The sequence below is a fragment of the Corylus avellana genome, chromosome 6 (genome assembly GCF_965113065.1).
Source record: "Corylus avellana chromosome 6, dhCorAvel1.hap1.2, whole genome shotgun sequence".
NCBI lineage: Eukaryota > Viridiplantae > Streptophyta > Magnoliopsida > Fagales > Betulaceae > Corylus > Corylus avellana.
Genome location: NC_142495.1, coordinates 10,800,634 through 10,872,722, shown reverse-complemented (window position 1 = coordinate 10,872,722; position 72,089 = coordinate 10,800,634). Strand labels below are relative to the sequence as shown.

The window sequence follows — 72,089 nt, the reverse complement described above, 5'->3', positions numbered from 1 at the left end:
ATGCAAAATAATTATATTAGTGGGTCCATTTGGGTGTGCAATTTTAAAAAGTACGATGTTAAAATAGCAATTTTAAAATGTATGATTTAAAATCGCAGTTTAGCCTTTAAAATCGTGCATTTTCAAAGTACTTACTTGCCTTGATTTGATTACACAAATTGTCTACAGTTTCAAATCACAACTTTTTAAAAACGCAATTTCAAATTATTACTTTTGCAATTCAAATTAAAATTGCCTTTTTATCTATGAAATATAAAGCAATCTCAGGCCATACTATGTCAAGTGAATCAGCACCCAAATCGGCAAACTTGGTTTGTGGGGTCACAGTGCTTTCATCAATAGACAGCTGCTTTGATATGATGCCTTGGACACCTTGAAGTGTTTCCGGTTGAGCCTGCACATTGTAAATTTATTAGCATTGATTTCAAAAGGTGTGATTTTAAAAAATGGAGTTAAGTGTTTGATATACTTCTGTGCTTCGTAAACGCAAATTTTTTTATGTTTTTCAAACAATGTAATAGTAAAGAGTGAAAGTAAATGATTACGATGGAGCATGAGATTGTAGTCTTGAAGCAACTAGGGAGAGGAGATGATGGTTTAGCTCCCTTTGTGATTTGGATTTTGGGCAAAACTATTAGCCCTCCAATCATAGGACCACCCTGAGAATGAAATAAGCCAATGCACTCGTTAATCTTCTTTCCCTCTCTATCTCCACCCATTGAACAAATAAAGAAAGAGAAGAAGGTGTGGCACGACTTACATTAATGGTGCGTAGGGTATTGAAGTGGCAATTGGTGCTTCTAACCTTGGAAATGCAAGGAAGGGCGGCCATAGGAGAAGATGAAGTAAGAAAAGTAGCCATAAGTAAAAGGAAGAGAAAATAATACGTGGGTTAATCAAAGAACTTGTTTGTTGGTATGATAATGCAGAGAATAAATGTTCATATATATATATATATATATATATATAGAGAGAGAGAGAGAGAGAGAGAGAGAGAGAGAGATGAGAGGTTGAAGGCAGAAAATAGCTGGAAGTGATGAAGTTGAGTGATAACCAGGAAGTAAATCCAATGAGCCATGAGTTGGGCGGATTCTACCATGTATTTTGTCTCTTCTTCTTGTAAACCTCAACTCAAACACAACTCAGCCAAACTCTAGGGCTTGTTAATATCGCTTTGGGCCTGCTCCAGATGCAAATAAGTCACTTCTTTGTGGTCACATAAATCTATATATAACTTTGAGTAATTTTTTTAAATACTCATTTTTCATCACACTCTTATATTATTTGACTAATATGATAGTACTCACTGCTCATCAGCCCTTGAATTTTTGTCTTTTCAATAAAAGTTTATCTAAGAGCTGATAGATACTACCGCATCAACTCAATAATATAAAAATAGTATAGGAAATAAGTATCTAGCATTACTCTATAACTTTTGTATGACAAGCCCACCTCTCTCCTCCCAAAAAATAATAATAATAATAATAATAATAATAATAATAATAAGAATTTCATAAATTCAGTCACTTGATTCATGCAAAACTCAGCTTTAATTTTTTTTTTTTTTTTTTTTTTCTGTTATAATCCACCATTATCAAAATAAAACACTATTGATGCCGCGATTTGCTAGAAACCTACCGGAGTCCAAATAAAGCTATTAAGCATACAAATATAATATGCATCCATCATGATCAAAGTTGGGGATGTAGCTCACATGGTAGAGCGCTCGCTTTGCATGCGAGAGGTACGGGGTTCGATACCCCGCATCTCCAGTAATTGTACAAGTCTGTTTTTTTTCCCAATATATTGGCTTCTCGGCTGATGCTTCACAAACGTAATTCTTTGGCTTACAAGAGGTTTTTGTGTCTACTTCTGCTCCAATTAGTTTAGATAATTCATAATTTATTCAAATATTTGATTGTTTTGATTTTATTAATTTAAAAAAACAAAACAAAGTTCGTATTTTTGGTAATTTCTCTCATCGTATTGTTTTCTTATTTGATATTTATTTATTTGTGGTCTTTTTTGATTAATCATTATGTTTATGTTTGATTCATTTGGTTATTAAAGAGATCAAATTGAACGGTTGGGTGATTTGGTGGTGGGTCATAGTTGTTAGTTTGTGACTTTTAATTTAGTTGGTTGTGTTGTTTCTTTATTTGCTAATTATTGTTTTGAGACTACTTGTGTAGTCATTAGTGTGTTGTTTACTCTTTTTAACTATTTTTTAAAATTTAGAACTGTCATTGGTTGTAAGTGACTAAATGGATTGATATTAGTATTAATGTTTCAATCGTTTTTTTGAAGTTTCCTCAATGTTCAGTATTTGTTCCGGAATTTTCTTATAATTCTCAAGAATGTCCTGGACACACAACAACTCAAAAATGCTTGCCTTGCAGAAAAGCAGGATGTCATCAGCAAAAAATAAGTGATTCAACCTGATCCCCCTAGTGATTGAAAGACCTGTAATTCAATTGTTTTTAGTGTTATTACATTCTAATACATGGTAGTAGGTGGAACATGCCTCATTTTGCATATGTAGGGCTCAACACATACAAATCTACGTGACGGGGGCTAACAAGAATTATGAACGCATTAGACGGACCTTCTATTGTTTTCCGCAAAGCTAAGCATCTTTTTTTCTTTATATTTTGTTTCATTTCATCACAAAAGAAATTGAAATCTTTGAAGTATCACCGTCTCTAATTTTTCACTTTACATGTTCAATGCATAATCATGTTGTGCCACATCAGAGTTTTTTTTTTTTTAAATATTTTGTAAGCCTTTTCTCTAATGTTTTCTATTTTATTATTTTATTTTTATTGTATCGATTAGTCTCAAGAACCCAAATGGCTTGGCAAAAAAAATGATTGGGCTGATTGGGCCAATCTGATTGGCCCAAAAAAATTGAATCTTGGCCGATGGCCCATTACCGCCTACCAACGGGTCACTGCCATCAACTTGGCGGTGATTGTTAATTTCAAAATGCACAATCTCGGTACATAGTAGTGAAATTATCATTATCGTTATAGATTTAAAATGCACAATCTAGTAGTTTTAGAGTAATGTTAGATACTTATTTCTTTCATAAAACGTGGTTTCTAACCGATTGAACTATCATTTGAAAACTTTACCGAGAATAGTTATTCACAAGAATTGTAGCCCTAACCCGTTCAAAAAAAAAAAAAAGAATTGTAGCCCAAACCAAATCATAGAATAGCTACTCCAAAGAAATAATTTTTTCATTTTATAGGTTTATTCTTGGTACCAAATGTCCCTAATTAGGAAATAATGCACCTACTATAACTTGCATCACCTAGATTATAAAAATTAGGGAAAAATTCACTTTACTCCTGAAGTTTCAGAAGTTTTTTAATTCGAACCCCAATGTTTAAAAGTTGGCAATGTATCCCCTAATATTTTAAAAAATTTTAATTTAAACCTCCCGTTGCTAATTTCAATCTAATTGCACGGAAATCATCCTACGTGCATCTTACGTGGGATTTTGATGCCCTCTATTCCAATTTTGCCATCATTAAAACCTATGAAATTACGTAATTACCCTCATTAAAACCTATGAAATTAAGGGTAATTACCTAATTTCATTAATTTTAATGATGACAAAACTAGAATAGAGAGCATCAAAATACCATGTGGGACGCAATTGGGATGAATTCCGTCCAATTAGACGAAAATTAGTAACAGAGGGCCTTAATTAAAATTTTTTGAAACACTAGGGGGGTACATTGCCAATTTTTAAACATTAAGGTTCGAATTGAAAAACCCTTCAAACTTCAGGTAATAATCAATGCACTACATTTATGGCCTACTTGATGTTGGTATAATCTTATCTTCCAAATAGAAACACTCAAGTAGATTGGATCAAGATCTTCTAGAGTTTTATATAGTTTAAATTTATTCAAATTGATAAATTATTTTTAAATGAAATGATTATTAAGATTTTACCATTTGGTATTTCAAAAGTGATAAATGGTCATAAAATAAAATATCAGTTACTTAATTTGAAAATAAGGATTGATATACTTGATAAAATCTAATAATTTTATCGGGTACCTTGCCACACTTCCCCTTCCTCTTTAACAAATTAGAAGTTGTGGGCGATGAAAATGATTATCGGCAACGGCACAATACGTCGCCCGTAAGCCAATAGTGTGTGCTCTTGACGTGACATTTACAACCCCCACGTGAGCGGTGAGCCCCGCTCTTATCCACCATCAGTTGTCAGTTACCTTTTACATCCTCGATATCCTCAGATCACCGCCTTCCGTAGGCTCAACGGACAGCCGATGGGCATGAGATGAGATCCCGCATGTCAATCAAAGCTCACTTTCTTAGTTTCTTAAACTCACCCAATGAATTCGTTACACGTGTCCCATTCCCACACTCCTTTGACAATTGTAATTGTAATTTTATTTTATTTTTCAGTTTTTTTTTTCATAAATAAACTGAAAAAATAAAATTTCTCTATTTGAATCCAAAAAAATAATTTTTATTCAAAATTAAATCTTTATATAAATATATATAAATGTGATGCTATTTTTAAGTGGAGGGTAAGGTGTAGGAACTAGGAAGCATCATTATTATCATCGTCTTTTGTTAAAATGAAGTATAGAATAGGTGTGACACCGGAAACCGGTAGGCACGCGCCTCGGGTAATTGCCAAGAAGAAAGATGGTTTTTTCCGTCAAATTGACGGAACTAATAAAAACAAGGTCCACCTATCAAGCCGGCACCACCACTCATCACGCCGGTGACGGAATTTCTGCACTCCATCCAATCGTATTCTGCCACCTCAACTCTCCCTCTTCCTTCTCTTCCACGTGTCCGCGCTCTTCTCCATCCCTTGGCCGACGCCGTCAATGCCCCCATCTTTTTTCCCGTCAACAGATACAAAACAAAACAAACCCCAATAGTAATATCTGAAAAGGAGCAAAAGTCAGTCAATATATTCGCCGATCAATCGAAACCCTAACCGCTCTCTACCCACCCTCTCTTTTCTCGTTGGATATCCTATCTCTCAGATCGGCGATACCCTGCGCATACCGGCGCTCGTTAGCACCAGCCTGTAATTCGAACCACTACACCCCCTATAAGTCCTCTCTCTCTCTCTCTCTCTCTCAGACTATTCCTTCCGTCCTCACGTCGGTGGTATGTGTTGTACGCATACCGGCGCACGATAGCGCGTCTGCGGGAGCGAGTTTAGTGTTTGATTTGGAGATCGGAGAGAGGATTAATTGCCAGATCGGCATAGTTTAGCACCGAGAGATGGACGAAGACGACGAGATCCAGTCGCACCAGTCGCCGGAGACGGGATCTCCGGTGTCTCCACGGCCGAACGGAAGAATAACGGTGACGGTGGCCTCAGCGCCACCGGCGACGGCGCAGAACGCTCTAGCGCTGATAGCTCTCCCAATTCAGCGACCGAGAAGCGGCGGAGGAGGAAGTGGAGGCGGAGGCGGAAGAGAGGACTGCTGGAGCGAAGATGCGACGTCGGTTCTGATAGACGCGTGGGGAGAGCGGTATTTGCAGCTGAGCAGAGGGAATTTGAAGCAGAAGCACTGGAAAGAGGTGGCGGATATTGTGAGCAGCACAGAGGACTACGGGAAGACCCCCAAGACCGATATACAGTGCAAGAATCGGATCGACACGGTGAAGAAGAAGTACAAGCTGGAGAAAGCGAAGGTGGCGTCCGGTGGGGGGCCTAGTAAGTGGACTTTCTTCGACAGATTGGACCAATTGATCGGTCCGACTGCCAAAATCGCTGTCTCTAGCCCTTCTCCGCCTTTGCAGCAGCCTAAAGTCCCTCTTGGAATACCCGTTCGCATTCGTTCGTCCTCCGTGAATCTCCTTAGCAATAACAGCAATAATAGTCAATTCCTTAACAAGCAGCCGCAGAAGAAGCAGGAAGAGGCGGTGATGTTGAGGACCCAACAGCTTGGGAAGCGGGGTGGGACGGAGTTGGAGTCGGATTCGGAGGCGGATTCTATGGATAGCTCTGGGCAGGCGGGGACGGGGACAGCAACAGCAACGGCAACGGCGACAGGGACGAACGAGAGGAAGAAGCCGCGGAGGATGATGGTGATGGCGGGGAGGGAGGGGAGGGGAGTAGGAGGAGGAGGTGGTGGGAAGGGTGGGTGGGGAAATGCGGTGAGAGAGTTGACGCAGGCGATACTTAAGTTCGGGGAGGCATACGAGCAGGCAGAGAGCGCAAAGCTGCAGCAGGTGGTGGAGATGGAGAAGCAGAGAATGAAGTTTGCAAAGGAGCTGGAGTTGCAGAGGATGCAGTTCTTCATGAAAACCCAGTTGGAGATTTCACAGTTGAAGAAGCCGGCCGGGAGGAGGGGCGGCACCGGTGGCGGTGGTGGTGGTGGGAATGCTAGCAATCACCATATCAATAACAATACCAATAACAATAATAGTGATAGCAGCAACTAGGCTTTTAGATTTGGTGGTGTATGTGATGGGTGAAGAAGACCCATTGATTAAAATTGGCAGTAGAATAATAGAATTTGCTAGTCTCCCTGTGTGTGTATGTTTCTTCTCTCTTATTTATCAAATTGGTGGAAGAGACTGACTAGATGCTCAATTACAGTAGATTGTGACACCAATATCAATCTCTTTCTTCACTTGTTATTGTTAATCTACCTTCTTTAATCTTAATCTACAGCAGCTTTAGTGATGCTCATTTACATTGTATATCTTCAAATGAACAGCTTTAAATGACATTTGCCGTTTTGCACAATATGTTCAAAGATTATAGGATCTAGAAACAGAGATCATGCCGGGTATCTACAGCCTTGCTTTCTCCGCACCCGAGTCCGGTCCGTCCGACTCCGTTAAATTAAAAATGGCTGAAACATGAAATACTAACATGGCAGAATTGTGGAAGCAACAACATCAGCATGGTCATTCTAAAATGGAAGGAAGGGCACATTCTTTGGACTTGTGCGGACAATATTTGCAGAACAAGAGACATGCCAAATTGGGTGACGAGGAACTCAACCAAACAACCACCCCGGGACAATGGTGGTGGTGCCAAGGGATTTGGACAATTGGACCTTAAAAAGGGTCAAAAAGGTATCAAACAAAGCACAGTTTGGTAAGCAATTCACGACAGACTACCAAATAACAATCGTTACACTGCTGCAACACAAGAGCATACCAGCCAGCCATCCTGGAACAGCCGCAACCTTGGAAGCAAAACAAACATGGCCTAGTAATGCCATCTCTATAGTGTCGGTTCAGAGCATCTCCAGTATATTAGATAAAGGGCTCATAATAGCTGCATTTAACTATTTTGAGCCTTTTTTGGTCTTCATCATATTAGCTTCAGAGTTGTTAAAGTGGACATTTTGTTACAGTGAATAACATCATTTTCCTATTCATTGTAGCACACTATGATTAGTTTATTCTTTCTCAAGGATTACTTTTTATTGTTTAATTTTTCTCTCTCTCTCCCTCAGTCGCTCCCTACCTCTCCTTTGCTTCCCTTCTTTTCCATCACTTTCTCAACAAGACGACGCCCTCTGCCATGATTGTTTCTCAGCATTCATTGCTAAATCGAGAGCTCCATCTACACAGACTTACTCCCCATGCTAAGGATTTTGTAAGCCAACTGTTTTGTAAACATCCAGAATTGGAAGCAAAGCTTTTATCTCAAAAGATGTGCCAATACCCATGGTTCAACCTTCCTCTCGGCTGCTTGAGTGGAGTGCATTAGGTGGTGTGGAAGGAGAGAGAGGAGAAGGAAGAGAGAGTTGCTGAGGCAAGCCATGGGGGTTTGGGTTGATTTTTGGTCATGAAGCTTAATTTTAGGTTTATGCCGAAAGTATATGAAGCTTTAGTACCAATTTTATACTAATTTCCCTTTATCGACAAAGGGTGTCGAAGGAAAATTTCTTGTGGGATGATTTTTCTCACTAGGTTCCCCATACAACCGATTAGGTGAATAGATTTTGTTAATTTGAAGACATTTCGGTTGGTTATAGTTGTTGATACATAGTTTTCCAAGATGGTGACGTGGCACGCCAGGAGGGGGTGCCGACAACTTCGTGGATGCTTCAGGCTACACACACAAAGAACAAATAGGATTAGAGCCCCCAATAGTGTCCCAGTGGAGGAGCTCCGATGCCTAAGCTAGAATGCGAGAAAAGAAAGTCTAAGGAACCAAAGTTTTCAGAGCTAGGATTGCGCTTACCTTTGATTGAAATTGAGACTTGTATTTATAGGCATGGAGTAGAATTTGCTTCCCGCACGTCTCGGAATTCCTATCCCTAAATATCTGTTTCGCAGTTATTTGATAAGGGTGGGAATCCTGGGACGAGTGATAAGGTATCCGTTTGAATGAGATAACCTTTTGAATTTGAATAGCTGCTTATCCCGTTTATGTAGGGGCAGTTTGTTTATGGACAGTCATCTACGCTGTAGAGATCTTTTTCAAAGGTGAGATAGTGATAACTTGTGTTAGTTTGAATGCTGGCATATTCTTAGTTGTAAACTAACTGATCTACCCATGGCTCTTGACTTCTTCACCTTTGAGGAGTTGAGTCTCGGGTCCGACATCCGACTAATACTGAGGAGTAGTCTCGAACTCTTGTCTGAGGTCTCCTCAGTTTACGAAACCTCCTGGGGGAAAGTTTGTCCGAGGCCCTATCAGGTATGAAGTCTTGTTTAGGTCGGGTTTGAGACCCGTTGGGCTTTATTATCTGATTCATGGCCCAACAGTTACCCCCCAATTTCCTGGTCTAAAAGATTATGAGAATTTTTGTGTTTATAAATGGATTGGCCTTCTAAGATTATACTTTGAGTGAAAATCTGAGACTCCCGAGGCGGGAATTTTGAATTTGAATTTTTGGTGGGAAGTTTGACACCAATTTTTGTCGAGACGATTGACATAACCGAGGGCGCATCGGTTATTCCACGTGTCAGTACCGGGACAGACGTCTTTTCAGTTTGCCGGTTGTTAGCTATCACGCGGGATTTGCAGAGGCACTTTTCTTGCCGTATTTATTGCGCACGTTTCTCGGGGAATCCTTTGGTGCTTCACGTTCTTATCCTTACCTTTTTCCGACTTTTCGCTTGGCCTTCTCAGACCTTTAAAAATTTTTCCTCCTTGCTTGTTTCTTTCTTACTCGCACCAAGTCTTTGCAAAGTTTTTGTTCTTTTCTACTCTGCTCTCTGTTCTTTTTCCAGCAACTTTTCGGCCATGTCTCATGAAGAAGGATTAGGGTCGGATGGCGGATTGGTTAAAACTTACCCAACCTTATGGAGGCTACATCTGACCTGAGTTGACGAGCGTAGAGTCAGACTAGATTGTTACATCCCCAAAATGATGAAACTCCGGTTTGATGATGAGTGGAAGGGCGCCATAGTGGACGCCGGAAGCCACGAGGTCTGTCTTTATGAAGAGATGTTTCGCGCAGGCCTCAAGCTTCCTTTTCCTGAGGTTGTTCACGAGCTTCTCGGTTGCTTGAACGTGGCTCCACACCAATTTGTTCCCAACGCCTGGAGGATGTTTTTCGCCTGTGTAGTTGTCTAGCCCATGACCCTCGGAGAAGGATAGAACCACACCGTTTAGTAATTTCTTTGGATGCACCGGATCTACAAGAACCTTAACAGCGACGGGCTGTATAACTTTCAGACAAGACGGGGAAGTTCATTTTTAGGGACAAGACCTTTACAAGTAATCATGGATGGAAGAATAAGTATTTCTTTGTGCAGGAGCAATGGGAATTTGCTCCTGGAGAGAAGGCGGAGGGGCCAAGAGTGCCTCGGGAGACGACAACCCCTCTTTTGGGTCTTCATAAGGATCTTTGCTTGTTGGAGGATGAAATGATCAGAGTAAAAAAAGTTCTCGCTTGGACCCAGAGAAATGACCATATTATGCCTTATAAAAAATTGGTCACAATGGCAAGGTTAAACAGCTGTATATATGCCAACAGAAACGGCACTAGCGGATCAAGAAAGAGACCAACTAAGGCGGTTGTGGACTTAAGCCCTCCAGCTGCCAATACCCGAGGCGCTACCCCCCGAAAGCCCGTGCTTGACAAAGGCAAGAAAAAGGTAGAGGGGCCTCGGGTTGAGAAGGCTTTGCGCCTGGTTGACGAGCCTGAGGAACCTGGAGTTCCTCAACTGAAGAAAGGGAAACTGGTGAAGGGTAAGGGTCTTGCTGTCGAGGCAGAAAAGGGGAAATCCCTCTTTGCCAACCTTTTGGCTGCTCAAAAGAGAGTTAACCCAGAACCCGATGTGGCTCAGATATCGGCGTATGAGAACATCCTCACCAATCATCCGATTGCTGCAACACCCTTGGTGGCAACTCCCTTGGGACCCTCCAGTGCCTCTCCTACCACTGCTACCCTATGGAATCGGTATCACCGGTGCACTCTAGTCCCAACATCCAACACCTCTTGATAGACCCGTTCTCAGATAGCTCAATAGGGATGGATCCAAAAGAGAATGGGCCGCATGCCGAAGTAGGAGAAGAAGGAGTGAGGCCTCGGGTCTTGTCTCCGTTAGCCGAGGAGTAGCCTTGGGTTCTGCCTCCAGTGCCCGAAGCTTCGTCTCGGGCCCCGAGATTGGCTCCCGAGGCCGAGGCTAGTACCGGTTCCGAGGCCTCCTTAAGTTACTCCTTCGTGAAGCCTCAAAATGTCGAATGGACCATGGGGAAGCCTTTGTCTCGATTTGGTGGACAATTGCTGGGGAACTCGTTTTAGGCTTTAGTGGAGCTGGTTTCCCAAGATAGCCTGACGAGCGTGCGAGACATCTCTGCCAAGGGTATGGCAGAGTCGATTCTATTCAATCAACTGTGTGTAAGTATCACTCTTCATAGGACTTTTCTTTTGCATAAGTTGTACTCTGTTTTGATTAACTTTATTTGTTGCAAAGAGCTATGAAGTCGGTAGTTTTATACTGCTACTTCCAAAAATTTTGTCAAGAGTCGGCCTCGGAATCCGAGAGCCTCCAGAGAAAGCTTATGGCTTCTAAGGCTAAGAATGCCAAATTGAAGGATACGCTAGTTCAGCAGGATAAAGAGCTGCTCCTTCTCGGTCAACAACAATCTGTGGTTCAAGCCGAGGCCGCACAAGCAGAGTCCAGAGTCTCGGATCTGTCCTCTGAGCTGCAGACCCTTCGTTCTGAACACTTGAAGCTTCAAGATGATCATTCTATCGTTAAAGAAGATACGCATCAGCTTGAAGAGAAATATTCACAAGTTCTGGAGCAGTTGAAGGGTTTCCAGGCTGAGGCTTCCAGCCAAAGTGCCAAATTCAAAGAGGCCATCGACTGTCAGACGGTTGTCGAGGAGTGGCTCAAATTCTTTCGCGGGAAGCTTGATGAGAAGAGGCTAAGGCTAGAAGAAGCCGAGGCTCGATCATCTAACTATCTACAACAGCTCTCGTATGCTTCGTGGACTCGGGACAATGCTTGGGCGGATGGGATCATTATTGGTTTCGAGACCTTTTAGTCTTAGGCCAAAGACCCTGCTTGCACTATAGATCTCGACATGGTGAAGCCCGAGACTATTGCCATTTCTGACAAAGCTTTAAAATAGCTTATCTGTCTCAGGTCGGATCTGATGCCTGATGCTGAGGGGATTGACAGATTTGCTCATCAGTCATTCTCAAATTCCGAGGAGTCCTTGGGTAATGAAGGGATCGCTTTTAAACACGGTGCCGAGACCTCATCTGCTTCCAAGGCTCCAGCTGTAGACCCAAAAGAGGGCTAAACTTTTTTCTTTTTGCCTGTAACAAAGTAGTTAGTATATTTGATTTTTGACTTGTAAATCACAAATTTATAATTTAAGACTTTAATGAAATGCGTCTTTTTCATTTATCTTAAACCTTGTGGCTGTTGTTTAATAACGTAATTTTGGCTATGTTTATTTCCCGGAACCAACTAGTAACATTTTTCGAACACACCTTTTCCTGAAGGATTTATGTTCTTGATAGGTTACTTTTTTGAGGTTTGTTTAGCCTTTTTTGAGCACACCTTCCTCCAAGGGTTTTTTGCTCTTGACAGGCTATTTGTTTGACTTTATTTGAACACACCTTTTTCAAAGGTTTTACGTTCTTTCCAAGTCATTGGTTTAACCTTTTTGGGACACACATTGTTTGAAGGTTTTACGTCCTTTACGGGTCATTGGTTTAACCTTCTTTGGACACACCTTGTTTGAAGGTTTTTCGTCCTTTACAGGTTTTTCAAGGAACTCTGTCCCATCGGGTTCGATCTCGAGAAATTCCTAAGCTTTTCCAGATGGCTTTTTTGGCCGTTTACCCTGAGGGTAATTTGGTTTACCTTGCTTTTGACATGCTTGAAAGGTTATTGAAACTCCAGGAGATTCTTTTATTTAATGAAATGTAATGAAAATTACAAAGAAAATAAGAATCGAATAAGAATTAAACAAGAATCACCTTACTATAAAATGCTAGACAAAGTACTTTTTGAGGTGCTCGGCATTCCACGGCCTGGGAAGTGCTTTTCCCTAAATGTTCTCAAGGTAATAAGCTCCTGCCCTTCTGCATTCAATTACTCTGTAGGGTCCTTCCCAGTTTGGAGATAACTTTCCCTCAGTAGGATCTTTGGTGGCAATGGTGATCTTTCGTAAAACCAGGTCTCCAATCCTAAAGCTTCTGTGCTTGACCCCTTTGTTAAAATACCGAGCTACTTTCTTCTGGTATGCCGACATGGTTACTTGGGCCTGGTCCCGTTTCTCTTGTAGCAAGTCGAGATGTAGTTTGAGGCCTTCATCATTAGTCTCGGGATGGAAGGTCTCAACTCGGTAACTACCCGAGCCCACCTTAGCTGGTATGATCGCCTCAGTCCCGAAAGCCAAGGCGTACGGGGTCTCCTCCGGGGGTGTTCTTTTAGTTGTTCGGTATGCCCACAAGACTTCTAGAAGATCATCTGCCCAATCTACCTTTCGGTCTCCAAGATTCTTCTTCAGAACTTTGAAAATTGTCTTGTTGGTAGCTTTTAGTTGCCCGTTTGCTTGGGGATGACCTGGAGAAGAGTAGTAGTTTCTTATATGAAGCTTTGCACATCATTCTCGGAATGACTCACAGTCAAATTGCTTCCCATTATCAGTTACAAACACATGTGGAATACCATAGCGGTATACAACATTCTTCCACAAGAACCGCTTTATGCTTTTGGCTGTGATGTTCACTGGGGCTTCTACTTCTGCCCATTTGGTTAAATAATCCACTGCTACAACCGTAAATCGCACACCCCCCTTTCCACGAGGTAGTGACCCCACTATATCTACCTCCCATTGTGAGAAAGGCCATGGCGAAGAGATTGAACTCAGGTCTTCTGGGGGTTATTTTGTAACATTGGCAAAGCGTTGGCACTTGTCACAATTTTTTACCTTATGTACCGAGTCCCAACTCATATTCAGCCAGTAGAAATCGGCTCTGATTGCTTTATGCGCCAGTACTCTTGCTCCTGAGTGACTACCGCAGATGCCTTCATGAATCTCATGAAGGACATAATCACCTTCCTCCTTGGAGTTACACTTGAGGAGTGGCAGCATGAAGCCTCGCTTGTATAGAATCCCATTAATGATGGTACATCTAACTGCTCTAATTCTAACCTGCATTGCTGACTTCTTATCCAACAGGAGAATCTCTTGTTCCAAGTATTCCCTTATGCTCCTTTGCCATCCAGGTATAGTCTCGGTAGTTGAGTCCGAGATCGCCTTGGCTACGGCAGGTCTTGTTAAAGTCTGGGTCGGCTCTTCAGGCTCTTCGGTGTCACTAGCTGCTCTTGATGCTATCCGGCTAGCCGGTTAGCTCTTTCATTTTCTTCTCTTGGGATCTTCATAATACAGAATTTCTTGAACATATTCTGTAAACTTTGTACTTTTGATAAGTACTGCTTCATCTTACATCCTCTAGCTTTAAACTCCCCTCGGATATGTCCAACGATTACCTGCGAATCGTTCCGTAATTCAACGAACTCAGCTCCCATTTCACGAGCTAAACCGAGTCCTGCTAAAGCTGCCTTATACTCGGCCTCATTATTGGTGGTCTTGAATTCTAGCCTCAATGAGCTGCATGACTCTTCTCCATCCGGTGTGATTAATACCACACCGGCTCCACCATTCTTCCTTGTAAAGGATCCGTCTACGTAGACTACACATGTTTCGTATTTCTACCATTCTAGGGTGACAAGTAGGTTGGTGAATTTTGCTAAGAAACCGGCCAATACCTGCCCTTTGATAGCATTCCTTGGGAGGAACTCAATATCGAATTCTCCGAGTTTGATTGCCCAGTTAGCTAATCTGCCAGACAGATCAAACTTTCTGAGCACCTTCTTCAATGGATACTCGGTCAAAACTCTTATAGTATGAGCTTGAAATACGGGCGGAGCTTCCTGGAAGCGATAATTAGTGTGAATGCCAACTTCTCCATCTGAGGGTACTGCTCTTCTGCTCCCCTGAATGCTCTACTAACAAAATAAACTAGCTTCTGAATGCCGTTTTCTTCTTGGATAAGGGCAGCACTAACAGCTGTTGGGGAGACAGCTAAGTATAAATACAATGCTTCTCTGGGAACAATTCTGTTTAACAGGGGTGGACTTGGCAGGTACTTCTTCAATTGCTCAAAAGCCTCTTCACACTCTTCAAACCACTTAATGCTTTCCTCAAGATCTTGAAGAATGGTAGGCACTTATCGGTTGATCGAGAGATGAATCGATTCAATGCTGCAATCCTACCCGTCAATTGTTGAAGTTGCTTCGTATTCTTTGGGGATTGCATGTCCAAGACTGCTTGGATCTTCTCGGGATTAGCTTCTATCCCTCGGTTCGACACCATGTAACTGAGGAATTTCCCCAATGATACTCCAAATGCACTCTTCGCGGGATTCAATTTCATCCCGTAGTGCTTCAATGTTCTAAATGTCTCATGCAGGTCGTCTACATGGCCTTCTGGTAGCAGGCTTTTAACTAGCATGTCATTAACATATACTTCCATATTACGCCCAATCTGGTCTCGGAACATCTTATTAACCAGCCTCTGGTAGTTGCTCCTGCGTTCTTCAGACCGAAAGGCATAACCTTGTAGCAGTACAGGCCTCGGTTAGTGATAAACGCGGTCTTCTAGATGCATATAAATCTGGTTGTAACCAGAAAAACGTCCATAAAGCTTAACAGGCCATATCCAGCTGTTGAATCTACCAACGCATCAATGCATGGCAGAGGAAAGCTGTCTTCCGGGCATGCTTTGTTGAGGTCTGTAAAGCCCACGCACATTCTCCACTTCTCGTTGGATTTTTTTACCAGCACCACATTGGCCAACCAGTCGGGATAATATACCTCCTCTATAAACCGAGCCTTTAGCAGCTTCTCTACTTCCTCGACTATGGCCATATTCCGCTCGGGGGAAAACTTCCTTGGCTTTTGCCTCACTGGCTTTATGCTTGGGTCCACATTGAGCTGGTGGAGAATGTCATCAGGACTGATTCCTGGCATATCTTCGTGAGTCCACGCAAATACCTCAGTGTTACCTCAGAGAAAGGTTATGAGAGCATCTCAGATTCTCGAGGCGACCTGTGTTCCTATCTTCACTACTTTGCCTTCCCCTAGCTCCACGTCTTCTAAGGGCTCGGCAAGTTCCCCTTTTGGGGGGTCTTTGTTTCGGCTACCCACCATCCCGACTGTCAATGCAGCAAAATCTACTTTCTTGAGGAAAATGTTATAACATTTTCTTTCTGCGTTTTGATCTCCTCCGACCTCTCCGACTCCTTCCTCCATAGGAAACTTCATCATTAAATGGTAAGTTGAAGTTACAGCCTTCAACTTATTGAAGGATGGTCGACTAATGATTGCATTGTAAGCAGATGGTCGATCGATTACCAAGAAATCCACCATGGTTGTGGACTGCTTGGGAGTTGTCCATACCGTAACTGGGAGAGAGATGAGTCTTATCGGCTAGACTTGTTCTCCAGCAAACCCTTCCAACAGTGAATCAAACGATTGGATCCTGTCCCGGTCAACACCCATATGCTTGAAGACCAGCTAGTATAAAATATGAGCCGAACTACCATTATCCACTAAGACTCAGTGGATTTTATGGTTGGCAACCGTTAGCGTAACTACTAACGCATCATCGTGGGGGAATATTAGCACCTAGCATCTTCTTCAGGGAAGGATATAGTCATCACCTCCTTCTTTGCAACTTCTGAAGGTCTCCCTATCGACAAAACTTCATCATCAGCCTTCATTCTTCTTGCGTAAGCTTTTCTAGATGAACTAGAACTTCCTCTACCAGCTATTCCCCCCGAGATGGTGTGAGTCTCCCTCACAACATCCTGATGTCGAGGCTGATGGGCATCCCAATCCCGTCTCGGTTCTGCCTACTGATTGTGTATCGGTTCGACATACTGATCATCTCTCTGCCTTACTTCTCGGTTTCCTTCAAGTAACGGGAGCTCCTCATTCCTTCCTTGATTCCTCTCATCTACAAGGAATTTCACCAACTTCCCACTTCTGATGTGATTTTCAATCTCTTACCGCATGGTTATACACTCCTCGGTTAAGTGACCATGATCAACTCACAGTATTTCTAAGGGTCACGCCTTATAGGGTCGCCTTTCAACTTGCTTGGCCATTTGAAGGCAGGATCCCTCCTAATCTCCATGAATACCTCAATCATGCTGGTATTCAGTAGAGTGAACTTCAGGCTCTACAATTTCTGAGGGTCCATCCTTGGGTACGACGGGACCACCTTCCCTGTTTTCTTCACATTCTTCTCTTCTTTCTTCCCAATGCTAGCCGGTAGTGTCTTAACAGTACCGCTCTTGGCTTCGATTTCTTCCCTTTGAGACTTCATGAGAAATTTGACAGTTTCTTCTTGATTAACGTACTCATCAACCTTTTTCATGAATTGACTGAGAGTCACTAACTTGGAACTTTTCGACAGCTCGGGCATCAACAGCCCTTTAGCCCTTACTCCATGCATTAAAGCATCGAGTGCTGTCTGCTCATTCGGGCATTCGATCATCAGCTTCTCCTGGTTAAACCTGAGCATGAATTCCTTCAACGACTCATCCTTCCCCTGAATAAGGGAAAGTAAATAGGCCGAATTCTTCTTCCTCTTTCGGGTAGCCAAGAACTGACTTAAAAAGAGGCGCCCCAGAGTTTTGAAATCATCTATTGAATTGGCTGGGAGCCTTTTGAATCAATCTCCAAAGTTAGGGGGAAAGCCCTACATGAAATCTTGTCTGGGGTACCATGGAGGATAAAATGCACACGAAGACTCTCCATATGGTCCGTAGGATCCCCGGTGCCATCATAGGTATTAACTCGAGGCATCTTGAATTTGTCAGGGAGGGGAAAATTCATGACCCGAGGGGTGAAGGGCAGATTCGTGTTCTCCATGAGTTCCCCCGCATTGGATTGATCTCCGCCATTATCTATTTGGCGAGCCATCTCTTCATACTTTTTCTTAAGATCCTGCAAGTCAGTATTAACGTTGCTCTCGCTATGCCCTTCAAGACGACGGTCCTCCTAGCGGGGAGACTGCTCCCGTCGAGATCTAGTATAACGAGACCTTTCAAGGTTTGTTCGCTGGCTATCTTCTTCGTTCTGGACAGTACTGTGATGGCTGGCTTGAACTGAACTCACATCGTCTTCGTGATCAAAACCTCGGGGCCTCTTCCCCCTACGGATTTCAGCGCATCTCTCCTTCTTGCACGTATCCTCGTGTCTTTTGGTCCTCCTTTCCTCCCGCTCTTGATCCCTTTGGCTGTTTCGGCCTTCGGCAACCATGAGCGTCGTGGCGAGATCTTTATTCTGCTTCTGTAAAGGCTTCATGGATTCAGTCATCTGCTTCATGAACCCAGCTAAATTAGGAGGAGCTCCAGTAGCCGCGTGAGGTACGCTGAGCTGACGCACCAATTGAGAATGGGAGTGTGTAGTCACCATACCGTAATAATAAGAATTGATCAAATGAACCAAACTCGAAGTTGTTCCCACAGACGGCGCGAAATTGTTGATACACAGTTTTTCGAGATGGTGACGTGTCACGCCTGGAGGGGGTGCCAACAACTTTGCGGATGCTTCAGGCTACACACACGAAGAATAAACAGGATTAGAGCCCCCGATGGTGTCCCGGTGCGCGCGGGGGGGGGGGGGGGGGTCCAATGCCTAAGTCAGAATGCGAGGAAAGAAAGTCTAAGGAACCAAAGTTTTCAGAGCTAGGATTGCGCTTACCTTTAATTTATAGGCATGGAGTAGAATTTGCTTCCCGCACATCTCGGAATTGCTATCCCTAAATATCTGTTTCGCAGTTATTTGATAAGGGTGGGAATCCTGGGACGAGTGATAAGGTATCCGTTTGAATGAGATAACCTTTTGAATTTGAATAGCTGCTTATCCCATTTATGTAGGGGCAGTTTGTATATGGACAGTCATCTACGCTGTAGAGATCTTTTTCGAAGGTGAGATAGTGATCACTTGTGTTAGTTTGAATGCTGGCATATTCTTAGTTGTAAACTAACTGATCTACCCTTGGCTCTTGACTTCTTCACCTCTAAGGAGTTGAGTCTCAGGTCCGACATCCGACTAATACCGAGGAGTAGTCTCGGGCTCTTGTTCGAGGTCTCCTCGGTTTACAAAACCTCCTCGGGGAAAGTTTGTCCGAAGCCTTGTCAGGTATGATGTCTTGTTTAGGTCGGGTTTGAGACCCGTTGGGCTTTATTAGCTGATCCATGGCCCAACAATAGTTTTGTGTTCTGCTTGGTTTCTTTTCAGTCATGGTTACTGATAAAACATGGTTGGAGACAAGAGAGAGAGAAAGAAGAAAATAGAGAGTTAAAAAATAAAAGAAACATTGAAAAATAGTATTTAAAGAAACTAGATGGTAGAATAAATAGTATGTTGGAGTTGGTAGTAAAAAATTAGTAGCTAAAAAAAAAAAAAAAAAAAAAAAGTTGCATTTTTAATAGGTAAAGTAACTACTACCACCGGAGATCCTAATTATTATAAAGATTGATTAGCAATTGAACTATGGAGAAATTCAATGCCTTTTTTTTTTGAGAGAGAGAGAGAGATGAAAAGTAAGAGCCCATCAATGCTGCTAACAACGGGATTGAATGTTATCTAAAAACACTAAGCAAACTCCTGTCTGTTGTTCTTAAGAGAGTTAGCAACAACTTTCTTATGATTTTCCTTAAATTTAAAAAATATAATTACTTTTTATCCTCTCCGTTTATATATATATATATATATATATATATATATATTACTTTTACTTCTTTTTAAAAAATTTTATTTATGTCTCTCTTTCTCTCTCTCTCATCATCGTCTCCGTCTTCTACAAGCACATGGACCAGGTCTTCTCCCACCTCTTCCAAATTGCTTTCTATATGTTTCTCTGTCACCCACAGCAACAACTAAAACAAAACTCAAGAAAACTTACCAAAAAAAAAAACTAAAGAAAATAGAATATCCCTCTTCGAAACCAAACAAGCTTCATGCTTCAACTGGTGGTCCTTCACCCTTTTGAGTTTGCTTGTCTGTCTTCTTTGGTCTTTTTGATCTCTAATCTCTCTCTCTCTCCCGCAGGGTCTTCTTCTTTGTCTCTTTCTCTCTCTCTTGCGCGAGAAGTGAACCAGATGGGATAGTACGACTTCCATACAACAAAAATTCCAGGCTTACAGAATTTACATAAATCGTGACATCGCTACTTAACCTTATCATAGCTTTTAAATTTGCAGCGAAAAGTACTTTTTTTTCGGGAGGAATTTTATTTAAAACTCTCAAAATTTAAAAACTCTTATTTCGTATTGATATTTTGATTTTTTTCATTAGAAATTGGTAACCCTCCATTGGGTCACTTGCGAGACCCATAGGCGGAACTAGAATTTTTAATTTGGCCACAAAATTTTATATATATATATATATATATATATATATATATATATATTTGGGGAGTAAAAATTAATTTTTAAATGTTTATTTTATAAAAAATACATATATTTTTTTAAAAGCAATTCTTATTTTGGGGATCACCTTATGCCTGTTATATCCGATGATATTGATAAGGATACTAAGCCTACTTGTAATATACCTCTCTCCAAAGAGAATTAGACTCGTGCTCCATCAAACCACAACAGATGACCTTATCTTATTTACTTTGTACTCAGCATTATCATTAGCTAAGCTTGTGTATATCATGTTGATATTATTTCATGAAACTAAAATTTCGAATTTATTATTATTTCATGATTATTTTGAGTTTCAAATAAATAACTGATCTCTTATTATCATGTTTTATAGTCATTTATTTTAAATAAATAATTTTTTATCCTATTATCTTGTTTTGATCAGTTACCACTACTTCATCAATATCTCCTATTATTATGTTACATGAGATCATGTGTTTTTCAAGTTTCAATGATGAGATTATGTGTTTTCAAGTTTCAACTGCTTTTTCAATGTTAGATTTTAAAATATATGTAACCGTTATTTCAATTAAAAAAATAAAAAAAATAAAAAAAAACTGCTTCTGAGATAATATGGAATTATATGGATACATTTTAATTCCCAGCAATTTTATTATTTTACAGATAATTTTATTTTCTCTCTCTTCCTCTCACCATTATTAACGGCTGTTACAAAATATTTCTGGTTCTGGATAGTGTTCAGAGTTTGCAATCTGCACACAGGCAGTATTGTATCCTGGGGATAAGATTGCTATGATTCCCTTTTGCAAAACTTCTAATACAAGTGGGAGACAATATTTATTTAAGAGATAGAATCACAATCGCCTTACTGTCCAGATTTCATTTACTTCCCATTCTAATTGCATTCTACGTTTATTTTTTCCGTGCAATTCCCACATCTTTAATTCCAACATATCCTTTATGATGTATTAAGTTATCTATCTCTTTGTAACCTTACGGTCTATATATGGAAATCAATACACAAGATATATTCATCCTAGCCAAATATAGTCTTTGTTGATTATATTTTACATGGTATCAGAGCATTCAGATTGACACCGTCAAAACCTAATGGCAAAACCCAGTAATGCTTCCGCACTTTCAATCTCCATGCCCAATCTCACGAGCTTTACACCAGCCAAATTGGGTGAACGAAACTACCCAGCCTGGTTCCTTCAGGTTTGTCCCATTCTTCGGACTCATGAATTTCTGGGTATTGTTGATGGCTCAGAAACTTGTACACCGAAGCTTCTTCCCAAAACTGAGAATGAGGATGCTGTTATAAACCCAGAATTTTTCTTATGGGAACAAAAAAACCAGTATGTTCTCAGTTGGTTTATCACTAATCTCTCTGAGAAAGTGATCGTTACAATCTATGGTTTGAACACCTCCCATGAGGTGTGGACTGCCTTGGCAACCCGATATGCGTCTCCTTCTAAGTCACATATCACTCAACTGCAAAGAGAATTACAGGCTCTGCACCAAGGTACACAAAATTGCTCCGACTTCCTTCAAGGAGCTAAGTCTCTTGCTTATGAACTAGCCCTTTACGAGAAGTTTGTTGACAAGGAAGAACTTGTTTCTTATCTCATTGGAGGATTAAATCCTCAATTTAATGCTTTTATTACAACAATCTCCATTCTCACGAAAAAGACTCCATAACCACTGGTGGACCTATGATCAATGAGATCTCCAGCTAAGTCCGAGTCACAATAAGCTGCAAGAGTGACAGGGCGAGGAGTAAAGAACAAACCATAATGAGGAGAACCGTTGAGATACCGAAGGACCCTCTTTGATGCCATGAAGTGAGTCCTTGTTGGGCAGTGCAAGAGTTGACACAATTGGTTCACGAAGTAAGCTATCTCGGGTCAAGTAAGAGTGCAAAACTAAAAAGTGCCAACAATAGTCCTATTATTATCCTATACAAGGAGGGATCGTCCAAAGGGTCACAATCAAATTTTGTCAACCACTTGCCACAGGTACAGGGAGCTGCATGTGGCTTGGCACCTACTATATTGGCTCAGTGCAAGAGATCAATAATATATTTAGATTGGTTGAGATACAAACCTAATGAGGTGCGGTGCATATGAATCCCCAAGAAGTAGGATAAAGAACCAAGATCCTTCAATTTAAATTCTGCTTGTAGTCCATAAATTAGATCACGAATGCCAGATAAATGATTGCTAGTGATAATGATATCGTCAGAACAAAGATTGTAAGATTTTTTTGATGCAATATGAACACTGATGTATCAACCAAGGAACCCATGAATCCAAGCTCAAGGAGAGCTTGAGTAAGTCGATGAAACCAGGCCCTAGGAGCCTGTTTAAGACCATACAAGGCCTTGGCAAGCCGGCACACAAAATCTGGACGAAGTGAGTCCACAAATCCATTTGGCTGCTCCATAAATACTTCTTCACTAAGCTGTCCATGCAGAATAGCATTAGAAATATCAATTTTTCGTAGAGGCCAATCATGGTGTAGTGCAAAAGATAAAATTAATCTCACAGTAGATGGCTTAATGACAGGACTAAACGTCTCTTTATAGTCAATACCATCTCTTTGTTCAAACCCCTTGGCCACTAACCAAGCCTTATATCGTTAGTGACCGCAATTGACAATGACGGCCAGAGAACGAAAACTAGCTATTAAATCCTATGAATGGTTAAACCACATTGTGCCAGGGTTCGCCAATAAGAAAGATGAGAAAGGCTAAAAGTGACGACCGGAGAAATATCGGAGAACAGAGATAAGCCACTAAAAGAATCTAGTAAAGGGCCAAGCCGTAACTGACAATGAGGCCAGAGAACAAAAACTAGCTATTAAAAATCCTGTGAACGGCCAAACCGCAATGTGCCAAGATTCGCCAATGAATAAAGTCGTAGATCACAACAAAATTGGAAAATCATTAGAAGAGAATGCCATAAAACACCAGACAAACGTCATAAGACTTTTATTGAAAGCCACATAAACTTGGCCCTAATGCCATATATATATATATAATAAAATAATAAAATATCAAAGAGAAAGAAAAGAGAGAGAGGAAGCGGAGAGAGACGTGTGAACTACATCTTGTATATTCACTGTCTCTTATATTTGTTGAATTGTTTTAAACTATTACATAGATCTCTATTTATAGAGAGGCAATGAGTAGTGAGTAAGAAACCCAAAATAAACCCTAAAATACACAAGGAAAGGAATAAAATCTACATTACAAATTAAATAAGGGAAATACAAAATATTTTAACAAATGAAATAATATATTATAATGTCCCCCTCAAACTCAAGGTGTAAGCTTGAGTTTGGAAAACAAAAGGAATTCAAAGCAACTAAAGTCGATGGTTGGATAACGCAATGACGGCGAAAAAGGCTGAAAGTGACGGTCGGAGAAATACTGGAGAACGGAGACAAGCAGCTAAAGGAATCCGGTTAAGGGCCAAGTCGCAACTGAAAATGACAGTCAGAGAACTAAAACTAGCTATTAAATCCTTTGAAGGGCCAAACCACATTGTGTTAGGGTTCGCCAATAAGAAAGACGAGAGAAGATAAAAGTGACGGCCGGAGAAATACTGAAGAATAGAGACAAGCCGCTAAAACAATCCGGTGAAGGGCCATGCCGTAACTAACAATGAGGCCGGAGAACGAAAACTAGCCGTTAAAAATCCTATGAAGGGCCAAACCGCATTGTGCCAAGATTCGCCAATGAATAAAGCAGTGGATCACAACAAAATTGGGAGATCGTTAGAAGAGAATGCCATAAAACACCAGAAAAACGTCATAAGACTTTTACTGAAAGCCATATAACTTTGGCTCTGATACTATTTTTTTTTAAAAAAAAAAAAAAAGCATTGCTATGTTTCAAAAATAAATATGTAAGCAATATCTGTGACACCCACTCAATACTAAAAATTCTTCCATTTGAACAAAAAAACAAATTTACAATAATTTTGAAGAATCCAATATATGGTCTAAGAGAGGAACCTCAAACTGAATATTGTAACATGCCTTCACTGTCTGAGACAAACATATGTCTTTGGTATTGATTGCAGCCAGAAATTTTTGGTGCAGTCAAGCTCGAGGGCGGATCCAAGGGCAGGCTTTGCAGCCCCCCAAAATTTTAAAACCCGCCCTTAATTTTTTTTTTCTTTTTTTTTTTTTAAAATATACCCTTAAAAATATTTTTTGTGACCCCCCTCCCCCACACCTAAAATTCTAGTTTCGCCCCAGATCAAGCTCCCAATATCCACTTCTAAAGTGTAAAGGGTAACCAAAAATCCATCAAAAAATTACCCAAGTAAACTGTTCGAACCTGCTTGACTCTTCCCGACGACCCGGTGAACCCCGAGAGTGTTGGCTACCTTGTCCAAACCCCCTAGAGCCCTTCACACGACTTGATCATGTGTTTGACACCAAACACCCTGTACCCAAAGAAGTATACCACCAAACACATAAACTGCATGAGATCAAACAGCAGTTCTCGGCCAATCAAGATTTTGATTATGTACCCAAAATCATATGCGCCATGGAAGGTAGTCTAAGTGATTTTGGAATTCCACAAGGGGCCAAAGTTGAAGATTAGCCTCACAAACTCCTTAGATTCGATACCCTTTTCTCGATTGTTATTGAAGTCAATCCCCTGCAACTTCAGTAACTGGATGGACTCCAAATTGTGAAGATCACTTTCCTTATCGAAACCTTTGAAATTAAACTCCTAGACATAGGAAGAATCCCCCTTGGCATCAGAGAGAGTGAGACCCAACTGGACAATCTTAGTGGCATCCACGTTGCGCTTCGTGTCCAGGTATTTCTCAGCGGGAGATAGACGGGAGTAGTGGTGGCAGGTAGCAAGGAAGACATGGATGAGGAACTCATATTCGAAGGAGGCAAAACGATGATGGGGGAGAGCTCTTGCGATTTTAAAGAATTTATGCTTGAGCTTGTCCTGCCAAACTTCACGATCAACTATCGGACGCGGAGGAGCCATTGCAATTTGCACGTCGTGGAGCAAAAACGATTATGTCTCATTTGGAGCAAAAAAGTTTATGTATGATTTGGCATTCCAAGTGCCTTTTATAACCATCAAATCCCACTGCCTTAACCATCCAATCCCTGATCTCTTCACTTTCTCTGTAGAAACATAAGTTTCCAAATTTTACGTGTTTTTTTTGTTCTTCCACATCTGACCCTGTTTCTTGTTTTTCAAGCAAATCATCATGGTTGATCGATCGAGTCTTGTTTTCTCTTGTGAGAGAGGAAGTGGGGCAATGGCTATCGTTGCCCTCTCTCAGTGTCTTCATAAATTTTGTATGCCCGGCCCTGGATGGGCCACCCATCACCACGCCTGCCACCGGCGTTTCAGGAAGAGCTTCATTTCTTGGTCGTTGCTGCCGATCAGGATTACGGAATACCCGATGAGAAGGAGATGCCAGCGACTGGTGCTCATGTTCTAGTTGACGATCCGAATACCGGTGGCGGCGCTAAGAAAGAGGATTAGCTGATGATGGTGAAAAAGCTGGACAGAGAACTTAGCAAGTGTGTATGAGCGGCGGCACCAAGTTTGGGTCCTATTATTCTTAGTTTATACTAAAGATCATAAGTCGACGGCAATGATGGCAATGGTATAATTTTTTTTTTTATTTTTTTTATTTTGCTGTGCGATCTGTTTGGTTGTCGAGAAAATGAAGGAAAAGCAAAGTCAAACATTTTCTCATCATCAATGTTTGTGATTATTAGCCGAAATTATATGTTTGTGTGTAGTGATTATATATATATATATTCTACTTTCGTTATGTATTTCTTCAACAAAAAAAAAAAAAAAAAAACAAATCTTGTGAAGGGCCAAACCGGATTGTGCAAAGATTCGTTAATTTCAAAAGTTTCGACAAGGAAAGCGATCTTCACAATTCGAAGTCCATTCAATTACTGGAACAGCAGGGGATTGACTTCAATAACAACCAAGAAAAGGGTATCGAATCTAAGGAGTTTGTAAGGCTAATCTTCAAATCTGGCCTCTTGCGGAATTCCAAAATCACTTGGACTACCTTCCATGGAGCATATGATTTTTTGTATTTAATCAAAATCTTGATTGGGCGAGAACTGCCGTTTGATCTCATGTAGTTTATGCGTTTGGTGGTATACTTCTTTGCGTACATGGTGTTTGATATCAAGCACATGATCAAGCCGTGTGAGGGGCTTTGTGGGGGTTTGGAGAAGGTAGCCAACAATCTTGGGGTTCACTGGGTTGCCGGGAAGAGTCATCAGGCGAGAAGAGCCAGTTGAAAGGGCTAACCATGCATAAAACCCTTGGACCGTCTCGCCTCATCACGCCCCAAAACCTATGGACGATTGAAGGTGTAACCTGAAAATTCTAAGCTAGTGATGGATCGATGGCTTGGGGAGAGGATGCAGTAACCGGTAATTGCAGCAGTTGGCAAGGTATAAGTGGGTCGGTTTAAATGGGCTTGTTTGGCCAGAACCCATGTACCAGATGAAAGGTTGGTCTGACCCGAGAGTCCTCACTGCAAGAATAATGAACCGGGTTGAACTGCACCGAAAAAGGCTTGGAAACCCAACTAAACATTGTATGAAAAATTGAGTTGAAAACACTTGGTCAACTTTGAGTGCGGTCAAAGTCAACGGTCAACAATCAACTCTTGGAGAAGTCAAAGTCAAAATTAAAAGTGAGTTCACAAATCCCTTTGGATGCTCCATAAATACTTCTTCTCTAAGCTTTCCATGCAGAAAAGCATTAGAAATATGAATTTGTCGTAAAGGCGAATCACGGTGTAGTGCAAGAGATAAAATTAATCTCACAATAGCTGGCCTAATGACAGGACTAAATGTCTCTTTAGAGTCAATACCATCTTTGTTCAAACCCCTTGGCCACTAATCGAGCCTTATACCCTTAGTGGCCGCAACTGACAATGACAATCAGAGAACGAATACTAGCTGTTAAATCCTGTGAATGGCCAAATCACATTGTGCCAATATTCGCCAATGAGAAAGACGAGAAAGGCTAAAAGTGATGGCCGGAGAAATATCAGAGAACAGAGATAAGACGCTAAATGAATCTGGTGAAGGGCCAAGCCGTAACTGACAATGAGGTCGGAGAACAAAAACTAGTTGTTAAAAATCATGTGAAGGGCCAAACCGCATTTGGCCATGATTCGTCAATAAATAAAGGCTTGGATCACAACAAAATTGGGAGATTGTTGGCAGAGAATGCCATAAAACACTAGCAAAACATCAGAAGACTTTTATTGAAAGCCAAGTAAACTTGGCACTGATACCATTTTTTTTTTTTTTAAAGCATTGCTATGTTTCAATAATAAATATGTAAGCAATATTTGTCACGCCCACTCAATACTAAAAATTCTTCCATTTCAACCAAAAAAAAAACACAAATTTACAATAATTTTGAAGAATCCTATATATTGTCTAAAAGAGGAAACCTCAAACTGAATATTGTAATATGCTATCACTGACTAAGAAAAATAAATGTCTTTGGTATTGATTGCAGCCACAAATTTTTGGTGCAGTCAAGCTCCCAATATCCACTTCTAAAGTGTATAGGGTCAACCAAAAATCCATTAAAAAATTACCCAAGTAAACATGGTTGAGTTTTATTATGGTCTGCAAGGTAAGCAAACTGTCCGGACCCACCTGATGACTCTTCCCGAAGACCCGGTGAACCCCAAGAGTGTTGGCTACCTTCTCCAAACCCCCATAGAGCCCCTTACACGACTTGATCATGTGTTTGATATCAAACACCTTGTACCCAAAGAAGTATGCCACCGAAGGCATAAACTGCATGAGATCAGATGACAATTCTCGCCCAATCAAGATTTTGATTAAGTAACCAAAATCATATGCGCCGTGGAAGGAAGTCTAAGTGATTTTAGAATTCCACAAGAGGCCATAGTTGAAGATTAGCCTCATAAACTCCTTAGATTCGATACCATTTTCTCGGTTCTTATTGAAGTCAATCCCCTGCTGCTCCAGTAACTGGATGGACTTCGAATTGTGAAGATCGCTTTCCTTGTCAAAACCTTTGAAATTAAACTCCTAGACATAGCAAGAATCACCCTTGGCATCCGAGAGAGCGAGACCCAATTGGATGATCTTAGTGGGATCCATGTTGCACTTCATGTGCAAGTAATTCTCAATGAGAGATAGATAGGAGTAGTGGCGGCAGGTAGCAGGGAAGACATGGCCAGGGAACAGAGTCGAAGGTGGCGAAAGGATGATGGGGGAGAGCTCTTGTGATTTCGGAGAATTCTTACTCGAGGTTTTCTTGCCAAACTTCTCGAATGACAATTAGACGTGGAGGAGCCATTGCAATTTGCATGCCTTGTGATTTCCAAGTGCCTTTTATAACCATCAAATCCCACCGCCTTAACCATCCAATCCCTAGCCTCTTCACTTTCCCTGTAGAAACACAAGTTTCCAAATTTTACTTGTTTTTTTGTTCCTCAACACTTGCATCCTGTTTCTTATTATTCAAGCAAAAGATCGTGGTCGATCGATCAAGTCTTGTTTTCTCTTGTGGAGAGAGGAAGTAGGGCAATGGCTACCATTGATTTCTCTCAGAGTTTTCATAAATTTTGTTTGCCCCGCCCTAGATGGGCCACTCACCACCACACCCGTCGTTGGCATTTCAGGAAGAGCTCCATTTCTTGGTTGCCGATATCCGATTAGGATTACAGAATACTGGACGAGAAGGAGACGCCAGCAACTATTTCTTATGTTCTGGTTGACGATCCAAATACCAGTGGCGGTGCTAATGAAGACGATATGCCGATGGTGGTGAAGAAGCCGGACAGAAAACATAGCAAGTGTGTATGAGTGGCGGCGCTGAGAGTTTCAAAGAAAAAAAGCATAAAGTTTCAATTGCTCTACTGAATGAGGAGATTGTAAGGGATTTCGTCGCCATAACCGAAAGAGGCCGGTGAGGAAACCCAAGAAGAGAAAGAAGATCGTTCAGTAAAAGATTGTTTATCTTTTTCCGGGTTTGGGTTTGGGTCCTATTATTCTGGGTCTGTACAAAGATCATAAGTCGGAGGCAACGATGGCAAAGGTATAATTTGTTTTTTATTTCGTTGTGCGGTTTATTTGGTTGTCGAGATAACTGAGGAAAAGCAAAGTCAAATGTTTTCTCATCATCAATGTTTGTGATTATTAATCAAAATTATATGTTTGTTATGTGTTTCTTCAATAAATAGAAAATTAAAAAAAAAAAAAAAATCATGTGAAGGGCTAAACCGGATTGTGCCAAGATTTGTTAATTTCAAAATTTTCGACAAGGAAAGTGATCTTCACAATTCGGAGTCCATCTAGTTACTGGAGCGGCAGGGGGCTGACTTCAATAAGAACCGAGAAAAGGGTATCGAATCTAAGGAGTTTGTGTGGCTAATCTTCAACTCTAGCCTCATGTGGAATTCCAAAATCACTTGGACTACCTTCTACAGCCCATATGATTTAGGGTACTTAATCAAAATCTTGATTGGCAAGAACTGCTGTATGATCTCATGTAGTTTATGCATTTGGTGGTATACTTCTTTAGGTACAGGGTGTTTTATATCAAACACATGATCAAGTCGTCTAAAGGGCTCCATGGGGGTTATTAGAAAGTAGCCAACACTTTTGGGGTTCACCAGGTCGCCGGGAAGTGTCATCAAGCAGCAGGTTCGGACAAATTGGTTACCTTGCATGCCCAGTTACAGGGGCTAATCATGCCTAAAACGCTTGGACCATCTCGCCTGGTTGACTGAGCAAAGTAAGGCTTGTTGAAAGGGCTAACACGCCCGAAAACCTGTGGACCATTGAAGTTCTAACCCAAAAATTATAAGTTAGTAATGGGTCGATGGCCTAAGGAAAGGCTGCAGTGACCACTAATTGCAGCGATTGGCAATAATTAAGTGGGTCGGGTGAAATGGGCTTGTTTAGCCCAAACCCATGAATCAGATGAAAGATTGGTCTGACCCGAGAGTGTCCACCACAAGAAGAATGAACCGGGTTGAAATGTGCCGAAAAAGGCTTGGAAACCGAACTGAACAATGTATGCACCGACTTGAATCGGACAAAACAAATGCCTTTAACTTGTGAAGAATCTCATTTTGTACCATATAGAGATGACAAAAGCAAAAACAGACCACAAAAATGAAATCAGGACCAAAAATTAAGTAGAAAACATCTGGTCCACTTTGAGTGTGTTCAAAGTCAACGGTCAACTTTGGGAGAAAGTCAAAATGAAAAGTCAAACATAAAGGGCTAAGTCAATCATGAAAGAAACTATAATGCGGAATAATAAGATATTGAAACAAAGATATATGTGGTTCGGTCTATGACCTACATCCACAAGATCAAGCCCTAAGGCTGCATTAGGCTCTTACTTATCTGATTAATGTTTACAATATAACATGCTATTATTTGTTGGAGAATTATGTTTGATACAAATAGACTTCTACTCTAGTTAGGTGATAGTCTTTCATTATTAATATACATATTTTAGCACCCATGTTAATCTCTTAGTCTTGTTATTAGGTGTTGTTTTACTTCATTTTCGTGTTTTTTGTCTTTATATAGGTTTTTGAAGAAAATGAAGCAATTTTGGAAAGTTACAAGCTTAAAGGGCAAATTGGGAAAATTTTGCAAGCTTTAGGATCGAGCACAAGCCACCAGGATCGAGCGCATCTGTGCTCGATCGCACAAGACCTAGGCTCAAGCGCAGTAGCGCTCGAGCGCTAGAGCAAGGATCGTGCACACAAGCAGCTGCGCCCGTGCACACAAGAATCAGGCTCGAGCGCATATGTGCTCAAGAGCAACATCGGCGCTTCTACGATTGAGTGCAAATCCTTGGGATCGAGTGCACACAAGGCGCCCAGATGCGGCCAGACTTCCCATTCCACTTAGAATTAGGTTTCCAAAGTCCTAGTTGGATTAGAAGTCATACCTCTGGTTTTATTAGGTTTACTAGGGTTTCTAAGTCTCTCCTAAGCTTATATCTAAGCCTCACAATTCCATAGAGGAAAATTTGGAGCTACTTCTAGGAGTCGTTTTCCGGTTTCTTCTTTTCCTTTTCTTTTTAGTTTATTTTTATGTCTAGCTAAGTCTTTTGTTAGGGCCTAGATGGAAGCCCTAATTATGTCTTTTTAGGATTTCAATTATGCCTTTGTTATAGTCATGATTTGGTTTATTTAAATTGATTATTTCCTGTTTATTTGAATTCCCCATATGAACATGCTTAATCATCATGTGCATATGTAGATATGTTAATTTAGTCAATTTGGATGACCGAATCCTAGGCTTGATAAAGTAACAAATGTATCTTATCACGGGTTCTTGGGATAATCAACATGGAGAACTAGGAGTAGATACCATGCCCTAGGCTTCATATGTTTGTCAATTTTCATAGATTTATGTTTCCCTAAATAAGAACTTAGTAGATACCATGCTAAATACTTTAGGGAAGAAAAGAATTAGAGTAGATATTACGCCAAATTCATTGCTTAGGAAAATTAATAGTTTAAGGAGTAGATACCATGCCCTTATGTTTACAAACATTAAATATATCAATATGATTGGAACATTGGCATATTTGTATCTTAATTAAGTCTGATTAGTGGTGGATTTCAAATCCCTAACCATTTCATTATCTTTATTTTTTTCAACATTGCAATTCTGTGACAATTTGGCAATTTAATTCGGAAAATAATTTTTAAACAAAATCAACAATCCTCGTAGGAATGATCTCATACTTGCACCCTATACTATTGTTTTGATCCCGTGCACTTGCGAGTAAAACGTAGCAGATATTTGCCTATTAATTTAGGTGGGTATTTGTCACAACAACTATTCAACTATAATAGTCTTCAAGTGTGATTTAGTGATATTCTTCAACTGTAAGTCAACAATAGTCTTAAACTGTGACTATTATTCTCGAATTCCATGGTATACTCTAACATTCCTCGTCAAACTCAAGGTGTAAACTTTTGAAAACTTTGGTTTGTTCTTTGGTTGACAACAAAAGCCGAGATGGTGACTGGAAAACTTGTTGGAGTTGGTGGCGGCCGAGGTAGTTGAGTGGAGTTGATGGCGTCGGAATTGTAACATCGGTTGCCTTTGAACTTGAACTTCGGCAACTGTGGCCTGCATCGGCTACTATGACCTAGATTTGAACTTCGGAAACTTTGGTATGAGCCAACTGGGGGTTGAAATGGGCCTGGGTTTGAAACAATACCACAAAGGTCAAATAAATTGGGCCAACAAAGGGCCAAAATATTGGCAACATGGCCTCTTTTATTTTCTTTTCTTTTCCTTCTTTTTTTTCTCAGTTTCCTCCTCTCTCCTTCTCTCTCTCTCTCTTTTTTTTTTTTTTTTTTTAATCCATTACAAGGAATAGCATAGTCACAAATTACAGGAAAACTAGGATAAGAATTAACTTAATCATGTAACCAAACAAATCTAAGTCTAATATCTAAACTAGGATATCATATTCCTAACCTAGAATAGGAATATCTTCATAGTAAGAAATCAACCTATTGCCAAATGCCCTTATTCTTCTTCTTTAATTTCTTTTCCTTCTGAGACCAACGTAGACAGCATGGCCTCTTCTTCTTCTCTTTCTAAGCCAAATAAACCCAACGTTATGCACAGCTGTGAATGGGGGTTAAGAGACCGCCAGCAGGGGAAAGTTGTTGTGCGGCGTTCTATGACTAAAGGGAGCAGCACGGTGGCTTATGGTTGAACCTGGCGGAACTCTCTTCCATGGAGGGTGTGTGTTCCATGGCTGGTCGATGGGCTAATGGACGACAGCCAGCAGGGCCGACGTGACGGCTCAATAGTCATCACGATGCTTGGTTGGCAGTGCTGATTTGGAATGTGCAAAAATCTCTAAATATCGAGTTCCATTCATAGAATTGTGAGAAGGTGATGAGGGTTCTGGAGAGCCTCAACCAGGAGGGGGTCCACCATCAACTCCTTATCTTTGAGCCCAATGATACCACCATTGGTAGCAGAGGTGTCCATGGCAATCAGCTCTCTCAGCTTCTCTCCTCGAAAATTCTCCAAAAGATTCTTCTTCTTCTTCTTATTCAAGATGAAGGAAAGGGTTATTGCCTTCGGAGCATTTAGGCAGATAGGAAGGCACCCTTTCCTTTCTTATTCCACCAGAGCTTTTTTTTTTTTTTTTTTTTTTTGGTGTGGATTTGCCCTCAATCGTTCCGGAGATGGATTTGGTTGTTAATAGGGAATGGCCGAAGGAAGATGTGGCTCTGCCGTGGATCTGATTTGATTGGCTGAATTTTTTTTCTCATCAAAATAAAACAATATAAATAGAAAGGGTTTCATAATTGTGCAATCAATCCGAAACAAAAAGATAAGAAATAAAATAAAATTGCAATCCAGGATTAAACGATTGGCGTTAGCCTATTAACTCTAATACCATGAAAGAAACTATATTGCAGAAATAATAAAGCGGAATAATAAGATAGTGACACAGAGATTTACGTGGTTCGGTCTATAACCTACATCTACAATATCAAGCCCTTAGGCATTTAGTGGAGCCAAAAGCGGACAAATTTTATGTGTAAATGGGGTGGGGTGTTACAAATGGTATCAGAGCCATTGTCCAACTTGAGATGAGGGGGGGGGGAGGGGGGGGAGCGTGCATAAGCCCATGAAGGTCGCTAGCGGGCACTCCTTGCGACGCCAAGAATGGGCTAATCCCATAAAGGTCACAAAAGGGGACACTGGGTCCTGCGATGAGGTGATTGTGGTGTCTCATATCACCTGGGTATAGAGATGGAGATGTGTTTATAGGTATACTTACACCCTTCATGACAACAACACGTTTTAAAGCTATTATGACAATGAACCTATTAGAACTACACAGTTAAGTGTGTTTCTGCCAAAATAGTACCAGGATGGGTGACCTCCTAAGAAGTCTAGTTCATGGGAGCCAAAAGCGAACAATATTGTGTGTTAGAAGTGGGATATTCAAGAGCAGCCGATGTTTCAAATCCGGCGCCATCAACTCCACTCAACTAGCTCAGCCGCCACCAACTCCTACGAGTTTTCGATCACCATCTCGGCCTCTGTTGCCGACCAAAGAACAAACTCAAGTTTTCATAAGTTTACACCTTAAGTTTAAGGGGGAATGTTAGAGTATCTCATGGAGTTCGAGAATAATAGCCATAGTTTAAGACTATTACTGACTTACAGTTGAATAATATCACTGAGTCATACTTGAAGACTATCACTGAGTTACAGTTGAATAGTTAAAGATTATTACCTAGCTAACCTAGCTAGAGTAGAAGTCTATTTGTATCCAATATAATTCTCTTATAAATAGGAGCATGTTATATTGTAAGTATCACTCAGTTAAATGAGATCTTAATGCAGCTCTAGTGCTTAATCTTGTGGATCAAAGTCATAGACCGAACCACATAAATCTCTGTGTCACTATCTTATCAATTCCGCTTTATTATAGGACTATTGTTAGCGCTCTTAGTATTGCACTCTTTCTCGAACCGAGATAGCTTACTCCGTGAACCAATTGTGTCAATTCTTGCACTGCCCAACAACGACTCACTTCATGGCAGCAAAGAGGGTCCTCCGGTATAATACTCCTCATTATGGTTTGTTCTTTACTCCTGGTCCTCTTACTCTTAAAGCTTATTGTGACTCGGACTAGGCTGGAGATCCCATTGATCTTAGGTCCACCAATGGTTATGGAGTCTTTTTTGGTTGTTGCTTGATTTTTTGGCAATCCAAAAAGTAACCAATTGTTTCCAAATCAAGTATAAAGGAGGAATATCGCTTTATGGCGTTTGTCACAGCCAAGTTGTGTTGGTTGTGAATGCTTCTCAAGGAGTTACATGTGCCTCTCTTTTCTCCTCCCAAGATTTGGTGTGACAACTTGGGTGCAATTGCCCTAGCATCCAATCCTATCTACCATGGTAGAACGAAGCATATTGAAATTGATTATCATTTTATTCGAGAGAAAATATTGCATAAAGATATTGTTACTCAGTTCATCTCTACACCCGATCAATGTGCATATATCTTCACCAAGGGATTATCCGCATCTCGTTTTCTAGTTTTACGTGACAAACTCTTGATTCTTCCCCTTCCCATGAGTTTGCGGGGGCCTGTTAGTGTATCCAATGATATCGATAAGGATACTAAGTCTACTTGTGATATACCTCTCTCCAAAGATAGTTACTTACTCAGTTATTCCTCCGATACAAGACGTGCTCCATCAAACCACAACAGATGACCTTATCTTATTTACTTTGTACTCAACATTATCATTAGCTAAGCTTGTGTATATCCTCTATGATGTATTCAATTTTATTTATCTCTTTGTAACCTTACGGTCTATATATTGAAATCAATACATAGGATATATTCATCCTATCCAAATAGTCTTTGTTGATTATATTTTACAATGCCTTGGGGGGCTTGGCCCCCCCCAAGGCATAAGGTGGTTTTGTCCTTGCTTGTGACCCACGGCGAGTCACCTTGGTGACCCAATGACCCGTAAATTTTTTGAGAATTTTTATTATTTTTTTAGAAAAAAATAAGGATAGTTTAGAAATTTCACACTTTTCCGTTAGTATTTAACAAGAAATTCTAATGGATGGGGAGTAATTGAAAAAAAATCAAAAGCTATACACTAAAATGAGAGTTTTTAAACTTCAAAAACATCTCTACAAAAAGTATGACACTTCAAGGGGTAAATGAAGGGTTTTTTTTTTTTTTTCAAATAATTGAGGGGCATGCACACACCTAACAAGTGGGTACTATATTTATAATAACATTATTATTACTATTTTTTTTTTTTACTCAAATTATTTTATTTGCTTCCCGACCTTCATTTTCTGGATCACGCCCCTTTAACATAGAATAGTAATAAAAATGATAATATGCTTTATTATCATTTAACTCACACTTTCTTTTCTTTTTTTCCCTTTTCATTATTAAATTTTCTTGGACATTAGAGAGTTGCAGTTCTAATATGCCTCTTCCTTCGGAGGTCCCCATGGCAATTTGCGAGTCATCCTCACCAAGCGAGCTTCAATGCACTCTTCTTACTTCGAAGTTGGGCTTTAAATTAAGGCTCCATTTGTTTTGGTAGAAAATATTTTTTGTATTTTTAGGTATTTAATGCGACCAAAAAAAATGTCAACAAAATCTATTTTTAGTTTGACCCAAAAAGCATTTTTAATTTCTGACAAATAATTTCTATTTTTGAAAATCGTAAATCATTTTTCGAGTTTGAGCATCTCATTCTCAAATCTACAAATCCAGTCGAGACCCTGCCAGGGCATTAACCAAGACCTGGTCAAGACTCCCTGAGATCTGGTCGGGTCACCGCTGAAACTAGCAGCCGCTTTCTTTCGATTTTTCCTAAGTTTAGGGAACAAAAACTATTTTTTGCTTCCTTATTCAAATATGCTTCACAATACTTTTCCTTACATTTTCCTATACCATTAAAATATTATTTCTTTACAAGATAGTAGTTCCATACATACTCTCCAATTTTTTACAAAATTCCAACACAATCTCCAAAAAAAAGCAAAAAGATGAAAGATAAGAGATGAAAGATAAATATTTATATTAAAATAATATATAGAGAAGTTCTTTTGGTTCCCTACATATTGGATAGTATTCTCAATATTTTGGAAAGCAGTAAGGAAGTTACCGCAAGTGACTTTTTGTGTTTTTTTGAAAATTTCCCTATATATATGAAGAAAAAAAAAAAAAAAAAAAGAGGTTATAGGGTGTGTTGTAAGTGCTTAATTAAAAAAAAGCTTCCCTATAACTTTCCTATGCATTATTTTAATATAAATTATTTATCTCTACTCTCTCATCTCTCATATTTTTACTTTTAATTGGAGATTGTGTTAGAATTTTGTATAAAGTTGATGGTAAGCAAAAACATAATTTTAAAAAGAAATAATATTTACTTGATTTAGGAAAAGATAAGAGAAGTTATTGTGAAATATATTTGGATAGAAATCCAAAAAGTAGTTTTCTTTTGTTTTTTAGCCCTAACTTTAGGAAAAATTAAAAAGAAGCTGATATGAATGCTTTAGGGAATATATACTGTATTTGTTGGCATTGTTGCATGTGATTTTTTGTTTGATTGTTTTTTTTAAGATTTTTTCTGTATTTAGCAGAAGGGAAAAACTTTAAGGCATATGCTGCTAGTGCTTTAAACTATTAAATTTTTTTTTTTCTTTTAGCATTTATTTGAAACAATATTTAAATGACTTCCCTTTCATGTGGCATTTAATTAAGATAATATTTAAATAGTATAGGGAAATGATAAGGGAAGCTATATGGAATAATGATTCACGTCAATATTTTTTCCATGAGTAATTTTATAAGTTCCTTTTGTATCACGCTTGTGTCTTTAAAAATTTGAGGTAATTTTAAGAGTCACATCATTCTTGAAAGGATACAAGAGGGATTTTGTGAATTCTTGTGAATCTCACACAAATTCAACGGTGAATTCATCAATTCACTATGGAGATGGTTAAAAATAGAATTCACGTTAGTATTTTTCCCATTTTTTTCTCATCTCATGAATTCTATTTTTAACTATCTCCGTAGTGAATAGATAAATCCCTCATTGAATTTGTATGGAGTCTATATGAGTCTACAAATCTAATAGTTGATATATTGAATTTGTAGGATGAGATAGAAAAAAGATGAAAAAAAAAATATTAACGTGAATCATTCCTTATATTATAGAGTTCATTTAAATAGGGAAACAAAACGTAGTTTGGTTCCCTACATTTAATGAATATCTAAAGGAAAATGTTACTAGTGCTCTAATTAGAGTAATGCTAGAAACTATATTTTTATCACACAACTATTACACAATGTTAATATGACAGTCTCAGTGAACTCTTAAATCAATCATTCTTAAAAGAAATAAAAAATAAATTCAATAATTAATTGAGACTGTCATGTCAACATTGTAGAGTAATTGTAAAATAAAAATATAGTATATAAAATTACTCCACTAACTAAGGTTGAAAGATAGAAGGAATTAAGAGCTAAAAGAAGATGGAAAAGTCTAAAAAGTCCTACAGAATACTGCCTCTTATTCGATTAATTTAAAATTCGAATCTAAAGGTTAATTGTTGAGAGGGAGAAGAAGTCCACGTATCATGCAATCAATTAGGACCCTCCGATCTAAAATCATTTTCTGTGGTCCAACCGTTAGGCCACACTCGAGATCGATGCTTCGTGGGGCCCACGAACTGTGAGGTGCGGTTGATTCGGATCACTTTTGGCTTTATAACATCATCGCTGATTGATTTCCCACAGTTTTCTTCTCAACAATTAATAATCTCAATCAATCGCTAATAATGAATAATCATATCATAATTACCGATTGGATAAGGGAGTAATTATATGGGATTTTGAGTGGCAAAATTGAGCAACTAATATCATCCACGTCCCACGTGGCCTAATCATTTCCTCATTCAACTTTCTGTTTCCGACGTGTCCAACAGGGATTGGTGGAGAACAAACATGCTATATAAGTAATCATACCACTCAAATATGGGGGCATCAGTTCCTTTTATTGGAGGCCACATGGAAAGTTGATGATGTTAACCCTTGAGGAAGAAAAGTTGAACGTCTATGTTTCCGACACGTGGCCAAATTTTTGGATTGTTGTTGTTGCACACGTGGCTTACATCCAAACCACCAACCAAAGCAAACTTTATTACCGTGGTAATTTTTAGTTTTCTTACTTTTTAAGGGAAGAAAGAAAATTTTGTCTGTTTTTTCTCCATTTTTTCTGGCAGCTTTATGCAAAGTTGTTAACTTCATAGTATGGATTAGCATTGGCGAAGGAATAAAAACACTCTTTGGGGGCTCACTATTAGGCCTTGTGCTTGATAATGTAGGAGAAATATGCAAATTAAAGTTGGAATTGGAGTACCTTTATGCCATATTTTGAGTGTTAAATTGAGGAGCACCCTAAGCGTTGAAAGACGTCAACACAAATTAAGGCGTTATGATTGACTTTAGTTTGATAATCAACAAGTGTTATGCTTGTTAATTATGCTTAACATGTATATTTAATGTCTAATAGAACACCTGGCTTGAAGAGTAACGCACCGTGCGTAACTCTAGTTTTTCCTCTTTCCATTAATGGGGTGACGTTATATATAAACCAGATGGGTTGAAATATAAAAAAAAAAAAAAAATTCTCAAAGAAATCAAAGTAAAGTGTCAAGCAATCTCTCTCTTAGTTTTTTTATTTTTTTATTTTTTATTTTTTTTTGTGATTTTAAACTACTATGGGTTTTGAAGGTATCATTCTCATAGTGTGCCCCACCACGTAATTTTTTTTTTTAAAAAAAAAAAAAAATCGGTGCAAGAGATGTGCTAACTTTTACTTCGGTTGTGTAGTATTTTTTAACATTGAAGTTTAATAGTAGGTACTCATGGAAGAATAAGGACAATATTTTAATTATACTTTTTGTTGAGAAAAATAAATAAATTAATTGTATAGTTAGGTGGAATAGCCAGTCCATGCTGACTGATCAATTAGCAGCCAGTGGTACATTTTCTTTTAACAAATGAAAAACAATCACTTTTATTAGTCACATGTATGGTATTGAGTCAAAACACTGATTTTAACGATCCTACTAAGCACAAAGTAAATGATTGGAGAGGGACAGGAGTGAAGAGACAGATAATAGAAAGTTGTTATTTCTTGCCTTTTGACTATCCTAAAGGTTATGTTATTAGCGGATTCGAATTCTCTTTTTAAATTTATAATTCTTACCGTCCTTTCCATCTAACAGGTCATACGCATGCTAATTGTTTGTAAGGGTGGGCAAATTAACCGTTACCGTTTAACCGGCCGTCTACCGGCTTCGACCGAACCGATATAAACCGTAGCCGATATGCCGATATCCTTATCGGTTAAAAAAAGTATACCGGAATTCGGTCCGGTCCGGTCCGGTCCGGTTAAGCGGTTCTTATCGGTTAACCGGTTAACCGATAAGAAACCGGATTTTTTTTTTTTTTTTTTTTTTTTTTTTTTTTTTTTTTTTTTTTATAATGGTGTTGCCCATGACTTATTTTCCTTTTGCTAAGTGACTTTAATTAGTTAATACTTTGTTTATTATTCATTAATGAATTTTATTTTAATTTGGGTTTGGGTAGGTTTGATGTTTTTTTTTAAGTGATGGCATTTGATGAGATTTCTTTGTCTTTAGTAAAAGCATTTTTCATTAACTAGTTTTGCTAATCTAATTAGCATTCATTGTGTTAATTAGTCCATTTGCTTTGGAAAAATGTATTTTATAATATAAAAAAATAAAAAAAATAAAAAAAAGTTGAAGTTGATCAATATAAAAAAGCTTCAATTTTTAGCCCAAAAAACAAATATTTGGGTCCCAACAAAAAGTATTTGGTCCCTAAAACAACTTATTTTTAATAAATTATTTTAGCCCAACAAAAAGTATTTGGGCTCTCAAAAGTCAAAAAAATTCATTTTTGGTTTTTGGCCCAACAAAATAAATCAATATAAAGCTATCGGTTAAATCGGTTAACCGGTTTAACCGGACCGTTTAACCGTGTACCGTTTTAACCGAAATTATCGGTTAAAATTCTTATTGGTTCGGTATCGGTTAATAAACCGTTTAACCGAAAATTATCGGTTAATAACCGATAAGGTCCTTAACCGGACCGTTTTGACCGATACCCAGGCCTAATTGTTTGTATGTTATCGAGGGAGTTGAATACGTATTTCCATTTCAAATTTTAAACTTATCCACCAAAATCTAAAAATTTAGGAAGAAGAAGCGTTTTCTTTCGATTGTTTCAACTCCTAATTGAAGACTCTCGACTTATACCCTCTACCTAGACCCTCCGATGAACATGTTGGTAGACTCTCTGATGAACATGGCCACGGACAATCTTACTTGGTCGAAACCACTTTGCTTTCTTTCGCAGATTAATTGTATATCTGTTTATTCAATTATGGTGAGCTGGAGCTGGACTATCAACACATGCATTATTACAATTATGGTGAGCCGGAGCTAGACCATCAACACATGCGTGTTGAGCTAGTTTATAGTTAGTTTAAGTTTCTGTTATTTAGTTACCCTGTCTTCCAATATGTTGTCAGAGCAAATATTATTTATTTTTTTTCCTTATTTTGCTTTCTATCTCTCCCATGGCTTCTATTTCTTCCATGGAGTCTTTGCCTTCTTCATCTACAAATTCCTTTGTAGATTCTTCTAATCCATTCTACTTGCGTCACAGCGATAATCCGGAATCCACTCTTGTATCTCAACTACTAGTTGAAGACAACAGTGACATCCCACATTGCTTGGGTGTGGAAAAGAGGGATGTATATTTATATGGAATATGATCTCTCTAAATGGAATGAGACCTTTTAAAGCAAACCCAACAACAAAATCGTGTTAGCTGAGGCCCAAAACGAATAATATCATACCACTTGGAGTGAATTGTTACCTATAGTATCAAAGTCGAAGCTCAGCCTGAGATTGAGGGAACGTGTACAAGGTTATGAGGGTCGCCAATGGAGACGCTAGGGTCCCAAGAGGGGGTAATTGTGGCGTTTCACATTGCCTGGGTGTGAGAAAATTATGTGCTTATATAGCGTATGCTCTCTCTCAATAGTATGAGGCATTTTGGGTTAAACCTAATAACAAAACTGTGTGGGCTAAGGCTCAAAGAGAACAATATCATATCACTTGGAGCGGGCAGTTACATATAGTATCAAAGCTGAAGTCCAGTCTGAGATGGGGGGAATGTGCACAAGCCTATGAGGGTCACCAGCGAGAATATTGGGTCCCCAGAGAGGGTGATTGTGACATCTCACATTACCGGTGTGTTGAAAAGATGATGTGTTTATATGGAATATGTCATTTCTAAATGGTATGAGGTATTTTGGGACAAATCCAACAACAAAACCGAATTTCATTTATTTCTACTTTCACGTGTTCATACTTTGATAAGCTATATGATTTTAGGATAATAAAGCTAAGTCTTTCCACTGCTGACTCTTCGGAGACTGTGAGATCTCTGAGTCATATTTCTTATGGAATAAGGCTAGGGAAAACTAGTTAGTTAATTATCAGTTAATTAACTTTATAAGGTGTTACAGTAACACATATTGGTATAGTTAGAATATCTGAAACCTTTATTTTAATTGATGTCCTATGTGTTCCAACTTTTTTCTTTAATTTGATTTTGAATAAAAATTTAATCAAAGTTATACACAATTGTCTCTTCTTCTTTTTTTTTGGCTAATTATTGTTTCATTCAGTATATGTCAAGCTGGAGGACAATTGGCATGGGTAGAGAAGAAGGAGATTGTAACTCCCCCAAAACTGGCTTGGACCATTTTGATAGGGTTATTAGCAATTCCTCTAGTTCAGTTAACTGATAACTAATTCAAGGGATCGTCCATCTAATATACTCAAAGTAAACGTAAGCGGAAGGTGAAAATGACAGATTTGAGATATCTAAAAATCATGAAGTATGGATGTATTACCATTAATCATAGACTCTGAACTTCTAACCAAAATAGTCATTTTCAATCAAACTTGGTATTGCAAAACAGACTCTTGGCTTCTCCATTTTAAAAATGTCATCTTAAAATAGATAACCTGGCAAGCCACACATACTTTGTAAGTCTAACATGTAGTAAGTAAATCTCATTATTGAGTATGAACTAAGCTCTTGTTATATGCAGAAGTAAACATGTATTTTCAAAAGCAAATTATGTGTTGCCTTTATTATTACACCCTAGAAGTACAATTTTGGTTTTTGAAAAGTGTAGGTGTAATCCTAGCAACAATTGCTTATGAGTTTTAATGCAAAAAACTAATGTTATAATAGATCATAACTATCATACATGGTTTACCTATGATATTACCCTATTCTCAACAGAGTTGGCGTTATCCTGAGGGACCTATAATATAATACTAGTGCCCCATATATTGCACGCTACTGTCCATATCACTAGCAGTTCGACCAAGTTTGACCTTTGGTGGCCCACGCTACTAATGATGTACGTCCTATAGTGACCCGCCAATCAAACATGGTTGCGCTAGTCACGAACAACTATTGGATCCAAGGCCTATACAAGAAACACATTTGACCGTAGAATCAAGTTTATATAATAAGTCTATGGCCATCTTACCAGTATATCATGTCATACAATGCATCTTATTAATTTGTTATGATTACCCAATTGCATGAAAGTAATTAAGCGCATACCATACATGTGCTTATTCAGCTTATATATCGTACATTTTTATGAAAAGTAGTCGTAAGTATTTCCTTACCTTGTACGCTCGCTCAAATCCTCAAACATCTCAAGTTCCTGCTATAACGAAACATGGTCTTTCATTACTTGTAGAACCTATTGCAAACACATAGGGTCCTAACTGAGAAGCAAATTAGCTAGAAGTTCGCAAAACCCTAATTTCACCTACTCTAGACATAGCTCAAACATTCAGGCCTATGATCGGACATTCGGACTCGAGGTCAAACGTTCGATTAGAGTGCAGAGAACGTTCTGTTAGAATGCCAGGTACATGTAAGACTCCTATGTTCGAACCGTTACATAACAAATCTTACCCTAGGCTCCTAATAAGTTCATAAGAACATAGTAAAGCATAACATCTCAACCTATGAAAATACTAGGTTTTCTAAAACATTTGAAAATCTTTTTGCTTTTTAAAACACAAATTCCTCATGACGCTCTAAAACTTGTAAGAAGCATGAAAATTACAAGAATACTATTAAAGCTTTCTTAGAATTGATGGGGAGTGGAAGTAAGAAATGAAGATTGAAGGGCAAAGGAGGGGGTATTTATATGGGGAGAGGCTAGTAGCATGCTGAAAAATGTGGATAATAGATTAAAATTACTTTCAGACTGTCATCGAACATTCGGTAGGTGTGGTCCAGCCTTGAACATTCGTATTGGGGGTTAAGGTCGAAATTTCGGTGGTCCCCCGTCAGAAGCTAAATAAACATGGGTTTTAAAACAATTGTAAGTAATAGTTGCATTGTAAAAATGTTTGTTTTTCCCGAATGGTTGTATTTGGGTTTAGTTTCTAAAGCATAATCTAAAGCAGCATAGCTTACCTTTCTCTATTAGTACTTCAATTTATGAGTAGCCTTTGGATTTAATTCATTCTGATATTTTAGCACCATTTTCAGTCAAGTCGACTAATGGTTCTTAATTCTTTATTACTATTGTTGATGATCATACTCGTTTACATGGGTTTATTTGACGCAATGTAAATTCCAAACTAGACATCTCATTAAAGCTTTCTTAGAATTGATTGAAACTTAGTTCAATGTTAAAATCAAGTGTTTAAGATATGTCAATGGCAATGAATTTAATATGGTTTTTTTTTTTTTTTTTTTTTAATCCAAATGTGTGATTCACCAATTAAATTGCATTAAATCACTACAGCAAAAAACCATAGTGGAACCGTAAGGTCCAGATTAATTCGTCTCTTAACAAGGGTTAGGACCAGGATATTACAATATCTCATGTGAACAAGTCATAGTCAAACTTCATATGGTTTATTCATGCCTTTCACTTGTTCACGGTAGGGTTTGCACATCTCGAGGGATCTCTTGTACAATACCGATGCTCTAGTGAGGTACAATAGCAAGCCATAACTAGTGGTTTGATTGGGTCCAACCTTGGCTGATCCACACCACTAACAATGTCGCAATGCATAACCATTACTTGTACATGGTTGCGCTGGTCACTATTAACCATTGGATCCAAAGTCAACAACATAAAAGTAAAAGTAAACCATAAGGCCAAACTCATATAATGGTAAGCCCATGATTGCCATCCATACATGGCTAATCATGTCATAGGATGCAATTATCTATTATCTTTTAAATGCATATACTTATAAAATTCACATCATACAACATTCTATTTCCAACATTTTAAGTAAACAAAATATATAGTTAACATATTTGCAAAGTATTTCGTGTGAGTATAAAACATACATGTTTAATAAACGTAAAATATATGCCATAAAGAAGTGACAACAAGTATCTGTGTGAGCTTAACTCACATCAAATAGATGTGCCACAATTTTTGACTTGGAGGATCAATCCTTTACCAATCCTAAGAAACCATAAACCCTAAGGATCAATCCTTCCTTTAATAGGATCTATCATCTTGTGTCTAAATGCAATTCTAGGGTTTCAAGAAGCATTAGTGCGCCTATAACGTCTATATATTCGTCATTAACCTCTTTCAAACTCATTTGCATGAATTCCAAGGTACCTAGAGGCTATCAAGCATCATGGTAAAGAGAGAGTCGTTGTTTCCTTAGTTTGAAAGTGTATTTTTTGAGTTTCTATAACGTCCCAGTGAAATTAATTAACTGATAATTAACTTCACAGTTCGCCTCTCAGTCCCATTCTAGAAGAAATAAGATCCAAGGATCTTTACTCCTTAAAAAGAGGATACTAAGTAGCATAAATATTATGATTCTGTCAACATTAATCGTTACAACTAGATCATATACCAAGAATCATCACATTAGCTGAAATCATATTATGTTACAAGGACTTAATGCTATACCTTAATATACAAGCATAACTCAAAAGTTATAAATCTACAACATCATCCAAAAGTACTAATTACCATGAGCAACTGATCTAATCTTGCAATAAATCCTCAAGCGTCAACCGGATCAAGTCCTTCACAATAATCATATGCTTCATGGTATCCACTTTCCGCTAAACTATTTATAACAACACATATATACATAATGAAGGGAAAAGAAAACAATGGTAAGTTGGATGACTTAGTGAGTGTAAATGTACATGACGTACACGTCATTATATGGTGAACTCAATTGTTTGTAAATCACATGAACAATTATGAGGCGACAGTTTATCATGAATGCAATATATATATAATATATGATGTAATATAAGAATCATATCATAGTTTAAACCGTATGGTCTACCCAAAATATTACTCATTCTTAACAGGGTTGACGCTATCCACAGGGACCTATAATACAATATCGGTGCCCCGAATATTGCACACTACCATTCATTACACTAGTAGCCTAACCGAACTCGACCTCGGGTGGCCCACGCTACTAATGATGTACGTCATGTAGTGACCAGCCATTCAAACATGGCTCCGCCAGTCACAAAACAACCATTGGATTCAAGACCCATATAAACACACATTTTGACCATATAGTTAACATATATAGTAAGTCCATGACCGTTACTATAATACCCCGGCAAAAACACCCGTTTTTAAAAGGTTTACAATTTACTACTAAACAGCTAACGTTTTCATAAAACAATGTTTTATAAACCAATGGACCTAAACCCTTTATAAGTAACCCAACTCCTTGAGCATTTTTGCAGCAAAACCCAAATCCCACCTTTCATTGACTGAACGTATGCTAGGGAACCACCCAAGTGTACGCACCTAACCTATAGTGCGAGCGTACGCTAGGGGACCACCACGAGCGCTCATTGACCAATCTTTGAGCCATTGGGCAATACCCTAAACGTACGCCTCAACACTTTTTTCAAAAGTGTAATAGTACCCGAAAGTTCGCTAACACTTTGAAAAGCAATTTTAACTCATTTTCAACCTTTTCAAAGCAAGGCACACCCAAAGCCCCTATATAAACCTTACCCTTCAACCCTCAGTCTCTCCCAACCTCAGAAAACCCTAATCCTAGTGTGTGGAGTGACTTGGAGAGAGGAGGAGGAGATCTTAGTGCTTTGCCATCTTCCGAGGTAACTTCTTGTCCAAACATCTAGCATTTAAGCTATACTTCTTCTTTTGTGTTCATACAAGTTTTAAAGATGCTTTGACAAGTTCTTGCACCTATTTCCTTACAAGGACCAAAAATGTTTTAAAGAGCCTTAAACTTGCCTTTTTATTGCTTTGAATTGCATGATGTGTACCTTGCATGTATCATTAGGAACCTAGGATGAGATATACGAGTTACCACACCTTAGAAGCATAAGACCCCGTTTGGAGCTTCTGGCCAAGAGTTTCCACTCTCTGGCCAAACGTACACCCACGAGGCCGAGTGTTCGTTTAAAGCGAAGGACACACGTCTAGTATCCCAAATAGGTGATTTTAGGGTTTTGACGACCCCTTTTGCTAGGTGGAAACTTATTATGTCACTTAGTGAGTTCTCTAGCATTACTTATAATGATGTGATGTATTTCGTTATAATAGGAATTTGTGATGTTGGAGGACTCAAGCGAGCGTACTAGGTAATGAAATACTTACGATCATTTTCCTTAAAAATGTGCGATATGTTAACTGACAGAGCACACATATGATATGAGCATGCTTATATTTTTGTACAACTCAATAACTGCTTTAACAACTGGTTGATAAGATGCATTGTATGACCTGGTACACCAATACATGCGGTATAATGGTCATGAGCTTACTATATAAACTTGATTCTATGGTCAAACTGTGTGTGCATGTGATATATAAGTCTTGGATCCAATGATTATTTCATGACCGGTGCAACCTTAACGGGTGAGTCATTACAGGACGTACATTATTAGTAGCGTGGGCCACTTGAGGTCGGACTCGGTTGGGCTGTTAGTGTTATGGACAGTAGCGTATAATGGTCGGGGCACCGACATTGTAGTACAGGTCCACCGGGATAGCGCCAACCCTGCTAAGAAGGGATAATATTTTGGTAGACCATATATGATAGTTACGACCTATAATGCATTAGTTTTTTGCATTGAAATACTTAGGGGATTGCTGCTGGAAGTACACAATTTTTTGCCAACAAATCAATACTTGTTGGGTGTGTTAACAAAGACAATACCTCTTTCAAATCTTTTCCAAATTGCATGTTTATTTTGCTCAATAATAATTGGCTCATGTCGTGCTCAATTGTGAGGTTTAACGCGGCTATTACATCTTGTAGGCAACCTGTTTCTAGAAAGAAAAGAGTGGCATGGTTTCTACTATGGACTGCGCTTAAGATTAAGATCTTCACATTGTTATCAGGTTTGCTTAAGTTATTATTTCTACTAGTTGTTCCGTGTCTATGTATTGAGGATTATACTTGTTCCCATTATGATTATTAGACATCTCAGATTTATTTCAAATTCCTATGCTTTAACTCTGATGTTGCTTAGAGGTGCGGTTCTCCATTTAGCTACGATTAGCTAAACGGGAATAATTGCTAGTAACCCTACTAGATTGGTCAAGGCAAGATTTGGGGGTGTTACAGTTATCCCGCACATACCAGTGTATTATGTCATACAATGCAATTAATCTTGTTTGTCTTTTACATGCATACTCTTACAAATCTCGTATTTTCATTATCTTGCTCAATCAACATATGTTTTCACAAAATAGAGTTCACAATAGTCCAAAATAAATTTCATGAGAGTTGTAAAGATGCATGTTGGATATATATATATATATAAAATAATCATGCTATGCGGAAAAAATAATACCAAGTATCCATGTGAGTTTGTACTTACTTGTGTCGTAATGCTCCTCCGTAAAATCCTCTTGAGGTTTCAAAACCTCGAATACTGAAAAAAATACCTATAATTAGTTCTAAACGAGAGCTAAAACAAGCCCTAGACCTAAACATGCTCAAAACAGACTTTTTACCAGATCATCAAACGTTCGGACAGAGAGTTGCGAGTGTTCGGCCAATATATCGAACATTCAGACAGAGAGGTCGAACATTCGGTGCTGGGCTGAAAATCCATTTCGAACCTACAACCAACAAAACCACCTTTAGGCAAATCTTAATGTCTTAACATGATCCTTAATATAATCCTAAGCCAAAATAACGTTTATATGCAGAATAAACTATGTCTAATATCATCAAGATGTTAACCTATGCTAAATCCAAGATTATAGCCAATATAAACTCAAACCTACCAACTAAGCTATAAAAAACTGTAATACCCCGAAATTATTTCCCTATTTTGAAGGAAATAATTATAATTCGACTTTTGTTATTATGGATTTTAATTGGTGGTTTTATATTATAAGATTTGGATTTGCTAATGAGGAGATAATTATAGATTTTGATTTTCTATAGTATTAGGGGGTTTAAATTGAGGTTTGTAGATTTATTTGATTAAGCCGCAATAAAAGGAAAAGACAAGAGGTTGTTATTGTGAATAATGGATCTTTTGGGGTTTAATGGATTGAGATGGGCAATTTTGTAAAGCGTTGGATTAGGGTAGGGGCTTTTAGGGAAGGGAATTTCTAAGATGAGGGACTTGGCTTCAAGTGAGAGCTTGGCTTTCATGTGAAGCCAAGCTACTGCACCGCAGGCAGCATGCTTTCTGCTTGCCACACCTTCACGTAGAAGGTGTGAGTGCAGTGTGTGTGTGTGTGTGTGTGTGAGAGAGAGAGAGAGAGAGAGAGAGAGATAGGAGCCTCACGTGAAGGTTCGGCCTTCACGTAAAGCTGCTACAAGGCAGCAGCAACAAGCACGTGTTGTGCAAATTTATATTAGCTCGCAAATGCACGAATCGATTGTAGTTAATAGATTGAAAGTGCGAGGTCAATCCCACAGAGAATTGTATTTTTGAAAGAGCAATTTAAATCTAAAGTAATTTAATCCTAACCTAGTTTCAAAAGGGTTTTGAATTTTGATTTTTTGAAATTGAAACGACTAAACATAAAATAAATAAGCTACGTAAATCAATAATAAAGGTACTAAGGATGCGGAATTCACACTCACCAAATCATATCAACATACTCTATGTTCATCAATATTAATCCGAATTTCTCACAATTTAAATCTTATGTATATTTTACTATGCTTCAAAAGAATTAATCAAAATTATCCCATGTATCCATTCATTGTACAAATCACAAGAGGAATCCAAATTTAATTGAAACACCAGATGTATCTGAAGATCAAATCACAAGGGATATCCAATTTTTAGGCATATAAAACCAAGCAAACAATCATATAAAATTATCCTAAATCATCAAGTGTATCCTTGAATCACAACAAGATATCCAAGATTCATTCAACACAATTGAAAACAAGTAAAACAATTGAAATATAAAACCAATAAAATAGGAATAATAAAACTTACAATAAAGCGATGTTGTTCTTCATAGGTGAGGCTTCATCCCCAACCTTAGTTGAGAATTTAGCTTCACATGACTATGAAACTAAAACCTAAACCTAAACCTATAGAAAAACTAAACTAAAAGAAAAGCTGTGGATTAAATTTTGTTTACAAAATTGCATCACAAAACTAGTCTCTAGAATTGTATATATTTTCTTGAATGCAAAGAGGTCCATTTATAGGTTTAGGGAAGTACTAGAAGCCCTAGTAAACCTAGATAATTCGGAAGTCTGTTTCCCAGTCCAAATAGAAGTCTGAAATCTGAATAGTATTCGTTCAGATTTGTGTCCTTTTATTGCGGGGTGATTTTGGCATAGTAACTGTCCGAATTAGAAAAATCCTATTTCACAACGAATTGCAGTATTTTGAGTTAGCTTTCCAATGCCTAGAATAATTGCAATAAGATATTTGAGCGAAATGTTATGGTCAAAATACTGAGATGTGTACAAAATCTAATTTTGAATTCAATCCGATTTTGACTCCAATTAGAGAAATTTCGATTTAATCCTCTCCTTGATTGGGTTAAACTTAACCACATCATCTAGGTCCTCTCTTAGCTCGTGCTAAGAGAGGGGAAAATTATAAACCAGGGAGCGTTGCTCTCTACACCTTTGCACAATAGAGAGAACGAGAGGGAGAGAGGAACCGAAAGGGAGAGGGAGATTGTGAGGGAGAGAAAGAAAGGAAGAGAGAAGATGGGAAGAAAGAGAGGGAGTGTTCTCCTGCATGCCCAGACTAGAATGAGAGAGAGGGAGAGAGAGGGAGAGAGAGGGAGAGAGGGAGAAAAGAAAGAAAAGAGGAGAAGATAAAGAGAGGGGCTATTTCCCCCTTGCCCAGACCAAAACATAAAGGAGAGAGAGATGAGTTGGAAGAGAAAAGAAGTAGAAATAGAGAGAGAGACCCGAGAGTTGAGAGGGAGCTGAGACTGGGGGAAGAGAGGGGCGAGCCGTGGTGGCTATGTCACCGATGACATGCGGCAGTGGCTTTTCCGGCGACATAACAGCAAACCTACAACTTAGCTCCATTAGCCTCCATGCCCTAAAGCCGTATTTTCTAGGTAATCTCCTTACTTGGCTAGATTGTGATTTTATGGATTTTTGTGATTGATAGAAGATTGTGTAAGGCTTATTTTGCCTTGGGTGTTGATCTTGATTATGGGTTGTTAGACCACCTAATGGGTTTTGTTTCCTTATAATTTCCTAGTTGTGTTAAGGTGGATTGGGGGTGGATTTTCGATGGATACGGGCTGATTGTGTTTATTGGGTGTTGGATATTTGTCATTCCTTGATGATGAATTCTTGAACTTGTAATGGACTTTTAATGCTTTGATTTAGAGGTAGCCGGTTGTGTATTAATTTTAGGGTATCAATTTTATATAGTTATGACCAAAAGTATGGAGAAGTGCCTTGTAGTTGGCCAATTATGGTTTTGTTGTTGTTATTATGATTGGGTACCTTGGGTTCCTATTAACTGGCGTTTTGATGTGTCATATTGTGAGCTTGAGAAGGTGGGTTGTTTTATGGATTAAAGTCATGGCATTGCATGGTTCATGGCCGAATGTAGTGTATTTTTAGGGTTGTCTTTGTGGGCAACGGATGATGGTTAAACTTGGTAATTTCATGAGTTGCTTATGTCTAGGGGTTGCGATTGTGTTGAGGTTTAGGATCCTAGAAGGAGTTGTAGATGGTATTATTCTAACTAGGATATTATGTGACTCTAATGTAGGGTTTTTATATAAAGCCTCTAAGAGGATTTTCAAGGGATCAATCGCAATTATAGAACGCTACACATCGGTGTGTGTCGAAGGAGAATATAAGGATCAAGATAAGTGGGCTATCTTGTGTTAGTATTTTCATAGATAATGACCCGGTGCATTTTATACATAATGCTTTCAAAGACAAACCCGAGTTATCTCTTGAACTAAATAAAATACCATTTTATGCATGAAAAGTGTGATATGAGCAATTTTTATAACTATTGTCTCAAAAATATACATGAACTGTTTATTGGGCTACTTGATAATATTATATGTGATGTAATGCTATTTATGATGTGACAAATGTGGTGACACCGATACACTTTGTGTGTTGTGTATGTGATCGGAGGCAGTGGAACAGACCATTTGTTGGGTGTAGCCTCATAAGCCATTAACCTTAAGTAAAGAGGGTTAGGCTAATAGGGTTCCGTAGAGAGGGGATGAACAGACTAGTCTTTGCCAAAAGGTGATGTGTAGGACAAGCACAACCTTACTCTAGGGGTTAATCAGAGCAAGCTATGTTATGGAAATTTGGTCTTACTTTGTAGAAGGCACAAGTAGTTGCAAACAAAGTAAGGGCTTGGATAATATTATAATATTGTGAATGCATCCCAATGAATATTTTTGAGAATAATGATATCTATGCTTAACCTTTTTATCTGGATATAAGCTGTTCACTATCACACACTAGCACGAGATTACCTGCTTACTAAGTTGTCGGACTTACCCCTTACTTTTCTACACCAAGGGAGCATGGTGGCATTTTATAGAGGGGCTGGCTAGGGTTGAGTAGACTGGATCTGGAGACAGATATGGCTGTTTGATATAAAGGTATTGATTGGGTTATGACTTGAAGACCTATTGTATAACTTCGACGGTTATTTATCATATCTAGCATAAGAGACGTATTTATGTATTTTAGGAGGGTGCAACTATTCTTTGTACTATCATGTATAATTGATGACTCAACTTATATAGAGGTTTTAGTGATGCTCTGATTGGAATGAAAAATGCTTACAGATCGAAATAAATTCATGGACTTTCCCTGCTTAATTACTCTGATTGAGGAAAATAGATCCTTGTGGACTTACCAGTTTTGTGGATAAGTCTGGGAGGCGCTTGATAATTTAATTACCAGTTAATTAAATTTTCGGGGCATTACAAAAACACTTAACTAGCATAACAACTAAGGAACAAGTTAGGCTTAGAAGATTATCTCATTGATGCAAAACCTTCAAGAAATATCACATTCTCCTTCAAAAACTTCCACACACTCAAATAGAGGTTCCACATGGCAACATGGGTGGAATAAGGCTTATGGGTTGAGTACGAATGGATATTTATAGGGTCGAAAAAGCTGAGGACGCTGTTGTGACAGTTTGTAGGTCAACGAACGTTTAGTGTATACAGTGGTTCGAACGTTTGGTCATGTGACGACCCGCTTAGTAAAAACATGATAATATTTTTCTTTTTGAAAACTTATCATGAACAAAGTGAATCGTCACAGTGGCATGGTGATATCGTAGTATGCCATGGCCCGTTTCTTAACTTGTTCGATAATATAGTTTCACAGAGCCTACATGCATCATTAATGATTCATTAGAGTTCATGTCGTTGCAGAAAAAACTTATGAATAGAAGACATAATATCGCATCATCAGAGTTGACATATACATCTAAGTAAATAATATTAACATACACAAAAATGGCCAAACAAAGAGTGTCATCTGAGAATCTAGGCCTTATACAAGATAACATATGTTTAGACAAAAACATAAATTATTAAATGTTACATAAATAGTGGACAAACAACTAGTCCGATACAAGACATTTGGCGCATCTAGGCTTCAGTCATTGTAGTAGCCCAAATACATAGCTACTGGATCCGCATCTACTGCCTGAATACCTGCATCAACAACGACATCCTCTGCATGGTCACGAAGCCGAAGTTGGGGCACAGCCACACAAATGGCTAATTGAGTTCGTGTTTCTCTAGTAGGTATAGAAATTACTGACTTTTCGAAAATAGCCAACCTTTCACTACTAAGTATGTTTATAATAACGGTTGCATTGGTATAATTATGGCCGATGTGATAAAGACCATAGTCTTGAGAGTCATTTGAAAACATACTAAATTAGTTGTAAGAGTATACGTAAGCTCGATCTTTCGCTCTCGGATCATGCGCATACCAACCTATCTAATTTTATAAGTGTTTATATATATATATATATATATATATATATATATATATATATATATATATATATAGCCTATATACACTTCTAGACATGCGTTCACTATTTTGGTTGAACACAAGTTTATAAATATAGCTATGCAATAAGAAAATCTCAATATTTGATTATAATCAATCCATAAATAAAGAATATTTCAATAGGTTGAAAACATATTAAATTAATTGTGAGAGTATATGTAAGCTCGATCTTCTAGTCTCAGATCGTGCGCATACCAACCCATCTATATATATATATATATATATATACACACACACACTTATTAGATGTGCGTTCACTATTTTGGGTGAACACAAGTTTATAACTATACAATAACACAATCCCAATATTGATTATAATCAACCTATATGTTGTTACCGTGCACAATAATTAATGAAAAATATAGAATAACAAAGAGAGAGATTAAGAGAGAGAGAGTCAACACACAGATTTACGTGGTTCGATAATTTGCCTACGTCCACAGAGAGGCAGCTGTATTTTTATTCTTAATGATTAAGGGTTATATCATACATATATATATAGAAAAACCCTAAACCCTACTTATACGGACTTATTAAGAAAATTTTCATAATATCCCGTACTGCTCCATGAACGTCACTAGCGCGACGTTCACTCCACTCCCGTCTACTTGACCTTCTACTGGTATTAATATGAGTCATCAGTTCCAACACTATAAATAGATAATATTTTAATATCAATCTAATTATTGAATATACGAAAATTATTATATATTTTTCGTATATTCTAACAATGTTAAAGGATGTTTAGAGCATATCCAACAATGCTTTCAAAATAGAGATATAGTTAAATTTAGCTAATTTGAGCATTTTTACTTCTCCATCAGAGCTTTCAAAATGATTTTTTTTTTGACAAATTTGCTACAGTAACATTTTACTATTTTTTTATTCTTTCTTTTTCCTTCTCTTTTCCTCTCTCTCTCTCTCTCTCTCTCCCTAAACGCTTGTTTGTTCTTTTTCTTCCTATCCCCCTCTCACCCCTTTTCATATGGTAAAATAATATTTAATTAGAGTAGATAGTTAAAATAAATGTTCTGTTGAAGTGTGTACTGAAAACTAGTAGTTAAAATGAAAAAAAAAAAATTGTATTTTAAGTATTTAAATTAAAAATCCTGGCCGGAGATGCTCGAATGCATGTGTAATTTCCAGACACAAAAGCATCCTGCCAAATAATTTTTCTTGGTTCCTTAGTAAACTCATCAAATCATAACACCCCACTCCATGGATATCCTTGATTTCAATATCAGAAACTACTAATAAATGGCTTAAACCCCCCATTTTTCTCACCTTGAATACAATACGAGTTTGAATTTGGCTTAAGTGCCGTAAAAGAATCAAGGCATATATACTGCAATTTTATTTATTTATTATTAAATGACCTTCTTTGAAGAAACAATTTTTTAGGGTTGTTGGTAGCATGATTGTTATTGATATTATTTTATTATTTCTTCGCAGCAAGCTGGTGAAGAAGATGTTGAGTGGTGCTGACTCAAATGGCGGTAACATGTGTCGCACGATAAGTGGAGTAGGACATATAATTATTTGTCGTGGACTTTAAGGAGGGTAATACGGTAAATTAGGTATGAATAAATGAGAAGAACCGTGGTCACTGCTTGAAGCGCACGACATGTCCATTCTTTCGCTCTCTCTTTCAGAGGATTTCGTTTTAATTTTTTTAACAGTTAAATTTGCCCCCAAAAAAATAGAAAAAAGGAAAGAAATAACCGTTTAATTTGGAGCTCTCACCCTCTCCAGTCTCAGCGGGAGTGAATGTGCACAGTTGACCGTGACTTCACTAACCTTAAATTACTAAAATGCCCACTTTACTGAACAGTGGGACCATCCATGTTCTACATAACGTATTGCCCATGGAATCACTCAATCACATGTTTGGACGACAATACCCTTTACCTTACTAAAATATCCATGACTTGTTAGCATATGTCTATTGAATTTTAGCGGCAGTTTTAGTATTTGTGGTAAAATTTATGGTATTTAAAACTTTAAAAGTCTTGATTCTTACGAGATTTGCTTCTATGTTCTTAAGAAAGATTTTGTCTTTTCAAGATTTAAAATAAAACACCTGTTGCATAAAAAAGATACCCGATAAAATCTATCTGTTTAAATAAATTTTAAGTTGTCTAGCTATTTATTCCGACAGATAAATCTTATGGTAAACTCTTTTAAATGGATTGCTCAAATTACTAACAATTTGGGCAAAAAACTGCTAAAAATTATTATTCAATGATTAGTTATTTAGATTGTTTCCTTTTTTGAATATGGTATTCAAGCATTAATCCTGAAACATTTTGATGGATCCTGATTTACCCATCTCACTAAATTCTTGGTAACTATTGTTTGGTTTACTCATTTTACTGTAATCTCTCCGCCCAAGCAGCTGCAAAGCATGGATAATATGGAGTCAAGCCCATTTGTGTAAATTCACACCAACAGAGAGCACTACAGTGAAGGCCATTTTTCTGTAATTTTACCTTGGAAATCAAAGAGTCATTGTCTTTGAATTCTAGTAAAGATTATATGATTAACGAATTACATACTTCAAAAACTTGTCTGAAAGCACACTACTCTCTCTCTCTCTCTCTCTCTCTATCTCTCTGTACTGTATAGACTATAGAGGAGTGTGGAGAGAGAAAGAAAGATACACGTTTGTGGGGATGAGTAAAGCGAAAAACATCTTGTCATTGTTAGGGTTTTCCTTAGAACCTAAAGAAAAATAAAAGCGAAGCCCATTAAAGTAATTCGGAAGAGCTATTCCCAGTGACTCGCACAGAAGGAGAAGGAAAAAGATTGTATAAAAAGCGAGTATAGCGAAATGTTGGTACCCATTTGAACCCGAATCCGAGGATCCGATTGCGCAAGCCCAAGATCTCGGAAGATTGACCTCTTAGGTACGCTTTTGTTTCCATGATCGCTCTCACATTTGCGCTAAATGGTCTGAGTGACTAGGGTTTTTGAATTTTCGGCGAGCTGTTTTTCTTTGTGTACTTTGTGTTAATGTGTATGTCTATTTATGTGTACAATCTTTTTTTATTTATTTTTTTTTTCTGGGTTTGGCTTCGTTTTGCATTTGAATTTGGTTTTGTCGGTGGAAAGTCTATGTGGGTTTGGTTTGGTTTGCCATTTGGGTTTGGAAATTTATTGAACCAGATCTGTGACGAATACGATTGATTTGTATAAAGTGGGGGCTCCTATTTTAGTGCAAGAGCGTGAATTTTGGTGCATTTGGTTTTGGGATTGAGATCTATCGGGTATTTTTAGTAACCAGTTTGGTCTAAAAGTAAAGTGGGTTTTAGCCACTGGGCATCTACTTTCTAATTTTGACTTATTTTTAAGTAATCCATTTTGTTTGAATACTTGTAAAGAAAAAATCCAGTTTGTTTCAATGTGGATTACTATAGTATGGTTCCCTTCATTAGTTTCAATAATTAAAGTTTTCACTCTATGATAACTTAGTATTAGTTTGCAATTTTATGGATTTAGACTACATTGCTTTATAACTTTTGATAGATAGTAATTTATTTTTAATTTTTATTGGTTTTTCCAGAATCTGCATTGTGGGGTTAAAATTTTGCAGTGCTTGAGACTTGATTAACTAAAATTGTGAGGATCTGCGCTTGCAGTTTGCTCAAAGTACACCTGGGTATATGAATAATTCAGAGAAGAGATAGTGTATAGTAGGGGAAGATGAAGTCTGACACACCTCTTGACTATGCTGTGTTCCAATTGTCGCCAAAACGCTCACGGTGAGGATAACCTCTTATTGGGTTTTAATTTTTTTCTTATACTTTCTATCTTTCAATTTATGCAGATTTGATATGGGGATATATATTCTTTTTCCTTTTTGGGCAGATGTGAATTGTTTGTCTCGAGTGATGGAAACACCGAGAAGCTTGCGTCAGGATTAGTAAAGCCATTTGTGTCCCATTTAAAGGTTGCAGAAGAGCAGGTTGCACTTGCTGTTCAGACGATTAAGCTTGAAGTTGAGAAACATAAAAATGCTGAGATGTGGTTCACTAAAGGAACACTTGAAAGGTAACATATGTTGCCAATTGAAACAATCTTAACTATATTTGGATTTGGCTGCCCTTCTACATGATAGAGTTTTGAGTTCTTTGACTTGATTGGAACTTGTTCTCCAGGTTTGTGCGATTTGTTAGTACACCAGAGGTCTTGGAGCTTGTCAACACATTTGATGTGGAGATGTCTCAGTTGGAAGCAGCCCGGAGAATATATTCTCAGGTAATAACCGCAATTCAGATGTGCTAATAAAATGCAATTAATTTTATTACTGAATTCAGGAACTTATTTTTCAATTAATTTTATTTCTGAATTTATTCTATTCCAGGGGGTAGGAGATCAGCATTCTGGTGCATTAGGTATGTTTTGTTTCTTTCCATTTGACTTTAGGTAGTTGATTTTACTCTTTGGTATAGGTTTTGTCTGAATACAAGAAAACTTGCCTTTATAGTCCTGTCTAATAAGCCATTTAGTATTTCTACTTTTGTCGTTTTTGTATTTACAATATAGAAGCAAATATGATGTTAAGGATTTCCTTAGATTTTTATTATTTATTGGGGAACTTCACTTAACCCCCTTGAACTTTTATCGCTTTTGCAACAACCCATTTAAAGTTCAAAAACTCTCAATTTAGTGTATCAAACTTTCAAAAATTTGCAATGTCATCCCTCCCGTCAGGGTTTGGGGTTAAATCAGATGGAAAAGGGGTGAAATAACTTTTATACCCATGTATTTTATAATTAAATAATTAAACAAAAACAACGGTATTTTGTGAATTTCTAGGGCCTCCGCTAGGATTTAATAGAAAATACTAACGAAAGGGTGACATTGCAAATTTCTTAAAGTTGAATACACTAAATTGAGATTTTTTGAACTTTAGGGGGTGATTGCAAAAGCGACGAAAGTTTAGGAGAGCTAAGTGAAGTTTCTCCTTATTTATTTATATTTCTCTCTCTGTTGAGAGGATTCACATGGCATTGGTTTTTTGTGATATCATTCTGTGGATGGTACAAGAGTGGTGGAGTTTAAACCGGTTGGAGTGGGGAATTAGGACTGGTGGAGATACATTATTCAGTGGCTGACCATTATAGTGGTTTTGGTCTAATCATTCACAATGCCAACTTTTGGAGCATCCTGAGTTGCATTTTGTCAACATAGGCATAGACTGAGGTGCCAGCAGTTTGTGACGCTGATATTCTCATAAGATAGTAACAAATATCCCATTAAGACAGCTGAATGTTTTCCTAATAAGTTTATGAGGTACATAGTAGAAGTCATGTACGCATGTTCCATAATTTATATAGGGAATATGTAATGGTTCAGAACATCAATTTCAAAGTTATATTATACCTCTTTAAAGCATAATCTATCACAAACTGGATTAAATTCTAGGTTTAGGGATTATTTTAAATACTGAACACAAATACGTGCAAATGTCAATTTTATGTCTCTAATGCATTGTGCATGCCAAGAAGCTTTGTTGTCTTGTCAAAAACATATTTCTTTATATTGTACATTCAAGAGAAAACTCATCACATATAGTTATATATTAAGTTATCCATTTATGGTATTGTAAGTCCAAATTTGGAAGTATTTAATATCATGACCTGTTCTTTATCAGAAAAATAAATAAATAAATATTATGATGAATTAAAATTTTCCACCCCAAATTATGGGGTGATTTGCAATGTTTCACTAAGCCTTAAAATTGAGCAATCAGGCCTCTAATATAGACGTAACAGCAAATAGCCCACTGTTCTTTGAAATTACCCTGAAGTATAATTTTCTTAATGATACATGCAAGATGCGTGACTATGGGCCATCACTAAACTGAAAACCAACATAAAGTTTCAATTTTGCCTCAAAAAATGTTGTTTAAAGGTTTTCTCTCAATAAAAGCAGAAAATCATATCCAAGACTTGAAGCGTAGATGTTAGTTTCAATAAAAAAACTTCAATTTCCAATAGTTGAGAAAACATTTTTTATATGAAAGAAAACTAAATGAATTTTGTATTGAACTTAGCCATCTTCTTCTCTGTTGCTTTGTGTTATTGTTTTAATCTATTATGTTATGTTTTCCCTGAATCCTAAGTCCCAGAGGATACAAACAGTGTCTCAAATCGTTTTTCTTGTTTCCGTATCATTTTTTAAGCAAACAAAATGGATCAAGGAAAAAAAGTTGTGAGATCAAAAGTTCATAGGAGGTTGCTTGACAATTAGGTTGCAATGGGTTAGGTTTTCAATGGTGAATGAGACATTAATAGCATTGGTTTGGATTTGGAAGTTAGGTGATGAAATCAGCAAAGTAGGTGCTGTTGGTGTGGATGCTGAATTGTGGTGACAGTGAGGAAGACAAATTGTGGCCGGCAGTGAAAGATTTGAAAAGCAATTGGCACGTGCTTGGAGTGGGTGTGGAGAAGGATGATGGTGAGCTGGGGTGGTGGATCTCACAGATGATGCCGGATCTAATAAGCCAACGGTGGCTGACTGTGAAGATCTTAGCAGATTTTTTTGGAAAGGGCGTGACAATGAAAGTACTCTATCAGAGCATATTCAAATGGAAATAGAATTGTTGCTACCTTCTAATGTTTATGTAACTAGAGAGAAGGAAGAAGGGTAAGGATTCCTTTTTGAAATGCGCTTGGGCACTCTGTCTTGTTGCTTTTGAAATGCGAGTATGTCAAAAGTATTCATTTCTATTTTGTGCATTGGCACCTAAAGAATTGTGAAAGAATATTTCAATGTCTATGTTATGGCCAGTTTACTTGGCAAAGGACAAAGAAGAAAAGGAAAAATGGAAAGCTTGATTGTGTGCATGTAATCATTACATAAGACCTAGAGACACGTGAAAAGTTGAAAATGTGTTAGTCGTGTGTCCTTGTAGATTATGAAGCCTTGCAAATACCCATAGAGTTTAGCTATGGATTATGTTGTAGTAGCTAGTAGAGAGAAGAAACTAAATTCAGGATTATTGTTATAGACCAAACAGGTTTCATCTTGACAGCACTATCGGTAAACTTAAAAGAATCACTTCCTTTGCCCGTGTTGTTGCCCACGGCTGGTTATCATAAGCTTGGCTCTCTTCCTCGGAGCTGTTAGTGTCTGCTGGCAATAAGATCAGTTTTATAGGGTTCAATGCACCTGTTGGCAGTTGGGCATTAAGGGGCAGTTGTACTTATTGAATTGCTTTTGACCTTTCTATGTGCATCGGTGGTTCTAGTGAAGAAAATCCCGGAAACAGGGGAGTTGGTTCCCATGCACTGCCACATAATTCTCTTGCCACTGTACCGAGCAAACATGGTAGTATGCCTGGTTCAAGCATTAGGGTTTGGCTTTTTATTTGTGCATGGGTAAGTCAAGGTATCAAGGTGTGGCCTTGACAAAGGGCATTTTGATCCAGGCAGTGGATCATGAAGTGGGCCTTGATTTAGTGAATTTTAGGGTCTTAATACTTTTGTTTACTGATAAGGCATCAAGTATGTGATACATTGCAAGTGAACTGCTCTACCTTTCATGAAATGCGATCTGTCATTCGATTGGTGCTGGTAGCTTAATTACTGAGATAATGAGTAGTATTTGTATCTTTTGCTGAGTGACATCTTCTAGAGCTGTTGCTCCAAACCTTCCTCTCACTATGTAATATTTATTGTCCTGCAGACAATTGTCACGTGTGAACCTAGTTATGGAGTTTTGAAGGGAAATAATTTTGAGCTGTTAAAGATACCCACGCTCTAAATTTTATTATTTGTCAAGACATGCAACTGTGAATTGTTCTTCCATGATTATAAAAAAAATTGTTATCATCCCATAATGTCCTGGGCCATGATGGTTTATGGGGGGGATTTGGGGAGGCATACAAATTCATTCTGAGCAATAGTCTCTTCTAAAATCACCACGTAATATATCTTAACAGGCATGGTAACGAGTCCTGAATGTTTATTTGTGGCAACTAAATTTCCTGTTTAATAGATAAATGCTGTTGCAATCTTTGATTGTAAACATTAGTTGTTTGCCAAAAAATACTTTTGTTACCTTTTATTTTGCCACTTTCTGAACTTCAGTAAGGCTTCTTTGGAGTCTCATGGCCCCGGTATATTTTTATTCTGCCTAGGTTATTAGACATCTGAAAATTATTTTGAAGTATTTCATGTTGGAAATTGCCAGCCAAACCTACATTCTTTCTGAAGCACGAGTCATTAATATGCTGACTCAGTTTTGGATAATATGCTCCAGGTGGGGATGGAACAGGAATCACAGCAGCTGCGGATGCAACAAAGTAATAGTTTCTTTTTTTCTTTCTTTCTTTTTTCTCCTCAATGTTTGTTTCAATTAATTTGATCAGTTTCCAAATTTGTTACTGAACGCGTTCACTTAGAGCTAAACATGGATTTGAACCTTTTGGTTTCATTGTGTGTTGCGAATTTCACTTGGTCAATTGCACTTTCCCTTTATATGTCAGTCATTGAATATGGTTTTGATGTTAATGTCATTTAAAATGGGGGACTACCTTCTCACTCCAAGGGGTTGGCTCAAATGGTAAGAGCTTTGGTCTTTGTGGTAGTCCATGAGGTCTAAGGTTTGAATTCCCTTTGGGTGCGAACAATTCCTTGGAGCCAGCCCGCCGGCAAAGCCGCAGTATTACCCGATCCATGTTGAGGGGGTGCTTTATACATGTCCGAGGTTTACCTAACAGGGGTAAGTATAAGAAGTGGCCCTGCCTTAGAGAGGTTCCTCGTTATAAAAAAAAAAAAAAAAAAAAAAAAGGGGTACCTTTTGTGGTGATTGAGATATGCTAACCTGAATTCTGCAATTTGGCAATGAATAAGGTTTTTTTTTTTTTTTTTTTTTTTTTTTTTTTTTTTTAAACCCAGTCTATTAAACTAACATATTTTCTTAGAGCATGTGATTCTCATAGACTGGGTTGGAGGAGGAAAACAAATAGTTTGGAGGAAAACTTTGTTCTTTGGCAATGATGTAATGAAGCCTTCTTGGCTGTGATTACCATGTGTGGATTTTTGGGAACTTAGGGATCAGCATAGGTATCTGTTTAGGAATTTCAAGTCGGTCATTGCCAAGGATTTGTTGTTAAATATGATATACTGTGCAAGTGGATGGAAGCTAATATACTTGGTCAACCCGTAATAAGGGGCAGGGACAATGGTTATGTTGATCATTGCATATGATGAAATGGCACAGTTAATAATTGTAATAATAATTAAAAGCATTCATTATTCATAGCTGCAATGATGAAATGGCACAGTTAATAATTGTAATAATAGTTAAAAGCATTCATTATTCATAGCTGCGATGATAAAATGGCACAGTTAATAATTGTAATAATAGTTAAAAGCTTCATTATTCATAGCAAATGCTACTACTTTGTCGTCATAAAATTTAGAATGATGAATTATGCTATGACAGATATTTTCGATGTGTTGAATTTACTCTCTTTGAGTTGCTTGCTTTCTAATTTTTGTTTTGCTATTTTCTCCACTTAATACAGGAAGGAGCTTCTGAGGGCTATTGATGTGCGTCTTGTTGCACTTAGGCAGGACTTGACCACAGCTTGTGCTCGTGCATCAGCTGCTGGTTTCAACAATGAGACAGTGTCTGAGCTCCATCTTTTTGCAGATTGGTTTGGCGCCCATCGCTTGAAGTAAGAACTCTAGGAAATCCTATCTTCAAGTAAACCTTATATCTCAAGCCTCATCACATCTCCTCCCCCCCCCCTTTTCTGTGAATGTGTGTGCGCGGGCGTGTGTATGTATGCCTGTGTTCTTGTGCATGTGACATCAGATGAACCCAGCTTCTTGTAGGGATTTAGTGCTGGGTTTTAGTAGCAGTGACGAAGAGGGAAGAATCTTTCTCTGGTTTGCTGGGATGGCAAACACAGAAGGATAGAGAAATGAAGAGGAAATTTTCAAAACTTCTCCCTTAAGGTCAAAATCGCTCTTTAAACTGTCCAAAGAGGAGAATCTCAAAATCGATCTGGGCTTGACTGGAAGTTTTTCCCATGCAGATAATGGAATTTCCATCGAGTGAATGTTGAGTGATGTGACATCGGATGACAACATCTTTTTCTAAGCTAAAATGGGTGGGGGGGGGGGGGGGGGGGGGAGGAGTGTGGATATAACACTGGATATATTTCACCATTTGGTTTAGATTTATAGAGAAATCATTAGCAAGTTTGCCAGGTTAGTAATTACTCACAAACCCCCTTGCTACCAGATTCTCTCAAAACAGAACTTAATTAATAAGATATTAACCTTCACCTATTTGTTACCCAACATGTCATCCTGTCAAAGGATTTTGACACATTTTCTACTTGTTGCATATGCGGTCAAACCTGGCAGATATCCTGTTTTTTTTATGGAAGCTGTTTTACTTATTTCCCACATTTTCAACTAATTCTTGGTATAATGACAATGTCTTTTGGAAAAGCTTGTGTTGTTAGAGTCAGTTGGGGCATTTTGGAATCCAAAGTGCTAAGGTTAATTCTTTTTGTTTATCTTATGATAAAGCATGAGCCTGGTTTAGATTGTGCTTTTTGAATTGATTATGGAAGTAGCTCACCCCACTATTTTTATCATTTAAATTTATTTTCCAGAACTCCCATTATCATTTGGTGATTTTGATAATAGTGAGGTGGGATCACAAAATCGAAACTCCATGTTTGTTTTCAAATGTCCCAATTGAGACTCTACGTTGGACTTGTTAAGCTGTTGAGGTTGATAATCAATGTTGACAGGTCACAGCTTTGGTCCACTATTATGCCTAATTTATGCTCCTGCTGAGCTATCTGGAAAATGAGATTTTACCATGTACCATGAAAAGATATCCGTTAAAAGCAAAAATTTGAAAATGGGCTGGCTTGACAGGTGCTTGTGATCTATCTATGCTTGTTTTCCATGATTGGTAAATCATGGATGGCGCTCCAGTCCACCACAAGTTGCGTCTGGTTTTGTTTGCTTTGCTAGAATTTTGTTGCGTGGGTCGGTGGGATCCATCCTTGAATTGACCAATCTCTGCCCTTGCTGCGCTCTCTTTTGCATTTGCGACAAACATGTGGAGGGCCATCTCAAATTAATGATTTATCATGTAAATCTAATGCAGCGTTGGGGATTCCATTTGTAATTTTCTGATGGGGTCTTTCATTAGATTTTGTCAAGTGGGTCATGCTGAGAACTATCGTACAACTTTGTACAGAACCCATTTGCATGGCTGGAAAAAAAAAATAAAAAAATAAAAAAATTGGAAATATAAAAGAGGTGGACATGGCAATCACAATGTCAATTTGACAGGTTTAGCAGTTATGGAGGCCCATTCGGCCTTTAGCTTCTCACCTTTTTGGTTTATTTTCAATTTTTTGAGTAAATTAAAAAAAAAAAAAAAAAGATTTTTAATTTTTATACTAATTTTGAAATTTTCGTGCAGCGAAGCTTGTAACAAATTCATCTCACTGTGCCAGAGAAGGCCGGACCTGGTCAACTCATGGAAGCCAGGTGTCGACGACAGAGCTCTGAGATTATCGTCCGAGTCCGACATGTCAATCGATGATCCCACGGAAGACACAACTGGGGTCCACCGCAGATCCCACCAGTCCCAAATTAAACAACTTCTTCAACCAACAGGTCCAGACGACCAGCGACAACAATTAAATCCAACGCAACCGGAGTACAACCTGAACGCATCGCAGCCATCCACGTGTCAACAGCCCAAGACCTTTGCCACCACGGTCCCTTCACGACGCAACTTGAACGAGAAAAACGAACCCAGCGAGGAACAGAGCCAATCCGTGGCCAATGCCCAAAACGACAAGAAAGAAGAGGCTTTGACCGAGCCAACTTCCATTGCGGCGAGTCAACCCGCGAGGCGGCTCAGCGTGCAGGACCGTATCAACCTCTTTGAGAACAAGCAGAAAGAGAGCTCTGGTGGCAGTGGCAGTGGCGGTGGCGGCAAACCCCTTGTAGGGAAGCCTGTGGAGCTGAGGAGGCTCTCGTCGGACGTCTCATCTGTGCCTGTGGCGGTCGAGAGGGCCGTGTTGAGGAGATGGAGCGGGGCAAGCGACATGAGCATTGATGTGAGCGGGGAGAAGAAGGATATAGAGAGCCCTTTGTGTACACCATCTTCTGCTTCTTCTGTTTCTCAGGCCAAGCAGAATAATATATTTTCAGGTGAATGCGAGGATAAGGACCGGAAGGGGTTGAATGACACGGATAGCTCCTCTAAGGTTGATGCAAACAGTGATTTTGGTAGATTTGGTGATGGTGGGTTGAAAGATCAAGCTGAGGTGCAGAGCCGGGTTGAGGGGGTTTTGGGTAAAGAGGAAGAGGTCGGTGTAAAGGCACGGACTAATTGGAAGGATCAGGCGGGGTCTCATAGCCAATCCAGGGCTTTCACAGGTAGGGCAGAACCAGCTGGGTTGAGTGATCAAGGGGTTCCCCAGGAGAAGTTGGCGGTTTCTTTGGGTAACAAAGAGAGGATTGGTGGGGTGGGTGTTGAGACGCAGTTGAGTGGCTTCTCGTTCCAGGCTGAGGTTGTTGGAGGGAAGAATAAGGTTGGAACCTTTTCCAGCAAGGCAGGGGACGGTACTTATGATGGTGGATTTGTGAATAGAGTGGAGAAATCTGGACCGAGAGATCAGCCAGTGACTCAATCACGTGCTAGGGGTTCTCAGAGTCATTCCCGCTCTTTATCAGGGCAGTTTGATGGTGGTAGTGGGCTAAAACTAAAGGGAACCCCCTCAGCTCCGCTCAAAGGAGTTGAGGTCAATCAATTGGATCCTCAGCCCAGGTGGAGCTCTTTTACAGGGGAAGTTGAGGAGGTTGGTAAGAAAGAATTGGGGTCATCAGATAGGCAACAACTCAAAGTGGAAGATTCTGGAGTCCTGAACATGAAGTTTCAGAAACCAGTTTCCGCTGGTCGTGAGCAGACTAAGAAGTCTCAGGGTAGGAGGGATGAAATTGGTGTTGCTGGCGAAAACAGCAAGTCGGACAATCCTGGTAAAAAGATTTCGGAGACTCTAGAGAGTGTTTCTACAATCTCAACAACACCATTGGAGCAAGTTCAGAGAGTTAGGCAGTCTAAGGGAAATCAGGAGCTCAATGATGAGCTGAAAATGAAGGCTAATGAGCTTGAAAAGCTTTTCGCTGAGCACAAGCTTCGGGTTCCTGGGGATCAGTCCAGTTCTGCACGGAGAAACAAGCCTGCTGACAAACAGATTGAACAGGCAGCAAGTTTACAGCACAGGAAACCAGCGGCAGCAGCAGAGATCACTCCTGCAGAACTGCCTGATAAAAACTCAGTGATTGAACGGGCTTGGAGTTCTGTTAATATGTCACAGTTCCATACTACAACTCCGCTGATGAAGATGGTAGATAATCTGGATTATAGTGATACTTTGAGGAAGAATTTTTCTGAACTTAATTTTACAGATGATTCCAGAGGTCAATTCTATGAGAGGTACATGCAGAAAAGAGATGCTAAACTAAAGGAAGAATGGAGTTCTAACAGAGCAGAGAAGGAAGCCAAGATGAAGGCTATGCAGGATAACCTTGAGAGGGGTAGAGCTGAGATGAAGGCCAAATTTTCTGCCTCTGCCGATAAGGTGGATTCATTGTCTGGTGCTCGTCTACGTGCGGAGAAACTTAGATCTTTCAATTTGCGGTCGAGTGTGAAGATGGAGCAGGTAGTCTTATTCTAGTTTTGGTTTTAAGAAATAAGTACTAAACCTGTTGATTGGTAGAATTTGATGTTTATACTTGTTAGGGAGATAAAGCAGTTATGGAGTTTTTACTCATAGTACATTAATATACATATTTGGATATCACACTAACCAAAAGCGTAAGCTAATGGGTCTACTTAGGTGTACTATTTTTTTTTTATATTTTTCTCAATGTGGGACTCAACACTCAACAATTTTTTCCTCACTTATGAGTCTCTTTACATTGACTCAACTCCCCCTCGCTTGTGACTTGTTTTACTTTTCCAAGAGTGTCATGCGTCAAGAGTTGCAGAAGTGGACATAACTCCAAATCCGACGTGTCCCGACACCTAGACGCCCATCGATCAAGCGGGGCCCATTGGTCATCATCCATGCTGTCAGGTTGTTTCCCCATGAGAGGTTGATGTAATTTTCTACCATACAGATAATCTTCAATCTACATCTTCCAATATTCGAAATTTGTGCCGTCGAACTCTTCGATTCTTATCTTCCCTTCTCCTACCATTGCTCCCACTCGAACCAAAAGCTTTGATACCAGTTGTTGGGGAGATACAACAGTTATGGAGTTTTTACTCGAAGTACATTAATATACATATTTGAACACCACATTAGCCCAAAAGCCTAAGCTAATAGGTTTGGGTCTACTTAGGTATATTAAGTACTTTTTTTCTTTATATTTTCTCAATGCGGGACTCAACATTCACAAACGCACTCATAACAATACTGACTCTCTATAATTCTAAAGCCATATTCTGGTTCCTATTGTGTTTCTTTTAACTTATCATAGTACGATTTTCCTTTTTTCAGCATCCAATAGATTCCTTTCAGAGTGAAGACGAGGAAGACCTTTCTAAATTTTCTCGACAGAAATGTTATGGACAAGAAAGGTTTTTCAGTGAGTCATCTGTGGGGGATGTTGCTTCTAGAAGCGCTCAAACAAAAAAGCTTTTACCTAACAGAAACTTGTCTTCATCCACCCCTTGCACACCAGCAATTTCAGTTCCACGTTCATCAGTTAAAGTTTCCAATTCCACTTCTGGGAAGCGAAGAGTCCCATCAGAAAATCCTCTTGCACAGTCAGTTCCAAACTTCTCAGATTTGAGGAAAGAAAACACGAAACCTTCTTCTGGAGTCAGCAAAACAACAACCCGCTCACAGGCGAGGAATTTTGGCCGCAGCAAGAGTACCACTGAGGAAATACCAGTTGCCAAGGAAGAGAAGCCACGGCGGTCACAGTCGTTAAGAAAAAGCTTTGTTAATCCTATAGAGTTTAAGGATTTGTCCCCTCTGAACTCTGACAGCTCTGTTTTGGCTCCATTAAAATTTGATAAAGAGCAGGCTGAGCAGAGCCCATATGAGAAACTTTCGAAGAATTTGGATGCAAAGCCTTTTCTAAGGAAGGGTAATGGCATAGGTCCCGGTGCTGGAGTTACTATTGGTAAGCTGAAAGCTTCAGTGATAACTGAGACTTTGGAAAATGAAGAAGAATTTGATGAATTGGCCTATGAGGCAGAAGATTCAGTGGATATGGCCAAGGAGGAAGAGGAGGAAGAAGAGGAAGAGCTTGAAACCATGGTAGTTGAAGATTGTGGTGACATGGAAAATGGAAAAACAAGATTGAGCCAGGGGTCTGACAAGTCCGCTAATTCTGGGTCTGAGAATGGTGATTCCATGAGATCTCTTTCTCAAGTGGACCCTGCTTCTGTGGCTGAGTTGCGTACTACTGAGCCTTCAACTTTCCACAGTGTAGGGTCTTTGCAGGACTCACCAGGTGGAAGCCCCGTCTCATGGAACTCACGCATACATAATCCATTTCCATACCAACATGAGACCTCCGATATTGATGCTTCTGTGGATTCCCCAATTGGGAGCCCTGCATCTTGGAATTCTCATAGTCTTGCCCAATCAGAGGCTGATGCAGCTCGAATGCGAAAGAAATGGGGAACTGCTCAGAAGCCTATTGTTGTTGCTAATTCATCCCACAGTCAGTCTCGCAAGGATGTCACAAAAGGGTTTAAAAGGTTATTGAAATTCGGAAGGAAAAGTCGTGGGACAGAGAGTTTGGTTGACTGGATATCTGCTACAACTTCTGAAGGAGATGATGATACAGAAGATGGGCGAGATGCTGCCAATAGGTCATCAGAAGACTTGAGGAAGTCAAGAATGGGATTCTTGCAGGGTCATCCTTCAGAGGACAGCTTCAATGAGAGCGAGTTCAACGAACAGGGTAACCGATGTTTTTCCTTATTTTTGTTTTCTAGGAATATTCATTTATGGCAGGCCTACTTATATGATATTAAGAACCTGTTTGAAATTGCGTTAAAGAGTAAAAAAGCTTTGTCAATTAAAAATGGGTCCGTTTGATAGGAAACTTGAAAAGCTTTTTTTTTTTTTTTTTTTTGAATTTTTTGCTCTAAAAAATTCCAAAACTACATTTTAGGATAAGCTTGACAATGAGGTTTGCTTCTGAAAAGCTCTTTTAGGCTTTTTCTATGGACACAAAGTTCTATTTTTCAACAATCTTAAACAGGCTTTAAGTTTCAATGGTCATTCTCTTAAATGATACTTTCCTTATGTAACTGCTGCCAATCTGGTCTACATGTTAGCCAGTTGCAAATGATTTATACTGTTTACTTTTTTTTTTCATCGGGTTACTTGTGCTTTGTTCTTTGCTCCATCTTCTCCTTTGTTTGTCTATTTCTTTTCTATTTTTCTGCTTTGGATAGAGAGAAATGTAACCTGATTTCTCAAGTTGATAACTCAGTCCGCTTTCATTTCTTTCAGTTCAAGCCCTACAAAGCTCTATCCCAGCACCTCCAGCAAACTTCAAACTGAGGGACGATCATATGTCAGGAAGTTCCTTAAAAGGTACGTCAATCAGCATTAATCTGGTTCCATATCATTTATAATACTTTTCCTAGCAGTAATGTCATCAATGCTATGGGGCTGAAGAAAGTTACTCTGTCACAAGTCACAATTGATCAAACTTATACACTTGTAATCCCCCTTTTGCAGAAATCTATTTATTATATGTACTAGAGAGTCATCTTAGGAGTGCTGGAAGGAAGTTTTGTTTATTTCATAAAGTAATTGCTGAACATTTTTCTGACACTGGTGTACTTAAAAATTTAATCTTACAGCTCCAAGATCCTTTTTCTCGCTTTCATCCTTCCGAAGCAAGGGAAGTGATTCGAAGCTTAGATAATCATGCCTCTGAGCCGATTGCCCAGAGCAATTATGTTGGATTATCGAAAATGGTAGGATGTAAAGGTTGATCAGATATACAAAATATTGAGGTTAAGGATGCTGCAAAAATTTGTAGAAGATCTAGAACGGAGTATGTATATCTTCTTGGATTCATGAGGCCTTCCTCGCGATTTAGTCGGTAATACAATAGTGTGTTAAAAATATGTTGTATATGTTATTGAATGAAGAGTTTCTTTTTTTGGTTGTATTTCTTGTCAAAATTTTGTGAATGCTTGTAATCAATTTATGTCGGGGACTTTTTATGTCATTGAAATTTGTTGGGAATGATCGGCACTTACAGTTGAAGTGAACTATTGTTCTTGTCTCATGCAATGGTCTCTCTCTCTCTAAAGTAACTTAAATAGAGGGCTTGGTTTTATCTACTTGGAAGTCCATTTCTCCTCGTCTTATCAACAATTTTGCTTGATGTCCTTGGATTATTGCCCTTAGATACCCTTTAAAGAAGATTGGCATATTGGATATTGCTATTGGTCCCTCATTGTATGTTCAATTAGTCCATATTGGAGAACAGGATTCCCTTCAACTCACTTGAACTCGATAATATTTATTTAGCTATATTGCAAGGGTATTATCGTCTTTTTATTTTTTGAGGGAATAAAAATACTCCTCCAATATAACTATTTGGATATTATCTAGTTTAAATGAACTGGAGATGATTATAATTCCCATATTGGCTGCTTGGCTTATAGGGCTGGGTTTTGATGATATTGGTGGCAGAATTAGGTTTTCTCTTTCCGCCGCTGATTTTGTTAGAAATACTACCGACGGAGTCGGTGGCTATTTTCGACTCTTTCCACAGCCGGTGGTGGAAAAACCAAAATTGATAGAAGAATAGAAAATTTGAGACCTAATCCTTATCAGATATCGGTACAAGTGTTGTCCATA

At 38.6% G+C, this 72,089-nt stretch overlaps 3 protein-coding genes and 1 non-coding gene across 5 annotated transcripts in view; 3 read left to right on the top strand and 1 right to left on the bottom strand.

Moving 5' to 3' along the window:
* The window catches only part of LOC132187861 (acyl carrier protein 1, chloroplastic-like), a 1,027-nt gene extending 165 nt beyond the window's left edge, over nt 1–862 (bottom strand). Inside the window, exons 1-3 of the mRNA XM_059602296.1 lie at nt 761–862; nt 546–659; nt 275–394 (exon numbers count right to left, since the gene is read on the bottom strand). Coding sequence (XP_059458279.1) covers nt 275–394; nt 546–659; nt 761–862 — 336 coding nt within the window. The remainder of the gene's footprint in view (nt 1–274; nt 395–545; nt 660–760) is intronic.
* Nucleotides 863–1,699: 837 nt separating this feature from the next.
* Nucleotides 1,700–1,772, top strand: TRNAA-UGC (transfer RNA alanine (anticodon UGC)). Its single transcript has one exon. It is a non-coding gene; the product is annotated as a tRNA-Ala (tRNA).
* A 2,850-nt stretch (nt 1,773–4,622) lies between these two features.
* On the top strand, nt 4,623–6,710 carry LOC132186943 (trihelix transcription factor ASIL2). Its single transcript, XM_059601068.2, has one exon. It carries the CDS (start codon nt 5,287–5,289, stop codon nt 6,454–6,456), a length of 1,170 nt encoding a protein of 389 aa, XP_059457051.2. The 5' UTR covers nt 4,623–5,286; the 3' UTR covers nt 6,457–6,710.
* A 50,044-nt stretch (nt 6,711–56,754) lies between these two features.
* On the top strand, nt 56,755–71,494 carry LOC132186298 (GPI-anchored adhesin-like protein). Of its 2 annotated transcripts, none has more exons than XM_059600192.2 (11): nt 56,755–57,084; nt 57,817–57,939; nt 58,046–58,228; nt 58,336–58,435; nt 58,542–58,572; nt 62,447–62,489; nt 63,717–63,869; nt 65,648–67,901; nt 68,745–70,164; nt 70,722–70,805; nt 71,078–71,494. In XM_059600192.2, the coding sequence occupies exons 2-11, from the start codon at nt 57,881–57,883 to the stop codon at nt 71,140–71,142; spliced, it is 4,392 nt and encodes a 1,463-aa protein (XP_059456175.2). In that variant the 5' UTR covers nt 56,755–57,084; nt 57,817–57,880; the 3' UTR covers nt 71,143–71,494. The 2 variants fall into 2 exon arrangements, with proteins under 2 accessions (XP_059456175.2, XP_059456176.2); XM_059600193.2 differs by having other exon boundaries at nt 57,741–57,939.
* Nucleotides 71,495–72,089: the final 595 nt, after the last annotated feature.

What these genes read in the sequence shown, in the direction of transcription:
- LOC132186943 (XM_059601068.2), top strand. Translation starts at nt 5,287, where the DNA reads ATGGACGAAGACGACGAGATCCAGTCGCACCAGTCGCCGGAGACGGGA.
- LOC132186298 (XM_059600192.2), top strand. Translation starts at nt 57,881, where the DNA reads ATGAAGTCTGACACACCTCTTGACTATGCTGTGTTCCAATTGTCGCCA. An exon ending in GCAGCTGCGGATGCAACAAA is followed by an intron (nt 62,490 to 63,716) that starts GTAATAGTTTCT and finishes CACTTAATACAG; the next exon opens with GAAGGAGCTTCTGAGGGCTA. An exon ending in GAGCGAGTTCAACGAACAGG is followed by an intron (nt 70,165 to 70,721) that starts GTAACCGATGTT and finishes CATTTCTTTCAG; the next exon opens with TTCAAGCCCTACAAAGCTCT.